Consider the following 72,089-nt stretch of genomic DNA (forward strand, 5'->3'; position numbering starts at 1 on the left):
TAGTAATTCTCGTTATAAGATGTAAATGAGTAAGTGATAGGGTTTCACTGAATATAGTGATTTTTCGGAAAGTCAAAGATCAACGGAGTTGTTGGTAAATTTACTGCTAATGTGGTGAGATATAAACGGTTCTCCAGTAACGATGACGAAAGGTAGACTTATATAACAAAGTTATAATAAGACTTATTCGAATGAAAGGTCGATGTTAATTTGCTGAAGCTGTGACAAAATTGGCTAATTTGGAAAGGAATTGCATTGTTATTTTTGGAAATAACAATGCCAAAGGAGCTAGCACAGATACGTGTTAAGCGTTTACTCAGATTCCGAGTGTTTTCAGGTGCATAACTATATGCATTGATCTTTTCTTCCGTAGATGAAGTGCGGTTGGTTTATCCTCTCGATTGAGGTGTTTTCAAGAATCATGAAAGATTTGAACGCATATTGTAATCGTCAAGATACAAATGAAGTTTAGGATGAAATCAAGTGGCAAACTTGAAGAAATGTTTAGTTTCATATGTTATAATCAATATTTTAATTCATTTTAATTGTCTAATATTATTAGTCCACAGTCGATAGTCCACAGTTAACAGTCCAATAATTCATATATAATTTAATATATAATATTCGAATTAATTAATACGTATCGTGACCCGTGTACATGTCTCAGACTTGATCACAACTCAAACTATATATATTATTGTAGAATCAACCTCAACCCTGTATAGCTAACTCCAGCATCATTGCATATAGAGTGTCTATGGTTATTCCAAATAATATATATATATATATATATATATATATATATATATATATATATATATATATATATATATGCGTCGATATAATATGTCAAAACCTTGTATACGTGTCCCGATATTTAAAGTGCGTAAAAATAAATAACAGAAATTAAATGACGATAAATAAATTGCGTAAAGTAAATAACAGAAATTAAATGACGATAAATAAAGTGCGTAAAGTAAATAAAAGAAATTAAATGACGATAAATAAAGTGCGTAAAGTAAATAACAGAAATTAAATGACGATAAATAAAATTGCGAGAATGTAAATTGCGATAATTAAATTGCGATAAATAAAATGTAATCAGTTAGCTAGGAACAATTAGCTAGGAACAGTTAGCGTGGATTCTTAACAAAATTTCTCATAGTTAATTTGTTTGTTTTTAACAAATTTTATTTTGTCAAATGTTTTCTTCACTATGCCACTTGTTGGATTATGATAAATCAAAATCCAAATATGAAATTGGATGAAAATGGTTATTCTGTGGTGAACGGATTTGTATATCGGTGGATGTAAGTAGGATAGTAAACGACTGTTGAATCAGCTTCGAAGAATGTACAGTGTAACTTATTAATGTGAAATCTGAATATTCCTCGGGTATTACCTACCCGTTAAAATATTTTCACCATTAACAGTTTGTACAAAAGAATTTTTTTTTTAATTACAATATTTATGAAAATATACTTACATATATATTTTCTTCAGATGTAATCATGGATTTAATGAGTTAATATGATATTAATCTCATTTGATTTATCGTTAGAATTAGAATGGATAATCTCCAAAACTTTAGAGATTACTTAATCGCCATGTCGAACGGGGATAAATGATGTAGAACATCATGTAGAACGATGATTATGCTTGAGGTACAGAATGAGATGTTGAGGCATGGATTGTTGATGATATTGATGCTATTGCTGATGGTACTGTTGGTGCCGGTGATGTTGCTGAAGCTGGTAAATTCTTGCACCATATTCTCCTAATTGATTACTCAAGCGCGAAGTTCGTTGACTTATTCTATTATTCCGGGATGATTGTCGGTCGGAACGAGCAGATGAATAAGGTTTAGAATTTTAGATAGAATATAATCGTGTTGAGATATTCGGGAAATGAGGGTGAAAATGGTGTTTCGGACTGATTCGCCGGTAAGTGCTTCAGGTTCATCGCCAAGAGGTAAATTCAGTTGGTGAAAAGGATCGCCTTCTTCGCGTCTCCATTGATTAAATCGACTACGAACCCATCAGATGAATTGGGAATAACTGATTGATTGATTCATTCTGGTGACACTGCTTTCAGAGCTTAGGTGAATATCCATGTCGGAATAGCTGTCGGAATAACTATCGAAATAGCTATCAAAATCTGAGGGACTCGAACTGGTGGAGGGATTCATCTCATACGATCAGATGAAGGATTTTCGATAAGAAATAGATTATAGGATGTAGATTAGTACCCTGCAATACATAATTTACATATGCATATATAATACTAAAATACCATAAGTTACGGAGGAATCTACGGAAGCTGTAAGGTAAAGGTAACAATAACAGATACGCTAAGATATGAATTTATCTATACACTATCTATGCAATAGAGGTAGTAAGACGTGTCTAGACTTAGGAATGATAAGCAGGTAATTTCCTAAGGATGATAAGTAGATGATTTTCGACACGAAATGATAAGCAAAACTTTTGACATGCAGACACGGTCGAAGTCCAGACCCACTAATGCATCTAAACAACTATGAGTTAGACACACTAATGCAAGACCTGGTTCACTAAGACCACCGCTCTGATACCAACTGTAGAGACCCGTCCTAATCTATCTGGACGAAGTCTATATCGATTACAAACGATTCACAATAGTTGATTACATCGCGAGGTACTTGACCTCTATATGATACATTTTACAAACATTGCATTCATTTTTAAAAGAAAAACTTTCATTTACATCGAAAATTGACGGCATGTTTACCATTTCATAATATATCCAACTATAATTGACTTAATAATAATCTTGATGAACTCAACGACTCGAATGCAACGTCTTTTGAAATATGTCATGAATGACTCCAAGTAATATCTCTAAAATGAGCAAATGCACAGCGGAAGATTTCTTTAATACCTGAGAATAAACATGCTTTAAAGTGTCAACCAAAAGGTTGGTGAGTTCATTAGTTTATCATAATCATTCATTTTCATCATTTTAATAGACCACAAGAATTTCATTTCCATTTCTCATAAATATACGTCCCATGCATAGAGACAAAAATCATTCATATGGATTGAACACCTGGTAACCGACATTAACAAGATTCATATAAGAATATCCCCTATCATTCCGGAAAATCCTTCGGACATGATAAAACAACATCGAAGTACTAAAGCATCCGGTACTTCGGATGGGGTTCGTTAGGCCCAATAGATCTATCTTTAGGATTCGCGCCAATTAGTAGACTGGTTTACTAATTCTTAGGTTACCAAGTAAAAAGGGGCATATTCGGCTTCGATCATTCAACCATATAATGTAGTTTTGAATACTTGTGTCTATTTCGTAAAGCATTTATAAAAATTGCGCATTTATTCTCAGCCCAAAAATATAAAGGGTAAAAAGGCAAATGAAACTCACCATACTGTATTTTGTAGTAAAAATACATATGACTAAATTGAACAATGTAGGGTTGGCCTCGGATTCACGAACCTATATTATTTGTATATATATTAATACACATATTTGCAATCGAACATTTGTATATATATGAATTTATTAGTTATGTCATATTTATATTAATAATATGTATATGTCTTCATATTTTCATTTTGTATATACAATTATAAATTTTATTATGTTATATGTATTAAATATATATATATTTATATATATCATTTGTTTGAAAAATAGTAATTATAATAATACTAAAATAATATTAAATATGGTAAAATTATAATAATTATAATACTTAAGTTTTCTAATAGAGGTAATAATGTTAATATTTCCATTAGTGATAATACTAATAATGATATTAATAAAAATAACTATAAAAGTATTAATTTTACTGTAAATGATAGTTATGATAACGATTTTAGTAGTTACATAATAGTAATATTCATGATAATACCTATAATCATATTAGCGGTAATAATAATAATAATCTTGATATTAATATTAATGATGATAATACTAATAATGATAATCATATTTATAATAATAATGATAATATTAGTAATAATACTTATGTTCATTAAAATTGATAATAACACTAATAATAACTTGTTTTATTTTCATAATAACACTAATTATAATAATCATAATCATAATAATAATAACAATAACAACAATAATAATAATCTTAATAATAACAATCATATTTGTAATCTTAATAATAATAATAATAATAATAATAATAATAATAATAATAATAATAATAATAATAATAATAATAATAATAAATTTGAAAATGAAACTACCTTAAAAAGCTTGTTCAAAAATAATATGTTTCAGCCTAGGATCGAACCCTCGACCTCTCGATAACCCGCACCAACACTTAACCACTCATCTGTCTCCGTTTTTTTTTCTGATTAATACCCATTTCATTAATATTTAACCCATGAATATATCTGTTCTTCATCTTCTTATACTTCTAGTCGACCAGGAACTGAACCCAATCATAACAACAATAAACGTGTTGTTTTAAAATATTAACTGTAATGAATTTAGTTTCAAAGGTTTAGGTATATTAAAAATAAAAAAAATTAAAAAAAAACCTGCTGGGCTGCTGTTCCCGTCGCGGGTTTGAAGAGAAAAAAAATTGATTATGTAATCTAGAATGTTTTAGGCTATAATGTTAACACGAAAAAGTTTGTAAATTATTCATAGAAACTTTATGAATCATCAATTGAACTCAAATCGTATCACATATCTCGAATTTGATTCAAGAACAACTGTTGACTTTATTTTTCAAAATCTTTGACTTCGAAAATTCTTGACGAATATGAAAAATTAAAGATCGAAACTTTCCAGATACTTTATTTGGAAGATTTCTAACCTAACTGCATTCATAGATTTTTAAAAGTGTTTCGAATTCGAATTTTTGGAAAATGGAAGTAAGAACGGGGGAGTACGAGTTCTTTTAAATTTCTTTTCGGTTTAATTTAATTCTCACAGCAGTATGTTATAATTGATAAATGATAGTGAAAACTGAATGATTTTCAACAACCTGATGAAATCAATTTACATAATGGAGATTTTGGTCGACCCTGTCGACCCATCGAGCAGGGAAGATAAATAACAAAAAAAATATATAAAAAAATAGACAACGACCCTAAAAGAATTCGTACACTTTAATGATCTGGAAATCTAATAAAATCAGAAACAAAACAAAATGTAAGGAAAGTTGATTGAGATTGGGAACATAATTGAATCCAAAGTTGTACGATTGATTTATATAATTATTATTGTTAATAATTAATAATTATAATTATTTTAATAATAATCTAAATAAATATTAATAATAATAATAATAATATTGATAATAATAATAATAATAATATTAATAATAATACTAATTTATAATAATTTTTATTAATGATGCAATTTTATTAGTAATATTATCAATAATATTGTTAAAGATATTAATAATAAGAGTGTCAATAATATTATGATAGTATTAATAATAGCAATAATGATATCTTTTATAATTAATACAAATGTTTACCATAATGATTTTTAATGATGGTGGTAATTATAAAGAAAAATAATAATAATCTTAATCATAATTTTTCTTCTCATTATAATAATATAGAAATGACATTAATAATGATAACAATAATATATAATATTAATACTACAACAAGTTATATGTATCAACTTCCATATCTATATAGTATCTATAGAAAATAATAATATACCTAATACTGATAAAATTATTATTATTATTATTGGTACAAATAATATTGTTAGTTATAGTAATATTAACAATAATAATATCATAATAATTTATACTTACTTAATTTCATATAGATATATATACTTTATATAATAATATTAATGATACCTTTATTAATAATAATATTAATAATAATAATAATAATAATAATAATAATAATAATAATAATAATGATAATAATAATAATAATAATAATAATAATAATAATAATAATAATAATAATAATAATGAAAGTATTGATAATAATATTAATATAGCAATTATACTTAAACTTATAACTAAATTTAATATGTTACTAATTTATTAATTATATCATATTCACCAATTATATAATATATTGAATCCTTATTATTTATATATTACATTATATATAATGTTACTTATGTATAGAATTCATATATATACTTACCTTTTTATTTACACACAATTGTTCGTGAATCGTCGAGAACGGTCAAAGGGTAATTGATTACATGAATTAAATTCCAAAACTTTCGGGACTCAACATTACAGATTTTTCTTATCGTATCGGAACATTCAAAGATTAAGTTTAAATTTGGTCGGAAATTTTCGGGTCGTCACATTTTGCCTTTATAATCCTTTGTTTTAAAAAATTTGCAATCAGCATCGCTCCGTCAACCTGCCGTTAAAAAATCCGTTAACCCTTGACATGTGCATTGCATGTGAGGGTAAATTCGTCCTTTTACTCATTTTCTTCACTATAATGAGGAACCTCCGACACAAATTAATTTTTTTTTCAATTTTCACTAAAATCATAACCCTAAATTCATCTTCATCTTCATCATTGGAATTAGCAGGTAACCTTGTACATAATTCTCACATCATCATTCATATCTATTAAATCTGTTATCTAACCGTATCATCATTTAATTTCATCATTATATTACTTGATTTAGATCAACTTCATCTTTATCATCGTTCATCATCTTTATTTCTGATTTTAGGGGTTTCTTGTTTTGAAGATTAAACACCAATATGAACACAAATATGAGTTCCGTATAATCATATTAACCTTATTTGATCATCAGATCGATTTGAAAATCATCACAAAAGTTCGGATTTAAAAGTCAAACTTCGCAACTTTATGGTCAACAATTTAATTGGTTTGATTCCAAGAATTTGAGGAGTTTAAACTAATCGACGAGCATTTATTAGGTGATTCTAAGGAGGTTTCGTGTTAGGATGTTCGTTTGCTTATAGCCTTATACTTAATTTCAGTTTAAATGTACTTTTGGATGATGTTGTCACCTATAATGGTGATATATGAATTTAAATGGTAAATTAATAGGGTAAATTAGACGATGGACAACTTATTGATGTAAAGAAATTGACACTTGACAAGTCACGACAAGGCGAGGCAGAATTTCTTATAGAAGTTAAATGATTACAAGCATACAACACAAAAATCTTGTTCGACTTCTTTGTTTCTGCTCTGAAGGGCCTCAAAGGCTACTTGTGTATGAATATATGAATATACGGATATATGTGAATAATTGAATTGTTTTAGCTCATAAAGCTATGAACTTTATTCAAAGAATTATGTTATGATTCTATCTATGTGATTTTCGTTGTTTGAAACTATTTATTGTGTATTGAGTGTAAGGCTATAAGCAAATAAGCAATGAAATTGGTTTTTTTTTTTTTTTTTTTTTTTTTTTTTTAGATTAGGGTTTGTAATGTTTTAGTGAAAAATATGATTTTACGTCGATGATCCCTTGTTTATAATGAAAAAGATAGACAAAATGAGTAAAATGATGAATTTACCCTCATATGCAATGCACATGTCAAATGTTAACATGTTTTTTCAACAGCAGGTTGAAGCAGGATGTTGATTGCAAATTTTTTAAAAATAAAGGATTCTAAAGGTATAAAAAAAATCTAAGGAACGCTATTAGCAATATAAGGAATGCTATTTTTTTTAAACGGCAAATTTTCCCATCGAATACTCTCATTTGCGACCCACACACGCTAGGTAGGAAAATCCAAGGATTGACCCGGGTTGCTTGGCAACTAACCGCGGGTTACGGGTTGCTTGGCAACTACTCGCGAAAAAATCCTGGAGAAAACCTCTCCCTTATCGAAATTTGAACTCGGATTGTTTGGCAACTAATCGCTGGTCCCCCTACTAAGGCTTGGAAACCACCCAGATAATGTCTCGATAGTATAAGGAACGTTATTAGTAATATGTGGTATAATAAAAAGACCAACTTACTAAAAAAAGTCGTGAAAATATAATTACAACTCCACTTAACCAATTTTAACTCCGATTAGTGGACTTAAGTAAATTTATATGTACGTTGTATGAGATCAGATAGTGTCTAGGTTTAATTATTGAGTCAAAGTTGGTATATTTTTAAAATGCCAAATTCTTGGATAGTTGGATGCCTATAAAGTATTAACTACTTCAATCATACATGAACCTTCGTTAGTCAATCAAAAATCATACTCCGTAATTTAAAGCTTTTGATTTGACACTATAATATTATATAAGGAGTATTATAATCAATAAATAAATAAATATAAATATAAATATATAAATATAAATATAAATACTCTATATTATAAAAACACAAAAGAGGAAAAAGTTAATTTTGGAGTGGCTTCCAGCCCATAATTCGCAGCCACTAGAAGATGAATTTAACATAGTGGGGTATATGTGTTTTTGGCAAATCTCATTTCATGATTTCAACTCATTATCCCATCATATCACTCCGTTCTTGTCACTTTGTTTGTCTCATTAACATGAATCTAGCAATATAAACAAATGGGTGATAAAGATTAATTTTTATAACACACACACATTATATATATATATATATATATATATATATATATATATATATATATATATATATATATATATATTAAAGGGATCAAATGAGATCTTTTGTGAAAACCCTAACACTCCAAAAAATACCAAAATACACTGAAATTCGAACAAAAAAAGGGCGGGCGAACAAAAAAGGTGAAATTCGAACAAAAATGGTGAAATTTGTAACAACCTAGCTTTGGGTCTAGTGGTAATGTCCTATTTACCCTCATGTGCTTATATAGTGATTTTAATAATTATGTATTTTATAATTATTGTGTATGGGATAATGTGCGTTTTGTGACAAGGGTCGCAGAACATATTTTCTTTTGTGAATTGGACTTAGAATGAATAAGTTATTAAAGATTTTGGATTTCAGATAACTGGTAAATATCCGTGCATTATACGGAGTAGGGTTTTCTCACAATGAAGAAACCCAATTTGATTATATGTACACCGCTCGTTCATTCCTTTCAAATTTTAGCATATTCAAACCCTAAACACATCATACTACTTTTAAATCCTAAAATCAAGAAGTGTAATTCAAAGCTAGTGATTTCGTGCATCCAATTCAAGTGTTTTCAATGATCAAAACAAGGTAAAAATCTCAGATTTTGGTAAATTAAATTGGGTTATGCATGGGTTTTGAAAAAGTAAGCTTTTAATAAATGATTCTTGCTTTGAATGTGTTTATTATGCTTGTTTGTGGTTATAAATAGATTATATATGTGTTATATGGTTTTATTGAGTCATTGGATTGATCAAAACAAGCAGAAATCGAGTTTTAGGTGTCAAAAACTCAAAAACAGCGAGCTGATGGTGTTTTTCAACACCCACACGAGTGACAGCTCAACCACACGGTTGAGCACACTTTTGAGGGCTCAACCACGCAGTTGAGGGCTCAACCATACGGTTGAGGGCTCAACCACGCGGTTGAGCAGTGGTCAGCTTTTGGTAAAATTGAAAAGGGTGTAACTTTCAAACCGTTACTTCGTTTTTGACAAATAAATTATCGTTAGAATCGTCTTGAGGTCTACTTTCCGATGATAAGGTTTTAAAACACTAAATCAAACTACGGGTTGGGTGTAAAAAGCTCTAATTGCAGGTATGCTGCTTTTCTTGCTCAACCGTGCGTTTGAGGCACTTACCCGTACGAGTGAAGTGTCCACTTGTGCGAGTGAGACACTAAACCCTGTGAGTGAATTTGAAAATCACTCGTACAAGTGATAGGTCAGTCGTGCGAGTGAGTATACTCACCTGTATGAGTGAGCATAGTCAGCCGCACGAGTGAGACATCATCCGTGCGAGTGACAGTGTTTGTTTGTTTGGGTCAAGTGCAATTCTGACCCATTTACTGTATTGATGTGATATTTATTCCAATGAGCAATTTGATTGAAAAGTGTACTAACTAGAGAATTGATATTCTCAGGTGATAAACGGAAAGGTGAAGGCTCAGTGATATCAGACAAATGAGTACTTGTGCTTCCAAGTGAGTGAGACTATCTTTATGGGCATGATTATACAGTGAAAAGTGTAGTGATTAGTGCCATGCTTATGATTAGACTTTTATGAGTCTGTGACCAGTACAGTGACTATATGTGATTATGTGTGCACCCAGTGCTAACGTCGAGGGTGTATTCCGACGTAACGTCGATGGTGTCCCCAAGTAAGAGGTCAATGCTATTTACCTTGTGTATTTAGGGTAATAGTATTGGGTCCAAGTGTTACTGCTTGGTGGTATAATTTGAATGACGAGTGTGACACGTCTGGAAGACTATATCAGTGATTCAGTAATGGGGGCTATCGGTGGATTCTAGCTTGATCAGCTACGGGTGTGACGACCCGGAAATTTCCGACCAAATTTAAACTTAATCTCTATATGGTTTCGACATGATAAGCAAAATATGTAATGTTGAGTCTAGAAAATTTTGGAACGATGTTCATATATTCAATTGACCTTTGACTGCTCTCGACGATTCACGAACAATTAATTGTAAATAGATATGTGTGTATGCATATATATAAATAATAATTCGAAATAATATTTGAGGTATTATATATTATTGTTATTAAAAATTAATAAAATAAAAATAGGATATTATAATAATTATTATTTAAAACATAACTATATATATAAATAAAGTATATTAAAAATATACTTTGTGATTTCGAAGTTATTTAGTAAATGACGGCTAACTTAATTACATGTTTTATATTTAAATTATATTATAATTATTATTATATTATATCCTCAAAATCTGTTATTAAATTCAATCATACCATTGTGCTTAATTGAGTGATTCTTGAAATTACTATACTTAATTTGAATTATTGTTAATGAAATTAATACCATAGTTAATTGATTGAAAGATTGAACAACTATATCACTATTCGATTATTAATAATATTATAATATTCATATCACTGTTTGAAAGTATCATTCATCTACGCATTCTTATAACAATTAGTATATACTATCATTATATTATATATCATAGAAATAGAATGTAGGTTGATATATATAGAAGATATAGTCACTGGATGTTAAACCTACTTTTTCAATTTGAACACATTCGTTTATATTTTCTTGATGATTGTTATTTCATTTACCCCACACCCGATTAATGTTAGACATTACTATCTTTTACTTATTAGCATATCACAATCAATATTATGTAGATATAGATAGATATATGCATTGTATGATTGATACAGTTATTAAACATAAGTCAAACATCCACTTGTCTAAATGTATTTCATCCGTGAACTAATTGAAACACAATTTGAATTACTGTGCTTCACTTTTTGAATTGACTGAGTCCGTGAACTTGAGATATTGATTGAGATACTGTTACCTTTGCCCTTTTTTCTGTATCAATCAAATGGCATGAGTTATTATGATATGATATATTAAGTATTATATATATATATATATATATATATATATATATATATATATCTCTTTTACACTTACACCTACATATACATATATGGATACAATTACATACATACTACATATCCTCAAGTTACCTCTACAACCCGATGCCATCTAACCTCCATCACCTTGATGGTCATCGAAAACCACCTCAAGCCTCCATCAACCACGATCACAACCAACACCACTCAAATCATCACCATCGTTATCCTAGCTGTTTTCTAACCAAGGTTATCATCATCAAAACCACACATACATACATATAACATTAGAATCGGTACGTACTCTATTCCTTGTTTTTACTCGACCCAAGATCATAGTCATGACCATGACCACTTTCACCTACAACCGACACCAACCATTGTGAACAATCACCACCTCTAACCCAAAACCACCACTTGTTTGTTAACTACTATCATTCATCATCTCCTTATACCAACCCCACTCAAACTAGATTACTATCATGAACTATCTACGATCACTTACATTAAATATGATCGAACACCATGTCGACCACCACCTACAACCATGTCAATCACCATTACAACCACAACCACCATCAACGATAATCAATTATCAAACCACGGTGCACTTTCTGTTTTGTTTCCTGTCAAACCGTCGACACCACCAATCGTTGTCACCCTAATCGAACCACTCTTCAAACTGCTGCTGTCCTTGATTATTGCAGTTATGATAATCGTTTTTCTATTTCTATGAACCCAACAACTGAACTCATCTAAACACTGCAGCAACTTTCGTTTCTATTACAGTTTAATTCAGGATTATTAAATAATTGATTGTTGTTGCTTTAGTGGTCGACCAAGGAGTGCTGCAATCATACGTTTTCTTTTTTTTTATATATAAAAAAAAACCTAATACCTTTTGACTTGGGTTAGTGGACTATCTAGTGGAGTATGCTGTATTTATTTTTTTCTGCCGACGAAAAACTTATACAACCATTTAGTCAGATTTATTTTGGGCCGATTTTCAATATTTTTTTAACGGTTTATTTGATAGTTGGACTACTTGGGCTTACAAAGTAAAATGGGCACGGGTTTAGGAGCCATCGGTTCAGTTTATCTGGATCATACCGGCGACAAAACAAATACACATACATTAAGTGAAGAAATTATGCTGATGATTAGGTTGAAATAATGATATTGATGATAGTGATTATGATTATGAAGTAATAGTCGATGGTGTTAAAATGGATAATGGTAATTATGATCATGACACATAGATTGGCTATGATTATGATATAGATAATGATAAGATTATGATATAACTGATGATGATGATATGGATGTTTATCAAGATGATGATACAACAATGATAATGATGATTATAATATAGATGATGTTTAGGAAGAGGTAGAAATAATAATAATAATATTGAAGAAAAAAAAGGGAAACACAGTAAATGGGTTAAATAAATTTGTGGTGTAACTTTAAGCAGAAAAACGAGAATAGACGAATGGTTTGATAGATTGTTGGGTTAGAAAGAGGTTTTGGGTTCGATTCAAGGCTGCGACATATTTTTTTTTTTCTATTATCATGAAGAAGAAATAGGCAGAGATATAAGAGTTATATAAAACCGGGTATCATTTAATTCAGAAAGATCATGGGTAGACAGATGGTTAAGCGCGTGGCAAGTTAAGCTAGAGGTCAAGGGTTCGAAACCGGGCTTGAGCAATTTATTTTTTTTTTGGAAGCCTTTTAAGGTAGTATTTTCAAGATTTTTACTAATATTATTATTATTATTAATATTAATACTATAGTTATTGTAATTATTATTATTATTTTTATTATTATTATTATTATTATTATTATTATTATTAAAATTATCATTATTTTTATCATTATTATTTTATTATTCCTATTATTATTATTATTATTTTTACATTAATATTATTATTATCATTTTTAATATTATTAGTATCATTATTATTTTATAAAAACCATAATATATTTACTATCAATATTACTACTAATATTATTATCATTACTACAATAAAAATTAGTCATATAGAAATATATTTAACAAAACTATAGTAATATCTTTGTGTATTTAAGTATATAGAATAAATACAATTAATTAAATTATTAATGAAACACATAATTTATTAAGATAACATTTATAAAATATATAAATCTGTTCGATCACAATTATATGTGTTAATAAATATACAAATGATATAGGTTCGTGAATCCGAGGCCAACCGTACACTTGTTCATTGACGTCATATGTATTTTTACTACAAAATACAGTATTGTGAGTTTCATTTGCTCCCTTTTTAAATGCTTTTGCTATATATATATTTTTGGGACTGAGAATACATGCGCTACTTTTATAAATGTTTTACGAAATAGACACAAGTACTTAAAATTACATTCTATGGTTGGATTATTAAACCGAATATCGCCCTTCAAGTCTGGTAACCTAAGAATTTAGGGAAATGGCCCCTGATAGACGCGAATCCTAAAGATAGATCTATGGACCTTGACAAGTCCCATTCAAGGTACGAATGCTTTAGTACTTCAAGATTATTATACAGACAAGAGGTTCTGTTTTAGGGATATTCTATGCATTAAGTTAACGTCGGTTACCAGGTGTTCAATCCATATGAATGATATTTTTTGTCTCTATGCATGGGACGTATATTTATGAGAAATGAAAATCTTGTGGTCTATTAAAATGATGAAAATGATTATTTATATTAAACTAATGAACTCACCAACCTTTTGGTTGACACTTTAAAGCATGTTTATTCTCAGGTACGAAAGAAATCTTCCGCTGCACATTTGCTCATTTTAAAAATATTACTTGGAGTCATTCATGGCATATTTCAAAAGACGTTGCATTCGAGTCGTTGAGTTCATCAAGATTATTATTAAGTCAATTGTAGTTAGATATATTATGAAATGGTATGAATGCCGTCAACTTTCGATGTAATGAAAGATTGTCTTTTCAAAAACGAATGCAATGTTTGTAAAATTTATCATATAGAGGTCAAGTACCTCGCGATGTAACCAAATGTTATTGTATTCATTCTTATGGGTTAGGACGGGTCATTACATGTGGTATCAGAGCGGTGGTCTTAGCGAACCAGGTATTGCATTAGTGTGTCTAACTGATAGTCGTTAGGATGCATTAGTGAGTCTGGACTTCGACCGTGTCTGCATATCAAAAGTTTTGCTTATCATTTTTGTCGGAAATCATCTGCTTATCATCTTTAGGAAATTACCTGCTCATTATTCTTAGTCTAGACACGTTTTACTGCATTGACTGCATGAATAGTGTATAGACAAAATTCATATCTTAGCGTATCTGACAATTCATATCTTAGCGTATCTGTTACTGTAGACCATTGCCTGATATCTCTCATAAATTTCTCCGTAATTTAAGGGATCCTGGTACTATATCTATGCATATTATGCATTGAGAATACATCCAACTATCAATTGCTGTCACTAAACTATTCATATCAAAAATCTTTTCCGTGATCGCGTAAGATGGCCTCTACGAATCGACCACGTTCCTCTGACTCCGAAGACAGCGTGACAGGAGCACACCAACCAATCAACTACCGTGATTACTGGTTAAAATGGGGGTGGGTTCGCGACATACTCACCCTATGGAGAAGGGAAGAAGGTACTCTATATCATGAACCGAATCTACCACCTAACCTTGGAGTACTTGACCCGCTCACCGGCGAACCCATTCGCAACACCGTTTACACCCTATTTGCAAGAATTTTTCATCTTGAAGCTACCATTAACGGAACTAGAGAAGATATCTGACCTCTACCTCACACTGATAATCAACCAGGGTTAGTAGAAGAAGTTAGAGAACTCCGAGCTCGAGTATTAACTTTAGAGAGCACGGTATACAATTTGCAAGCACCAGCAGTATCACCAATACCAGTAACATCACCAGCCTCAGCACCAATGACACCAGTACCACCAACAACCCAAGTTTCAACAATCCATGCCTCAACATCTCATTCTGTACCTCGAGTATAATCATCGTTCTACATCATTTATCTTCGTTCGACATGGCGATTATGTAATCTCTAATATTTTAGAGATTATATATTCTTGTTCTAACGGTAAATCAAATGAGTTTAATATCATATGGACTCATTAAATCCATGATTACATCTGAAGAAAATATATATGTATATATATATTTTCATAAAGATTGTAATTAAAAATTCTTTCGTACAAACTGTTAATGATGAAAATATTTATTTGGTAGGTAATACCCGAGGAATATTTAGATTTCACGTTAATAAGTTACAATGTACATTCTTTCAAATCTGATTCAACAGTCATTTACTATCCTACTTACAACCACCGATATACGAATCCGTTCACCGCAGAATAATCATTTTCATTCAATTTCATATTTGGATTTTGACCTATCAGAATCAAAAAAGTGGCATAATGAAGAAAACATTGGACAAAATAAAATTTGTTAGAAACAAACAAATTAACTATGAGAAAATTTTTGTTAAGAATTCACGCTAACAAAAATCCTAGCTAACTGTTCCTAGCTAACTGTTAATTACTTATTACATTTTAATTATCGCAAATTATTTTATCGGAATTTAATTCTCGCAATTTTATTTATTGTCATATAATTTCTGTTATTTACTTTACGCACTTTATTTTTTGTCATTTAATTTCTGTATTTATTTTACGCACTTTAAATATCGGGACACGTATACAAGGTTTTGACATATCATATCGACGCATATATTTATATTATTTGGAATAACCATAGACACTCTATATGCAGTAATGATCGAGTTCTCTATACAGGGTTGAGGTTGATTCTATAATAATATATATATTTTGAGTTGTGATTGAGTCTGAGACATGTACACGGGTCACGATACGTATTAATTAATTCGAATATTATAAACTATATATGAATTATTGAATTGCTAACTGTGAACTATCAACTGAGGACTACCAACATTGGACAATTAAAATGAATTAAAATATTGATGATAACATATGAAACTAAACAATTCTTCAAGTTTGCCACTTGAATTCATACTAAACCTCATTGTATCTTGATGATTACAATCTGCGTTCAAACCTTTCCCGATTCTTGAAAACGCCTCAATTGAAAGGATGAACCAATCGCACTTTATCTACGAAAGGAAAAATTTATGCATATAGTTATGCACCTGAAAAAACTCTCGGAAACTGAGTAAACGTTTAACACGTAGTTGTGCTAATTCCTTAGTATTATTATTACCCAAAATAACTTGATAATTCCTTTCAAAGTAGCAAATTTTGTCACAGCTCCAGCAAGGCAACTTCGACTTTTCGTTCGAAACAACCATATTATAACTTTGATATATATATGCGTGTTTTTTTTGTTACTGGGGAACCTTTCATATTCAATCATATTACCATCAGCGTTTAATCATCTAAAACACAATTCTCCTGAAACCACCTCGAATTGATAACCAATGATTCAGATATCGTAGCATTAAATGCAGAGGAAACAGAAAAATGGTAGATGGTCTAAACGGCCAAAAGTTTGATGATAAAGAAAGGAGTGTTAGGAACGCTCGGTAGAAAATTTGATACTGAAAAACAGATTGAGCTAACCATGAAGGAGACCAAGGACAAATACAAGGACCAAACCCTATATTCAAAGGATCCAGGTAATTCTTGATCCGATGAAATCCTTAGAGAATATCTTGCTCCGAGGTCATGTTAAAATCTTGCGGAAAATTTTTCTTCATCAACCTTCGAACTTAGAAATTCCAAAATATCATCATAAATATCTTCGATATTTCTGAGGATATTTTTATAAATATCCTTGTCCGAAATTATATACCTCTTCGTGTTATCTGTAATACATTATACTAGAAACTCCTGTAAAATCTAAGTATAAACTATGAATGAATTTTGAAGTAGTGTTGGGAACTGAAGCATGAGTTAGTATAATATAATGACACTTGATCAACGTGATTATATTACAGTAAATCATGTTGAGTTTCTAATGGAACGTGATGATTCACAGATCTTAACGTCATCATATGCCATGTTACATAACTCTATCATTCTACTTAACCTCCGAACATATCAAGAAAAATATATTCTTGATAGTTCTGTCTTCGGTAATTCTGATAATTTAACCAATCAAATCGTGCTATTACAATTCTTCTGATTAGTATATTATGATCATTCAAAATTTATACATATGAAATCTGGACCATTATTCGCTTGACTTGAGGTCGGAAAGAGAAAACAAAAGCATGGAGCTCCGAAATATAAAGGAGGATATAAAGCTCGATAACAACACGTAAATTACAAGCCGTGTATGTCAATGTTTATCGTAACATAAAGACACGGGAGAATTAAAAACACTATAACCCCAAGGGCGAAGTAGAAGAAAACAGATTCCTCCGGTGGAAGGTGGAAAAGGAGAATGATTGTTGCGATAATAAGGATAATGACAAGGATTAGAACTGGATTAAGCATTTTCACAATCTTTTGGATGTATGAACTAAGAAAGAAAGTATAGGAATGGTGAGGATAATGGAACGGAAGAGCTTAATTTATAATGAAAATATCAGACAGAGTAATCGAGGCAGATCACCGTATTTAATTATAGAGATCTTAATTTCCTTATTCGCCGAAGAATCAAATCTTTTAGATTTCGAAGATTTTCTTTAAATCCTGTGAATTCCGGAATTCAACCAAGACAACGTCAGAAGATAAGACGAAATTTTATTATTCAATTCACTCATTTGTGATAACTTCACTCATACATTTAGAATAATTGAATTGGTTCATCTGTATTACTCATTAATGATAAAACTCTATTTATCAACTCATATTCGTCATAAAAACATTCTTATTGTTAGCTATGACGACCTCGATCAAATTTCGGGACGAAATTTCTTTAACGGGTAGGTACTGTGACGACCCGGAAATTTCCGACCAAATTTAAACTTAATCTCTATATGGTTTCGACATGATAAGCAAAGTATGTAATGTTGAATCTAGAAAAGTTTGGAACGATGTTCATATATTCAATTGACCTTTGACTGCTCTCGACGATTCACGAACAATTAATTGTAAATAGATATGTGTGTATGCATATATATAAATAATAATTCGAAATAATATTTGAGGTATTATATATTGTTGTTATTAAAAATTAATAAAATAAAAATAGGATATTATAATAATTATTATTTAAGACATAACTATATATAAATAAAGTATATTAAAAATATACTTTGTGATTTCGAAGTTATTTAGTAAATGACGGCTAACTTAATCACATGTTTTATATTTAAATTATATTATAATTATTATTATATTATATCCTCAAAATCTGTTATTAAATTCAATCATACCATTGTGCTTAATTGTGTGATTCTTGAAATTACTATACTTAATTTGAATTATTGTTAATGAAATTAATACCATAGTTAATTGATTGAAAGATTGAACAACTGTATCACTATTCGATTATTAATAATATTATAACATTCATATCACTGTTTGAAAGTATCATTCATCTACGCGTTCTTATAACAATTAGTATATACTATCATTATATTATATATCATAGAAATAGAATGTAGGTTGATATATATAGAAGATATAGTCACTGGATGTTAAACCTACTTTTTCAATTTGAACACATTCGATAATATTTTCTTGACGATTGTTATTTCATTTACCCCACACCCGATTAATGTTAGGCATTACTATCTTTTTACTTATTAGCATATCACAATCAATATTATGTAGATATAGATAGATATATGCATTGTATGATTGATACAATTATTAAACATAAGTCAAACATCCACTTGTCTAAATGTATTTCATCCGTGAACTAATTGAAACACAATTTGAATTACTGTGCTCCACTTTTTGAATTGACTGAGTCCGTGAACTTGAGATATTGATTGAGATACTGTTGCCTTTGCCCTTTTCTTTCTGTATCAATCAAATGGCATGAGTTATTATGATATGATATATTAAGTATTATATATATATCTTTTACACTTACACCTACATATACATATATGGATACAATTACATACATACTACATATCCTCAAGTTATCTCTACAACCCGATGCCATCTAACCTCCATCACCTTGATGGTCATCGGAAACCACCTCAAGCCTCCATCAACCACGATCACAACCAACACCACTCAAATCATCACCATCGTTATCCTTGCTGTTTTCTAACCAAGGTTATCATCATCAAAACCACACATACATACATATAACATTAGAATCGGTACGTACTCTATTCCTTGTTTTTACTCGACCCAAGATCATAGTCATGACCATGACCACTTTCACCTACAACCGACACCAACCATCGTGAACAATCACCACCTCTAACCCAAAACCACCACTTGTTTGTTAACTACTATCATTCATCATCTCCTTATACCAACCCCACTCAAACTAGATTACTATCATGAACTATCTACGATCACTTACATCAAATATGATCGAAAACCATGTCGACCACCACCTACAACCATGCCAATCACCATTACAACCACAACTACCATCAACGATAATCAATTATCAAACCACGGTGCACTTTCTGTTTTGTTTCCTGTCAAACCATCGACACCACCAATCGTTGTCACCCTAATCGAACCACTCTTCAAACTGCTGTTGTCCTTGATTATTGCAGTTATTATAATCATTTTTCTATTTCTTTGAACCCAACAACCGAACTCATCTAAACACTGCAGCAACTTTCGTTTCTATTACAGTTTAATTCAGGATTATTAAATAATTGATTGCTGTTGCTTTAGTGGTCGACCAAGGAGTGCTGCAATCATACGTTTTCTTTTTTTTTTATATATAAAAAAACCTAATACCTTTTGACTTGGGTTAGTGGACTATCTAGTGGAGTATGTTGTATTTATTTTTTTCTGCCGACGAAAAACTTATACAACCATTTAGTCAGATTTATTTTGGGCCGACTTTCAATATTTTTTTAACGGTTTATTTGATAGTTGGACTACTTGGGCTTACAAAGTAAAACGGGCCACGGGTTTAGGAGCCATCGGTTCTGTTTATCTGGATCATACCGACGACAAAACAAATACACATACATTAAGTGAAGAAATTATGCTGATGATTAGGATGAAATAATGATATTGATGATAGTGATTATGATTATGAAGTAATAGTCGATGGTGTTAAAATGGATAATGGTAATTATGATCATGACACATAGATTGGCTATGATTATGATATAGATAATGATAAGATTATGATATAACTGATGATGATGATGATATGGATGTTTATCAAGATGATGATACAACAATGATAATGATGATTATAATATAGATGATGTTTAGGAAGAGGTAGAAATAATAATAATAATATTGAAGAAAAAAAGGGAAACACAGTAAATGGGTTAAATAAATTTATGGTGTAACTTTAAGCAGAAAAACGAGAATAGACGAATGGTTTGATAGATTGTTGGGTTAGAAAGAGGTCTTGGGTTCGATTCAAGGCTGCGACATAAATTTTTTTCTTCCTATTATCATGAAGAAGAAATAGGCAGAGATATAAGAGTTATATAAAACTGGGTATCATTTAATTCAGAAAGATCATGGGTAGTCATATGGTTAAGCGCGTGGTAAGTTAAGCTAGAGGTCAAGGGTTCGAAACCGGGCTTGAGCAATTTTTTTTTTTTTTTTTTTGGAAGCCTTTTAAGGTAGTATTTTCAAGATTTTTACTAATATTATTATTATTATTAATATTAATACTATAGTTATTGTTGTTATTATTATTATCATTATCATTATTATTATTATTATTATTAAAATTATCATTATTTTTATCATTATTATTTTATTATTCCTATTATTATTATTTTTTACATTAATATTATTATTATCATTTTTAATATTATTAGTATCATTATTATTTTATAAAAACCATATTATATTTACTATCAATATTACTACTAATATTATTATCATTACTACAATAAAAATTAGTCATATAGAAATATATTTAACAAAACTATAGTAATATCTTTATGTATTTAAGTATATAGAATAAATACAATTAATTAAATTATTAATGAAACACATAATTTATTAAGATAACATTTATAAAATATATAAATCTGTTCGATCACAATTATATGTGTTAATAAATATATAAATTATATAGGTTTGTGAATCCGAGGCCAACCGTACACTTGTTCATTGACGTCATATGTATTTTTACTACAAAATACAATATTATGAGTTTCATTTGCTCCCTTTTTAAATGCTTTTGCTATATATATATTTTTAGGACTGAGAATACATGCGCTCCTTTTATAAATGTTTTACGAAATAGACACAAGTACTTAAAATTACATTCTATGGTTGGATTATTAAACCGAATATCGCCCTTCAAGTCTGGTAACCTAAGAATTTAGGGAAATGGCCTCTGATAGACGCGAATCCTAAAGAAGATCTATGGACCTTGACAAGTCCCATTCGGGGTACGAATGCTTTAGTACTTCGAGATTATTATACAGACGAGAGGTTCTGTTTTGGGGATATTCTATGCATTAAGTTAACGTCGGTTACCAGGTGTTCAATCCATATGAATGATATTTTTTGTCTCTATGCATGGGACGTATATTTATGAGAAATGAAAATCTTGTGGTCTATTAAAATGATGGAAATGATTATTTATGTTAAACTAATGAACTCACCAACTTTTTGGTTGACACTTTAAAGCATGTTTATTCTCAGGTACGAAAGAAATCTTCCGCTGCGCATTTGCTCATTTTAGAAAAATTACTTGGAGTCATTCATGGCATATTTCAAAAGACGTTGCATTCGAGTCGTTGAGTTCATCAAGATTATTATTAAGTCAATTGTAGTTAGATATATTATGAAATGGTATGCATGCCATCAACTTTCGATGTAATGAAAGATTGTCTTTTCAAAAACGAATGCAATGTTTGTAAAATGTATCATATAGAGGTCAAGTACCTCGCGATGTAACCAAATGTTATTGTATTCGTTCTTATGGGTTAGGACGGGTCATTACAACGGGTTACCGGTCCTCTTGTGTATGGCTTTAAGTGATCCAGTGACCAGTGCCTTTAAGTTATGCTTGATGCTTGTAGTGATTTCCACCTAGATAATGCCATTCACTTAGCATTATGCTGATTCCCCCACAGTGTTTTGCCCTGCAGGTGTGTACTAACAGCTTTTGGTGGGTTTTGCCGGGCAGCTGCAGATGTTTGACACAATGTCACTCTGATGTTTTTGTAATAGACAATATATTTGAATGGTTTATAGTAATAACGTAACACTAGTGGTTTGTGTGATCATATATTTCTGTATATAATATATGATATGTAAATTAATAAGTCTTCCGCTATGAGTGTCTTTAAAAAAATGTGTATGTAAAAAGTACGGTGTTACAAGTTGGTATCAGAGCATAGGTTTGGCAGTATGTGCACTTTGTAAGTGACTTACTCCCAAACTTATGAATGTGTCGTGTCAAACATCCGAGTGGAGAATAAGTGAATGTAGAGATATGTACCTATGTGATTGTACTTAGTGATAGGTGCTAACAGGTTATCAACTAATTTTTGTGAGATGATGTGTTTGCAGCCAGGTATGGCTGACCAGACCAGAAATAACGATGCCCCTGTGACTCCCGGACCCAGAATATTTAGAGCGCCATTAGTGGAACATAGTCCAGAAGGTGATCCAGATGAGTATGTTCAACAGTTAGAAAGTCAGTTACAGGAATCTCGAGAAAAAATGAAGGAATTAGAGCTCCAAATCAGGCATTCAACTGTGGTGTCTGAGGCTAGTGATCCACCAATACCTACAGGGTTAACTGGTACTTAGTATACATCTGTCCCATCGGGTAGTGCTTCGCAACCACCCCACTCTCAACCTCAAGTGCCATATCAATCTTCCCAAAAATGCCAGTACCCTCTTCAATATTAGTACGCGACAACGAATCCATTTCAAACTCCTCTTTTTCAGCAAGCGGTGAAGGAGAAGAAGTGTACGTTCAAGCATTTTATAGACTGCAAGCCCTCTGAGTATTCGGGTCATCGCGATCCGATTGTGACATTGAATTGGCTAAAGGAAGTTGAACGGGCACTGAAAGCCTGTCAATGTGAACCAGAATTGTGGGTAACTTATGCCATCCGACTGTTAAAGAGTCGAGCTATGGTTTAGTGGGATACAATTACTGCTCCGTTGTCAAAAGAGCAACTCAATCTGGTCACTTGGGAACAATTTGATGCAAAGGTCCAGGAGCAGTACTGCCCTGCATTCGATATCAATCGATTGAAGCAAGAGTTCATGAAAATGATGATGACTGAATACATGACAGTCGATGAAGCGTTTGAGCAGTTTATGGATAAGTTAAGGTTCGTGCATCAGTAGATACCTGACAAACAGTCCAGAGTGTAATGGTTTGTAGAAATTATACGATCTGAATATTGCACGATTGCAAGACTTGCTACTACTTTATCACAAGCACATATGTTGGCAAAGGTAACTGAAAGTGACATTAAGGCGACCATAAGTGTGAAAACTGAAAGTGTGTCGCAAGTGAAACCAACGGCAAGTCAATCTAGCCAGTAATCAAAGAAATCAAGTCGGTTTAAGCCAAAAGGGCAGTCTAGCCAGGGTGGATCAGTGTCAAGTGGTCAGAAGACATGGTGTAGAATGTGTAAGTCTTCACATAGTGGGTAGTGTACAATATTGACGAAATGTTATTTACGTTGTGGTATAGTGGGACATGAGCCTCAAGAATGTTCGTTTAAGAATAATGTGTGTTGGAACTGTCAAAAAGAGGGTCACAGAGCTGCAGAGTGTCCAACTGCAAGAAAGAGCTATTCCGGAGTGGGGTCCGGGTCGGGGGTACGTGCTGTGTTTGCTGGGGGATCATATGCTTCCTCTGTGGGGCAGAAGCGCAAGAATATCTACCACCTGAAGCTAGAGCCTTTCAGATGTCAGTAGACGCTGTCACTGCTACTGACGATGCAATCACCGGTATGTTCTTAGTAAATTCTGTGCCGCCTCGTGTACTATTTGACTATAGAGAAAATCGCTCGTTTATGCCAACTACATTTTGAACTAAGTTAAATGTGCCTTTTAGGGTAATTAATGAACCCTTAAATATGGGTGATGGTAGAACTGTTCCAGTCACAAAGTCTGTGTCTGGAATTACTATTGACATAGAGGGTTGTCTTTTCCCTGTGACTTGCCTAGTGATGCTTATACCAAGCTTTGATGTAGTGCTAGAAAAGAATTGGCTTAGTGACCATAAGGCCTGTATTAAGTGCGATAGGAAAGTTATCTCTTTTTCAGTGGCCGGTGGGAAATGGGTAGTGGCTCGTGGTGATCACGGTGGGTTCCGTTGTCCATTATTGTCGATGAGGAAAGCTCAGAAATCTTTGGCCAAGGGATGTGATTCTTTCTTAGCTTATGTGATCGATGTAAAGAAGGAAAAGAAAGCAGTGTCTGATATTCCTGAGGTGTCTGAATATCCAGAAGTGTTCCCAGATGAATTGCCAGGCTTACCGTCGATCAGGGAAGTTGAATATAAGATCGAGTTAGTGCCAGGGGCTACGCCGGTTGCCAAAGCTCTGTATAGATTAGCTCCTTCAGAAATTCGTGAAATGATGTCCTAAATTCAAGAATTGTTGGACCGCAGGTTCATTTGTCCGAGTTCTTCACTGTGAGGTGCACCAGTGTTATTTGTGAAAAAGAAAGATGGTACGCTCCAAATGTGTGTAGATTATCATGAGCTAAATAAAAGAACAGTGAAGGATAAGTATCCGCTCCCTAGAATAGATGACTTACCTGATCAGCTTCAAGGAGCTTCGTTCTTTTGAAAATAGATCTACGTTCGGGATATCACCAGGTTCGTGTGGCTGAATCTGACATTCCTAAAACTGTATTTCGTACTCGTTATGGTCATTATGAGTTCCTAGTGATGCCATTTGGGTTAACCAACGCTCCAGCAATTTTCATGGATCTTCTAAATAGGGTGTGTAAACCGTTTTTGGATAAGTTTGTTATCGTGTTCATTGATGACATCTTAGTGTACTCCAAAACCGAATCCGAGCATGCTGAGCATTTAAGACAAGTTTTGGAACTTTTGAAACGTGAACAATTGTATGAAAAGTTTTCCAAGTGTGAGTTCTGGTTGCGTGAAGTTCAAGTTTTGAGTCATATTATCTGTGCAGAAGGTATAAAAGTGGATCCATCTAAAATTGAAGCTGTGATGAATTGGAATTCACCAAAGAATCTGACAGAAATCAAGAGTTTTCTAGGATTGGCCGGTTACTACCGACGATTTATTAAAGATGTTTCAAAGATTGCAAGTTCTTTGACAAAGTTAACTAGAAAGGTTGTGTCTTTTCAGTGGGGTAATGAACAGGAAACTGCGTTTCAGACTTTGAAAAGTTTGTTGTGTCGAGCACCAGTGTTAGCCTTACCTGAGGGATCCGAAGACTTCGTGGTGTATTGCGACACGTCTTTATCCGGTTTGGGCTGTGTATTAATGCAAAGAGATCGTGTAATTGCGTATGCGTCTCGACAGTTAAAACCAAGTGAAAAGAGTTATCCAGCACATGACCTAGAAATGGTTGCAGTAGTGTTTGCGTTAAAGTTACGGAGACATTATCTTTATGGTACGCATTGTGTTATCTGCACCGATCATAAAAGTTTACAGTATATCTTTTCGCAGAAAGAGATGAATATGCGCCAGAGACGGTGGTAAGAACTAATTAAGGATTATGACTGTGAGATCAGATATCATCCTTGCAAGGCAAACATCATGGCTGATGCGTTAAGTCATAAGAAATCCGCTGACAATGTAAAGTTTATGCGAATTGAGATTGTGCCTGGTTTAGTGGATCGACTAAAGATAACTCAACTCGAAGCATTACACGATGAACATTTGAAATCTAAGTTAATGGTGAAAAGAAAAAAAGAATTAACGAATGATTCTCGAGGATTAAAGACTTATCGTGAACGAGTTTGGGTGCCGTCACTTTGAGGATTGAGGAATGAAGCACATAAATCGAGAATATCTGTGCATCCCGGTATTACAAAAATGTACCATGATCTGAAAGTGTTATATTGGTGGCCAACTATGAAAGCAGACATCGCGCAATACGTGGAAAAGTGTCATATTTGCGCCCAAGTGAAAGCAGAACACCAGAAACCATGTGGGTCTTTGCGTCAATTAGAGATTCCAGAGTGCAAATGGGAACATATCACCATAGATTTTGTCACAAAACTACCCAGAAAGGAAATGACATGATTTGGGTAATAGTGGACCGTTTAACCAAAAGTGCACATTTTCTACCTACTAGTGAAACAGCTTCGTTGACCAAATTAGCTCAGTTGTACCTAAATGAAATAGTATCACGACATGGTATACCGTTGTCTATTGTGTCAGATAGAGTTCCGATTTGTGTCTACTTTATGGAATAGCCTACAAGAACATTTGGGTACTCGTGTCAACCTTAGTACAACTTATCATCCTCAGACTGACTTTCAAAGTGAACGAACTATTCAGACTTTAGAGGATATGTTAAGAGCTTGTGTGATAGAATATGGTGGATCGTAGGATTATCATCTACCATTGATCGAATTTGCTTACAACAACTCCTATCATTCAAGTATTGGCATGTCGCCTTATGAAATGTTGTATGGTAGAAAGTGTCAAACTCCATCGTGTTGGTTAGAGGCAGGTGAGAAACAGTTTGCGGGTTCAGAAATAGTGCAGCAGACTGCGGAAAAAGTGGCTATCGTACGTGATAACCTGAAAGCTGCTAGAGATAGACAAAAGATGTATGCAGATCCTCGCTGACGACCAGTGACGTTTATCGTGGGTGAACGTGTGTATTTAAAAGTGTCACCGTGGAAGGGTGTAATTAGGTTTGGTAAACGAGGAAAACTAGCTCCAAGGTACATTGGTCCTTTTAGAATTTGTCAAATGCTGAATGATCAGACGGTAGTGTTAGATCTTCCTCCTAAATTGACAGGTATTCATGATACCTTCAACGTGTGTTATCTCCGTAAGTGCAAAGTAGATGATGAAAATCAAATTCTTCCTCTATAAGATTAGAAAGTAGATTCTAGTAAGAAATTGGTAGAAGAACCAGTGAGAATTGTCGACAGAAAAGTGACTAAGTTGCGTAAGAAGCAGATTTCAATGGTGCTTGTGGAATGGAAGCATAGTTTAGGCACCAATCTGATATGGGAGACTAAAGAGTTGATGACCTCTAGATACCCTCATCTGTTTAACTGTGACCAGATTTCGAGGATGGAATCTTCTTAAGGGAGGTAGATTTGTAACAGCCTACCTTTGGGCCTAGTGGTAATGTCCTATTTACCCTTATGTGCTTATATAGTAATTTTAATAATTATGTGTTTTATAATTATTGTGTATGGGATAATGTACGTTTTGTGACAAGGGTTGCATAACATATTTTCTTTTGTGAATTGGACTTAAAATGAATAAGTTATTAAAGATTTTGGGTTTCAAATAACTGGTAAATACCCGTGTGTTATACGGAGTAGGGTTTCCTCACAATGAAGAAATCCATTTTGATTATATGTACACCGCTCGTTCAGTCCTTTCAAATTTTAGCATATTCAAACCCTAAACACATCATACTACTTTTAAATCCTAAAATAAAGAAGCGTAATTCAAAGCTAGTGATTTCGTGCATCCAATTCAAGTGTTTTCAAGGATGAAAACAAGGTAAAAATATATCATATTTTGGTAAATTAAATTAGGTTACGAATGGGTTTTGAAAAAGTAAGCTTTTTATGATTGATTCTTGCTTTGAATGTGTTTATTATGCTTGTTTGTGGTTAGTAATAGATTATATATGTGTTATATGGTTTTATTGAGTCATTGGATTGATCAAAACAAGCAGAAATCGAGTTTTAGGTATCAAAAACTCAAAAACAACGAGATGATGGTGTTTTTCAGCACCCACATGAGTGACAGCTCAACCACGTGGTTGGCCACAATTTTGAGGGCTCAACCACGTGGTTGAGGGCTCAACCGTACGGTTGAGGGCTCAACTGCTCTCAACCAAGCGGTTGAGCAGTGGTCAGCTTTTGGTAAAATTGAAAAGGGTGTAATTTTCAAACCGTAACTCCGTTTTTGATAAATAAACTATCGTTGGAATTGTATTGAGGTATAATTTCCAATGAAAAGGTTTTAAAACACTAAATCTGAAATGTCATGTTCTTATTGATTAAAAACGTTCCATATTAATTGATTTCGTTGCGAGGTTTTGACCTCTATATGAGACATTTTTCAAAGACTGCATTCATTTTTAAAACAAACCATAACCTTTATTTCATAAATAAAGGTTTAAAAAGCTTTACGTAGATTATCAAATAATGATAATCTAAAATATCCTGTTTACACACGACCATTACATAATGGTTTACAATACAAATATGTTACATCGAAATCAGTTTCTTGAATGCAGTTTTTACACAATATCATACAAACATGGACTCCAAATCTTGTCCTTATTTTAATATGCAACAGCGAAAGCTCTTAGTATTCACCTGAGAATAAACATGCTTTAAACGTCAACAAAATGTTGGTGAGTTATAGGTTTAACCTATATATATCAAATCGTAACAATAGACCACAAGATTTCATATTTCAATACACATCCCATACATAGAGATAAAAATCATTCATATGGTGAACACCTGGTAACCGACATTAACAAGATGCATATATATAAGAATATCCCCATCATTCCGGGACACCCTTCAGATATGATATAAATTTCGAAGTACTAAAGCATCCGGTACTTTGGATGGGGTTTGTTAGGCTCAATAGATCTATCTTTAGGATTCGCGTCAATTAGGGTGTCTGTTCCCTAATTCTTAGATTACCAGACTTAATAAAAAGGGGTATATTCGATTTCGATAATTCAACCATAGAATGTAGTTTCACGTATTTGTGTCTATTTTGTAAATCATTTATAAAACCTGCATGTATTCTCATCCCAAAAATATTAGATTTTAAAAGTGGGACTATAACTCACTTTCACAGATTTTTACTTCGTCGGGAAGTAAGACTTGGCCACTGGTTGATTCACGAACCTATAACAATATATACATATATATCAAAGTATGTTCAAAATATATTTACAACACTTTTAATATATTTTGATGTTTTAAGTTTATTAAGTCAGCTGTCCTCGTTAGTAACCTACAACTAGTTGTCCACAGTTAGATGTACATAAATAAATCGATAAATATTATCTTGAATCAATCCACGACCCAGTGTATACGTATCTCAGTAATGATCACAACTCAAACTATATATATTTTGGAATCAACCTCAACCCTGTATAGCTAACTCCAACATTCACATATAGAGTGTCTATGGTTGTTCCGAAATATATATAGATGTGTCGACATGATAGGTCGAAACATTGTATACGTGTCTATGGTATCTCAAGATTACATAATATACAATACAAGTTGATTAAGTTATTGTTGGAATAGATTTGTTACCAATTTTCACGTAGCTAAAATGAGAAAAATTATCCAATCTTGTTTTACCCATAACTTCTTCATTTTAAATCCGTTTTGAGTGAATCAAATTGCTATGGTTTCATATTGAACTCTATTTTATGAATCTAAACAGAAAAAGTATAGGTTTATTTTCGAAAAAATAAGTTACAAATCGTTTTTGTAAAGGTAGTCATTTCAGTCGAAAGAACGACGTCTAGATGACCATTTTAGAAAACATACTTCCACTTTGAGTTTAACCATAATTTTTGGATATAGTTTCATGTTCATAATAAAAATCATTTTCCCAGAATAACAACTTTTAAATCAAAGTTTATCGTAGTTTTTAATTAACTAACCCAAAACAGCCCGCGGTGTTACTACGACGGCGTAAATCCGTTTTACGATGTTTTTCGTATTTCCAGGTTTTAAATCATTAAGTTAGCATATCATATAGATATAGAACATGTGTTTAGTTGATTTTAAAAGTCAAGTTAGATGGATTAACTTTTATTTGTGAACAAGTTTAGAATTAACTAAACTATGTTCTAGTGATTACAAGTTTAAACCTTCGAATAAGATAGCTTTATATGTATGAATCGAATGATGTTATGAACATCATTACTACCTCAAGTTCCTTGGATAAACCTACTGGAAATGAGAAAAATAGATCTAGCTTCAAAGAATCCTTGGATGGCTTGAAAGTTCTTGAAGCAGAATCATGACACGAAAACAATTTCAAGTAAGATTTCCACTCGAAATAAGATTGTTATAGTTATAGAAATTGAATTAAAGTTTGAATATGATTATTACCTTGTATTATAAATATAACCTACTGTAAGTAACAAAGGTTTCTTGATCTTGGATGATTACTTGGAATGGATTTAGAAAACTTGGAAGTAAACTTGCAATCTTGGAAGTATTCTTGATTTTATGAAACTTGAACTTTTGGAATTTATGAAGAACACTTAGAACTTGAAGATGGAACTTGAGAGAGATCAATTAGATGAAGAAAATTGAAGAATAAAAGTATTTGTATGTGTTTTTGGTCGTTGGTGTATGGATTAGATATAAAGGATATGTAATTTTGTTTTCATGTAAATAAGTCATGAATGATTACTCATATTTTTGTAATTTTATGAGATATTTCATGCTAGTTGCCAAATGATGGTTCCCACATGTGTTAGGTGACTCACATGGGCTGCTAAGAGCTGATCATTGGAGTGTATATACCAATAGTACATACATCTAAAAGATGTGTATTGTACGAGTACGAATACGGGTGCATACGAGTAGAATTGTTGATGAAACTGAACGAGGATGTAATTGTAAGCATTTTTGTTAAGTAGAAGTATTTTGATAAGTGTCTTAAAGTCTTTCAAAAGTGTATGAATACATATTAAAACACTACATGTATATACATTTTAACTGAGTCGTTAAGTCATCGTTAGCCGTTACATGTAAGTGTTGTTTTGAAACCTTTAGGTTAACGATCTTGTTAAATGTTGTTAACCCAATGTTTATAATATCAAATGAGATTTTAAATTATTATATTATCATGATATTATGATGTACGAATATCTCTTAATATGATATATATACATTAAATGTCGTTACAACGATAATCGTTACATATATGTCTCGTTTCAAAATCATTAAGTTAGTAGTCTTGTTTTTACATATGTAGTTCATTATTAATATACTTAATTAGTAGTCTTGTTTTTACATATGTAGTTCATTATTAATATACTTAATGATATGTTTACTTATCATAATAGCATGTTAACTATATATATAACCATATATATGTCATCATATAGTTTTTACAAGTTTTAACGTTCGTGAATCACCGGTCAACTTGGGTGGTCAATTGTCTATATGAAACCTATTTCAATTAATCAAGTCTTAACAAGTTTGATTGCTTAATATGTTGGAAACACTTAATCATGTAAATAACAATTTCATTTAATATATATATATAAACATGGAAAAGTTCGGGTCACTACAGTACCTACCAGTTAAATAAATTTTGTCCCAAAATTTTAAGCAGTTGGAGGTGTTGACGTATCTTCTGGAAATAAATGCGGGTATTTCTTATTCATCTGATCTTCACGCTCCCAGGTGAACTCGGGTCCTCTACGAGCATTCCATCAAACCTTAACAATCGGTATCTTGTTTTGTTTAAGTCTCTTAACCTCACGATCCATTATTTCGATGGGTTCTTCAATGAATTGAAGTTTTTCATTGATTTGGATTTCGTCCAACGGAATAGTGAGATCTTCTTTAGCAAAACATTTCTTCAAATTTAAGACGTGGAAAGTGTTATGTACAGCCGCGAGTTGTTGAGGTAGCTCCAGTTGGTAAGCTACTGGTCCGACACGATCTATAATCTTGAATGGTCCAATGTACCTTGGATTTAGTTTCCCCTATTTACCAAATCGAACAACGCCTTTCCAAGGTGAAACCTTAAGCATGACCATTTCTCTAATTTCAAACTCTATATCTTTTCTTTTACTGTCCGCGTAGCTCTTTTGTCGACTCTGGGTGGTTTTCAATCTTTGTTGAATTTGGATGATTTTCTCGGTAGTTTTTTGTATTATCTCCGGACCCGTAATCTGTCTATCCCTCACTTCACTCCAACAAATCAGAGACCTGCACTTTCTACCATAAAGTGCTTCAAACGGTGCCATCTCAATGCTTGAATGGTAGCTGTTGTTGTAGAAAAATTCTGCTAACGGTAGATGTCGATCCCAACTGTTTCCGAAATCAATAACACAAGCTCGTAGCATGTCTTCAAGCGTTTGTATCGTCCTTTCGCTCTGCCCATCAGTTTGTGGATGATAGGCAGTACTCATGTCTAGACGAGTTCCCAATGCTTGCTGTAATGTCTGCCAGAATCTTGAAATAAATCTGCCATCCCTATCAGAGATAATAGAGATTGGTATTCCATGTCTGGAGATGACTTCCTTCAAATACAGTCGTGCTAACTTCTCCATCTTGTCATCTTCTCTTATTGGCAGGAAGTGTGCTGACTTGGTGAGACGATCAACTATTACCCAAATATTATCATAACCACTTGCAGTCCTTGGCAATTTAGTAATGAAATCCATGTTAATGTTTTCCCATTTCCATTCCGGGATTTCAGGTTGTTGTAGTAGACCTGATGGTTTCTGATGTTCAGCTTTGACCTTATAACACGTCAAACATTCTCCTACGTATTTAGCAACATCGGATTTCATACCCGGCCACCAAAAATGTTTCTTGAGATCCTTGTACATCTTCCCCGTTCCAGGATGTATTGAGTATCTGGTTTTATGAGCTTCTCTAAGTACCATTTCTCTCATATCTCCAAATTTTGGTACCCAAATCCTTTCAGCCCTATACCGGGTTCCGTCTTCCCGAATATTAAGATGCTTCTCCGATCCTTTGGGTATTTCATCCTTTAAATTTCCCTCTTTTAGAACTCCTTGTTGCGCCTCCTTTATTTGAGTAGTAAGGTTATTGTGAATCATTATATTCATAGATTTTACTCGAATGGGTTCTCTGTCCTTCCTGCTCAAGGCGTCGGCTACCACATTTGCCTTCCCCGGGTGGTAACGAATCTCAAAGTCGTAATCATTCAACAATTCAATCCACCTACGCTACCTCATATTCAGTTGTTTCTGATTAAATATGTGTTGAAGACTTTTGTGGTCGGTATATATAATACTTTTGACCCCATATAAGTAGTGCCTCCAAGTCTTTAATGCAAAAACAACCGCGCCTAATTCCAAATCATGCGTCGTATAATTTTGTTCGTGAATCTTCAATTGTCTAGACGCATAAGCAATCACCTTCGTTCGTTGCATTAATACACAACCGAGACCTTGCTTTGATGCGTCACAATAAATCACAAAATCATCATTCCCTTCAGGCAATGACAATATAGGTGCCGTAGTTAGCTTTTTCTTCAATAACTGAAACACTTTCTCTTGTTCATCCTTCCATTCAAATTTCTTCCCTTTATGCGTTAATGCAGTCAAGGGTTTTGCTATTCTGGAAAAGTCTTGGATGAACTTTCTGTAGTAACCAGCTAGTCCTAAAAATTGACGTATATGCTTCGGAGTTTTTGGGGTTTCCCACTTTTTAACGATTTCGATCTTTGCCGGGTCCACCTGGATACCTTCTTTGTTCACTATGTGACCGAGGAATTGAACTTCTTCCAACCAAAATGAACACTTTGAAAACTTAGCGTACAGTTTTTCTTTCCTCAATACTTCTAGCACTTTTCTCAAATGTTCTTCTTGCTCTTGATCATTCTTTGAGTAAATAAGTATGTCATCGATGAAAACAATGACAAACTTGTCAAGATATGGCCCACACACTCGGTTCATAAGGTCCATGAACACAGCTGGTGCGTTAGTCAATATAAACGGCATAACCATAAACTCGTAATGACCATAACGCGTCCTAAAAGCAGTTTTTGGAATATCATCCTCCTTTACTCGCATTTGATGATATCCAGAACGTAAATCGATCGTCGAATAAACCGACGAGCCTTGTAGTTGATCAAATAAGTCGTCAATTCTCGGCAGTGGATAACGGTTTTTGATGGTAAGTTTTTTTAACTCTCTGTAGTCAATACACAACCTAAATGTACCATCCTTCTTCTTGACAAACAAAACAGGAGCTCCCCATGGTGATGTGCTTGGTCGAATGAAACCACGTTCTAATAGTTCTTGCAGTTGGCTTTGCAGTTCTTTCATCTCGCTGGGTGCGAGTCTATAAGGAGCACGAGCTATTGGTGCAGCTCCTGGTACAAGATCTATTTGAAATTCAACAGATCGATGTGGAGGTAGTCCCGGTAATTCTTTCGGAAATACATCGGGAAATTCTTTTGCGAGGGGAACATCATTGATGCTCTTTTCTTCAGTTTGTACTTTCTCGACGTGTGCTAGAACAACATAGCAACCTTTTCTTATTAGTTTTTGTGCCTTCAAATTACTAATAAGATGTAGCTTCATGTTGCCCTTTTCTCCGTACACCATTAAGGGTTCTCCTTCTTCTCGTACAATGCGAATTGCATTTTTATAACATACGATCTCTGCTTTCACCTTCTTCAGCCAGTCCATGCCAACTATTACATCAAAACTCCCTAACTCTACTGGTATCAAATCAATCTTAAATATTTCGCTACCCAGTTTAATTTCTCGATTCCGGCATATATTATCTGCTGAAATTAATTTACCGTTTGCTAATTCGAGTAAAAATTTACTATCCAACGGCATCAATGGACAACTTAATTTAGCACAAAAATCTCTACTCATATAGCTTCTATCCGCACCCGAATCAAATAAAACGTAAGCAGATTTATTGTCAATAAGAAACGTACCCGTAACAAGCTCCGAGTCTTCCTGTGCCTCTGCCGCATTAATATTGAAAACTCTTCCGCGGCCTTTTCCATTCGTGTTCTCCTGGTTCGGGCAATTTCTAATAATGTGGCCCGGTTTTCCACATTTATAACAAACTACATTGGCATAACTTGCTCCGACACTACTTGCTCCGCCATTACTCGTTCCGACACTATTTGTTCCTTTCGTTCTGTTAACCCCTGGTCCGTAGACCTCACACTTCGCCGCGCTATGACCATTTCTTTTACACTTGTTGCAAAATTTGGTGCAGAACCCCGAGTGATACTTTTCACACCTTTGGCATAGCTGCTTCTGATTGTTGTTGTTGTTACGGTTGTTATTGTTGTTGGGATGATTGTTGTAGTTGCTGTTGTTGTTGTTGTTGTTGTTGTTGTTGTTGTTGTTGTTGTTGTTATTATTGTTGTTGTTGTTGTTGGGCCGTTTGTTGTAGTTGCGATTGATGTTGCGATTATTGGGATAATTGTTGCGATTATTGTTGTAATTGCTGTTGTTGTTGTATTGGTGATTCTTATCACCGTTTTCCACCCACTTTCTTTTGACTTGCTTCACATTGACCTCTTCAGCCGTCTGTTCTTTAATTCTTTCCTCAATCTGGTTCACTAGTTTGTGAGCCATTCTACATGCCTGTTGTATGGAGGCGGGCTCGTGTGAACTTATATCTTCTTGGATTCTTTCCGGTAATCCTTTCACAAACGCGTCGATCTTCTCTTCCTCATCTTCGAATGCTCCCGGACACAATAGGCACAATTCTGTGAATCGTCTTTCGTACGTGGTAATATCAAATCCTTGGGTTCGTAACCCTCTAAGTTCTGCCTTGAGCTTATTGACCTCGGTTCTGGGACGGTACTTCTCGTTCATCAAGTGCTTGAATGCTGACCACGGTAGTGCGTACGCATCATCTTGTCCCACTTGCTCTAGATAGGTATTCCTCCATGTTAACGCAGAACCTGTGAAGGTATGCGTAGCGTACTTCACTTTGTCCTCTTCAGTACACTTACTTATGGCAAACACCGATTCGACCTTCTCGGTCCACCGTTTCAATCCGATCGGTCCTTCGGTTCCATCAAATTCCAAAGGTTTGTAGGCAGTGAATTCTTTGAAGGTGCATCCTACACGATTTCATGTACTGCTAGATCCAAGGTTATTGTTGGTATGTAGCGCAGCCTGTACTGCGGCTATGTTTGAAGCTAGAAAAGTACGGAATTCCTCTTCATTCATATTCACGGTGTGTCGAGTAGTCGGTGCCATTTCCTTCAAAATAGTAAAATGGAACAAGTTAATCATTCAGAATATTAAGAGTAGTTAATAGTATTTCGTAGCATAATATGAACTCATTTATAAAAGCTTTTTCTTCATATTAGCGTTTTAGAAGTTTAAATTCGGGTAGTACCTACCCGTTAAGTTCATACTTAGTAGCTAATATACAATTCAACTACTACAATTCTATATGAAAAACTGATTATAATAATATTTGGCGTTCAAACTTTTATACAATATTTTACAAACTTACAATACCGCTTATTTTACATAAAGCATGAAATATAGCACACAATAACTTTGATACAAGATAGTTGTGAAGATAATTCTAGCTAGTACACAAGTCGTTCAGCAAAGGCAATAAAGACACGTAATTCATACGTCCAAAAACAAGTCATGCATTCTGGTTTTACTATGACTACTTCCCATCCTTGGTCTTGTGGAACATAACCGTTATGGCCGTTGATAAGACAGCGTGTTGTAACGTTGTCAAAGGGACGAGGGTTACGTAATGACCAACAGTCTCGTAATAACCTAAAAACCTCATTTAATACCCCAATTACCGACTCCGTCACTTGTGGGAACGTTTTGTTTAATAGTTGTAGCCCGATGTTCTTTTTCTCACTTTAGTGAGAAGCGAACATTACTAACCCGTAAGCATAGCATGCTTCTTTATGTTGCATGTTAGCCGCTTTTTCTAAATCATGAAGTCCTATATTCGGATACATTGAGTCAAAATAATTTCTTAACCCATTGCGTAAAATAGCATTTGGGTTCCCCGCAATATATGCGTCAAAGTAAACACATCGTAACTTATGGGTTTCCCAATGTGATATCCCCCATCTTTCAAACGAAAGTCTCTTATAAACCAAGACATTCTTGGAACGTTCTTCGAATGTCTTACAAACTGATTTCGTCGTAAATAGTTGTGCCGAAGAATTTTGACCGACTCTAGACAAGATTTCATCAATCATGTCTCCGGGTAGGTCTCTTAAAATATTGGGTTGTCTATCCATTTTGTATTTTTATACTGTAAAATAGACAAGAGTTAGATTCATAAAATAAAAAAAAAATACTTATTAATACAAGCAATTTTTACATATATCATAAAGCATAAGCACACTATATTACATATATTATACCACACGAATACAACTATCTTATTCCGACTCGCTCGTTTCTTCTTCTTCGATTTTGGTTCGTTTTGCCAAGTTTCTAGGGATATATGATGTTCCCCTAATACGAGCTGTCGTTTTCCATAACGGTTTAGAAAAACCTGGTGGTTTAGAGGTTCCCAGGTCATTGTTACAACTTAAGGGCTTCGGGGGTTGACGATACATATAAAGTTCATCGGGGTTGGAATTAGATTTCTCTATTTTTATGCCCTTTCCCTTATTATTTTCTTTTGCCTTTTTAAATTCAGTTGGGGTAATTTCTATAACATCATCGGAATTCTCGTCGGAATCCGAATCATTGGAGAATTGGTAATCCTCCCAATATTTTGTTTCCTTGGCGGAAACACCATTGACCATAATTAACCTTGGTCGGTTGGTTGAGGATTTTCTTTTACTTAACCATTTTATTATTTTCCCCACCGGTTCTATTTTCTCCTCCGGTTCTTCCTCTTCCGGTTCTGATTCTTCTTCTGGTTCTTCTTCGGGAACTTGTGAATCAGTCCAATATATATTCGACTCTTCGTTATTATTAGGTGAGTCAATGGGATTTGTGCTAGAGGTAGACATCTATCACACAATATCAAACATGTTAAGAGATTAATATATCACATAATATATACATGTTAATAATATATAGTTTCCAACAAAAATGTTAAGCAATCATTTTTAAAGAAAACACGGTCGAAGTCCAGACTCACTAATGCATCCTAACAAACTCGATAAGACACACTAATGCAAATTTTCTAGTTCTCTAAGACCAACACTCGGATACCAACTGAAATGTCCCGTTCTTATTGATTAAAAATGTTCCATATTAATTGATTTCGTTGCGAGGTTTTGACCTCTATATGAGACATTTTTCAAAGACTGCATTCATTTTTAAAACAAACCATAACCTTTATTTCATAAATAAAGGTTTAAAAAGCTTTACGTAGATTATCAAATAATGATAATCTAAAATATCCTGTTTACACACGACCATTACATAATGGTTTACAATACAAATATGTTACATCGAAATCAGTTTCTTGAATGCAGTTTTTACACAATATCATACAAACATGGACTCCAAATCTTGTCCTTATTTTAATATGCAACAGCGGAAGCTCTTAGTATTCACCTGAGAATAAACATGCTTTAAACGTCAACAAAATGTTGGTGAGTTATAAGTTTAACCTATATATATCAAATCGTAACAATAGACCACAAGATTTCATATTTCAATATACATCCCATACATAGAGATAAAAATCATTCATATGGTGAACACCTGGTAACCGACATTAACAAGATGCATATATATAAGAATATCCCCATCATTCTGGGACACCCTTCGGATATGATATAAATTTCGAAGTACTAAAGCATCCGGTACTTTGGATGGGGTTTGTTAGGCCCAATAGATCTATCTTTAGGATTCGCGTCAATTAGGGTGTCTGTTCCCTAATTCTTAGATTACCAGACTTAATAAAAAGGGGCATATTCGATTTCGATAATTCAACCATAGAATGTAGTTTCACGTACTTGTGTCTATTTTGTAAATCATTTATAAAACCTGCATGTATTCTCATCCCAAAAATATTAGATTTTAAAAGTGGGACTATAACTCACTTTCACAGATTTTTACTTCGTCGGGAAGTAAGACTTGGCCACTGGTTGATTCACGAACCTATAACAATATATACATATATATCAAAGTATGTTCAAAATATATTTACAACACTTTTAATATATTTTGATGTTTTAAGTTTATTAAGTCAGCTGTCATCGTTAGTAACCTACAACTAGTTGTCCACAGTTAGATGTACAGAAATAAATCGATAAATATTATCTTGAATCAATCCACGACCCAGTGTATACGTATCTCAGTAATGATCACAACTCAAACTATATATATTTTGGAATCAACCTCAACCCTGTATAGCTAACTCCAACATTCACATATAGAGTGTCTATGGTTGTTCCGAAATATATATAGATGTGTCGACATGATAGGTTGAAACATTGTATACGTGTCTATGGTATCTCAAGATTACATAATATACAATACAAGTTGATTAAGTTATGGTTGGAATAGATTTGTTACCAATTTTCACGTAGCTAAAATGAGAAAAATTATCCAATCTTGTTTTACCCATAACTTCTTCATTTTAAATCCGTTTTGAGTGAATCAAATTGCTATGGTTTCATATTGAACTCTATTTTATGAATTTAAACAGAAAAAGTATAGGTTTATTTTCAAAAAAATAAGTTACAAGTCGTTTTTGTAAAGGTAGTCATTTCAGTCGAAAGAACGACGTCTAGATGACCATTTTAGAAAACATACTTCCACTTTGAGTTTAACCATAATTTTTGGATATAGTTTCATGTTCATAATAAAAATCATTTTCCCAGAATAACAACTTTTAAATCAAAGTTTATCATAGTTTTTAATTAACTAACCCAAAACAGCCCGCGGTGTTACTACGATGGCGTAAATCCGTTTTACGGTGTTTTTCGTGTTTCCAGGTTTTAAATCATTAAGTTAGCATATAATATAGATATAGAACATGTGTTTAGTTGATTTTAAAAGTCAAGTTAGAAGGATTAACTTTTATTTGCGAACAAGTTTAGAATTAACTAAACTATGTTCTAGTGATTACAAGTTTAAACCTTCGAATAAGATAGCTTTATATGTATGAATCGAATGATGTTATGAACATCATTACTACCTCAAGTTCCTTGGATAAACCTACTGGAAATGAGAAAAATAGATCTAGCTTCAAAGGATCCTTGGATGGCTTGAAAGTTCTTGAAGCAGAATCATGACACGAAAACAATTTCAAGTAAGATTTCCACTCGAAATAAGATTGTTATAGTTATAGAAATTGAATTAAAGTTTGAATATGATTATTACCTTGTATTATAAAGATAACCTACTGTAAGTAACAAAGGTTTCTTGATCTTGGATGATTACTTGGAATGGATTTAGAAAACTTGGAAGTAAACTTGCAATCTTGGAAGTATTCTTGATTTTATGAAACTTGAACTTTTGGAATTTATGAAGAAAACTTAGAACTTGAAGATGGAACTTGATAGAGATCAATTAGATGAAGAAAATTGAAGAATGAAAGTGTTTGTAGGTGTTTTTGGTCGTTGGTGTATGGATTAGATATAAAGGATATGTAATTTTGTTTTCATGTAAATAAGTCATGAATGATTACTCATATTTTTGTAATTTTATGAGATATTTCATGCTAGTTGCCAAATGATGGTTCCCACATGTGTTAGGTGACTCACATGGGCTGCTAAGAGCTGATCATTGGAGTGTATATACCAATAGTACATACATCTAAAAGCTTTGTATTGTACGAGTACGAATACGGGTGCATACGAGTAGAATTGTTGATGAAACTGAACGAGGATGTAATTGTAAGAATTTTTATTAAGTAGAAGTATTTTGATAAGTGTCTTGAAGTCTTTCAAAAGTGTATGAATACATATTAAAACACTACATGTATATACATTTTAACTGAGTCGTTAAGTCATCGTTAGCCGTTACATGTAAGTGTTGTTTTGAAACCTTTAGGTTAACGATCTTGTTAAATGTTGTTAACCCAATGTTTATAATATCAAATGAGATTTTAAATTATTATATTATCATGATATTATGATGTACGAATATCTCTTAATATGATATATATACATTAAATGTCGTTACAATGATAATCGTTACATATATGTCTAGTTTCAAAATCATTAAGTTAGTAGTCTTGTTTTTACATATGTAGTTCATTATTAATATACTTAATGATATGTTTACTTATAATAATATCATGTTAACTATATATATAACCATATATATGTCATCATATAGTTTTTACAAGTTTTAACGTTCGTGAATCACCGGTCAACTTGGGTGGTCAATTGTCTATATGAAACCTATTTCAATTAATCAAGTCTTAACAAGTTTGATTGCTTAATATGTTGGAAACACTTAATCATGTAAATAACAATTTCATTTAATATATATATAAACATGGAAAAGTTCGGGTCACTACAAAATCAAACTTTAAGTTGGGTGTAAAAAGCTCGAATTGCAGGTCTGCTGCTTTTCTTGCTCAACTTTGCGTTTGTGGCACTCATCTGTACGAGTGAAGTGTCCACTCATGCGAGTGAGACTATAAACTGTGTGAGTGAGTTTGATAATCACTCGTACAAGTGATAGGTCAATCGTGAGAGTGAGGATACTCACCCGTATAAGTAAGCATAGTCAGCTGCACGAGTGAGACCTCATCCGTGAGAGTGACAGTGTTTGTATGTTTGGGTCAAGTGCAATTCTGACCCATTTACTGTATTGCTGTGATATTTATTCTAATGAGTAATTTTATTGAAAAATGTACTAACTAGAGAATTGATATTCTCAGGTGATAAACGGAAAGGTGAAGGCTTAGTGATATAAGATAACTTAGTACTAGTGCTTCCAGGTGAGTGTGACTATCTTTATGGGCATGATTATACAGTGACAAATGTAGTGATTAGTGCCATGCTTATCATTAGACTTTTATGAGTCTGTGATAGTACAGTGACTATATGTGATTATGTGCGCACACAGTGCTAACGTCGAGGGTGTATTCTGTGACAACCCGAAAATTTCCGACCAAATTTAAACTTTATATTTATATTATTCCGACACGATAAGCAAAGTTTGTTAAGTTGAATTTTAAGAATTTTAAACTGTGTTCATACATTCATTTAACCTCGACCAAATTCCGACGATTCACGAACCATTATACAAATGGATATGATTGTATATATATATGTGTATATATATTATAACTTGAAAACGTAAACAAAGTATTAGGTATAATACTTTACATGATCGTATTTACCGATGGAATTAAAAGATGATACCAAATGATTGAGTTATCAAGATTCATTATGATTACGGGTCTCTATTGAGAGGTCCACTCCGATTTAAGAAAATCTTTTCATTTTAACGGTATTCGGAATAATTGGTGAAATAATTTACATGATTGAAATTAAAGTGTCAATTAACGAGAGTTAGTCAAAAGTTAGTGGAGATTTCCGTTTAATTTTCAAAAGCATGCTTTACAGTGATTGCCTCGTGTCCCTTGGTAAATTAATTATTTAGTTTTCATATTATTAAAAACATTATTTGATATAATAACTTCTATTATTTAAACGAGTTTAAATTATATAAAACGGACTTTGAAATATAACTGGTTTTGAAAACTAAATAAATATTCCAATTATATATATAAATTATATTCCTAAATAAATTATATTCCTAAATAAAGATATATATATATATATATATATATATATATATATATATACATATATATATTTTACAATGTAATATTAATATAGTTATAAAACGTTTTTATTTAAGTAATATTTTAAGTAAATTATTAAATATGTTTTAATAAACAACGAGAAGTTGATTTACAGAAGCAAATGTTCAAAACACTCAAATGTATAAGTTATCCTTCGTGAAATATAATTTATCAATGATTTAAGGTTATATTTTGACAAGGGTACGAGTCACGAAATGTAAAGTACAAGTTTTCTCAGCGTATGAAACGTCATTTGAAAAACTGGAACCGAGTCATAAACCATTTTCCAAAGTACAAGTCATCGGAACTAAAATCACATGCCAACTATGCGCGTAAATATAATATAATATATATATAATTATTTAGATTATATATATAAATATATAATTAATTAAAATTGTCGGCAGTCCCAAATAATTGAGATGTGAGCTGGAATCCATAGCCATGCGATCGCATGGCCATAGAGTGTAAACCCCATGCGATCGCATGGGGTGCTGTTTCAGAAAAGGTTCTATAAAGCTCGTGCATTCTGGCCGAACTCTTTCACTCATTCATTTTTTCTCAATCTCTCCACACACACACACACACATACACACACACACACACTCTCTCTCTCTCTCTCTATATATATATATATATATATATATATATATATATATATATATATATATATATATATATATATATATACATATATACATATATACATATATATATACATATATATATATACATATATATATATACATATATATATATACATATATATATATACATATATATTAATATTATTATTATTATTAAGATTAATGTTATTATTATTATTCGTATTATCATTATTAGTAGCATTATTATTAGTATTATACATAAAATACTACGACGAGGGTATGTTCGGGTTATTTCAAAATGTGTTTTACGAGCGGGATAAATGTAAGAAAATTATGGGTTATAGCTATGGAGGTTATGGGTATTGTTCGGGGGTATTGCTCGTGAGTCAAACTAGTGTTTATCATCTCCGTTGCGTCTACGTACTTTCCTGCAATATTGAATCTCAATATTGATACGTGAGCATTCATATCTTATCTTTTATATATATTGATAGTGTATCCCTGACTAGTGCTCAAGTATATATGATTATGCATGCTTGAATGTTTATTTTCGTCGTTATATAGTTTATGATAAATCATGAATTTAATACATATGCTACTGAGATAAGGTATATGATATGCATGTCGTTGGAAAGCTGTCGAAAAATTATTAACTTTTCATTTAGAAGTCGTGTGATTTTGATGAACGGATTTAAAGATATGGTCAACTGAATTATCGTTAACTCTATTATTATTATTATTATTATTATTATTATTATTATTATTATTATTATTATTATTATTATTATTATTATTATTATTATTATTATTATTATCGTCGTTATCATTATTATCTATAAATTATTATTATTATTATCATTATCGTTATTATCACTAAGGTTATTATTAGTATTATTATTATTATTATTATCATTATTATTATTATCATTATTATTATTATTATTATTATTATTATTATTATTATTATTATTATTATTATTATTATTATTATTATTATTATTATTATTATTATTATTATTATTATTATTATTATTATTATTATTATTATTATTATTATAATTATTAGTATTGATATTATTACTAAAATTATCATTATTATTAAAAAGTAACATTTTTATAAAAATTATCATTTTATTATCATTTTATTATATTATTATTTTTATTATTATTATTATTATTATTATTATTATTATTATTATTATTATTATTATTATTATTATTATTATTATTATTATTATTATTATTATTATCGTCGTTATCATTATTATCTATAAATTATTATTATTATTATCATTATCGTTATTATCACTAAGGTTATTATTAGTATTATTATTATTATTATTATTATTATTATTATTATTATTATCATTATTATTATTATCATTATTATTATTATTATTATTATTATTATTATTATTATTATTATTATTATTATTATTATTATTATTATTATTATAATTATTAGTATTGATATTATTACTGAAATTATCGTTATTATTAAAAAGTAACATTTTTATAAAAACTATCATTTTATTATTTTATTATTTTTATCATTATTATCATTAATATTAAAAATTATCACTTTTATTAAAATTTTCATTTCTAATAGAAATATCATTTTTATAAAATATTATCATTATTATCATATTAGGATTATTATTAAATTATCATTTTTGATAGAATTATTTTTATAAAATATTATTATTACTATTCTTATTATGAAAATTATTCTATATAGTAAATATTATTATTATGATAAATTATATTATTTTACTAATATTAAAGTATCGATACTATCAATTGTCATTTAAAATTTATCATTTTTATTAAAACTATCATTCTATTAAAAATTATTATTATTATTATTATTAAGAATTATCATTTTTATTAAGAATATGGTATTATTAAAAGTATAGAATTTAAAACTACCGTTTTATTTAAAATTATCGTTATTATCAATTTTCTTGGTATTATTAATATCATCATTATTATTACCCTTGTTATTTATATTAAACACTTTTAATAACATTATCTTTATTAATATTATCATTATTATTATTACAAAATAATATAACTTTTACTCATTATTATTATTATCAAAATTATTTTAACAAATAAATATGTGATACAAAGATATTTTTACCACACGTAATATAATTACATTAATAATACATACCACTATATGTTTATGATTTTGAGTGAATTATATAAATTTTATTACTCGAGATATATAAAAGTATATTTTTATCATATATAAATTTTTATTTATTAATATATGACTTGTATTATTTACTCTAATAAAATCTGATAAATATATTTAAATATATAAAATGACTATATTTAAGGTATATAATAAACATGTATAGATTTTGAAAGTCATTTTGGGTCAAACTGATTTTAGTTAACTTTTGCATATCGGTCTCGAGCATTAGGATTGTGATACAGTATGACTTGACCTAAATTATTAGACAGATATTGACCAATATATAAATATATATATATACTTAATATAGGTTTGTGAATCCGAGGCCAACCCTACACTTATTCAATGTCGTCATATGTATTTTTACTACAAAATACAGTATCGTGAGTTCATTTGATTCCCTTTTACTCTTTATATTTTTGGGACTGAGAATACATGCGCTGTTTTTACAACTGTTTTATTAAATGCCTTTGAAATATATATTTTTGGACTGAGAATACATGAGATGCTTTTATAAATGTTTGACGAGATAGACACAAGCAAAACATTCCTCGGATGAATTATTATACCGACAGAAGTTCTGTTACTTATTATTGAATTAGTTGGACGTTATAATTGCCACTAATTGATGTGAATATTTCCCCTTGATTATTATAGCTTGGTAACCTAAGAATTAGGAAACGGGTATGACCCCTAATTCACGCGAATGCTAAAGGTAGCTACCGGGTTTAACACCCCCACCCAGAATGTTCACTAGACGGAAGAGCTAATGGGCGTGGTGTTTAGTACTTCGAGGTTTATATATTTATTACAGACTGAAAGTTCTGTTTATTTTGGGGATATTATTGATGCGCATTTTATGTTAAGGTCGGTTACCAAACCAAGCAAAGAAAATAAAGTGAATGTTATATATCGAGAGAATGATTTTTATACACAGGATATGTGTATGATATTTTGTACACGAGATATGTGTACGGTTATGAAGCATTTTGAAAAATGATTTCGTACACGAGATATGTATACTGTATTTGAAAGAAATCGCATGTACATTACATGTGTGTATAGGATTCGGGCCCATTTGTACCATGCAATATTTAAATCTTGTGGTCTATCAAAATTACTGAATTTTATTGTTTTATGATAAACTTATAAACTCACCAACCTTTTGGTTGACACTTGAAAGCATGTTTATTCTCAGGTATTAAAGAAACCTTTTGGCTCGCAGAAGAAACATCTTTAGCAACAATCACATTGGGTTCTCACTAGCGAATAAAACTCTGGGTAACGAGCCCCCGAGCAACGAGACCCGTAATCGGGTGAATCGCGCGCATTGGCGGCCCCTCTAGTCACTAGCCCAATAAATTCAATGTTGGACGTTACCAATAATTGAATCTAGGTCTCTCGAAATCAATGGAAAAAGGATGAGTCACTAGAAATCAATCAATTTTAATATCTCCAAATAAGTTCTCCATCGGGCTAAGATTTGATTTTCTCAAAAAAGTTGCTTCCTCTAGATCATAGATATATAGTTAATATGACGCCAATGGGGCTTTGCCTCATTGGTCACCATGTTAACATGGTGTTCGAGGAGACCAGGGTTCGAGTCTCGGGGGGGGGGATTTTCGTGAATTAACTCTAACCACTAACATTGCCTTTCAAAAAAAAAAAAAAAAAAAAAAAAAATATAGTTAATATGACAAGGACACAGTTGGCCCGTTTCATTGGGAGCATTATAGTGATTAAACTTGGTACGCACAAATAAGAAGGCAAAATTACTAAAATACCTTTGTATGTTAACCTGTAAATATTACCGCTTACAGGGGTATTCTGGTAAGTAAACATGATGCACCACAAGTATAGTACTGTAGTTGGTAAATCGTTAATCAAATCATCATGACTACTCTAACGTAGTTTCATACGATCAGTATATAATTAAGTATTTTACTGCTACTTGTTTTGACTAATACTGCTAAGAAGATAGTATTAACATGGCTGGTTTTCGACACACCGCAACAAGACCATGGTATTGCAATTCTGCCCACAGATTCTATTTGAATATTTATAACAGCCAAAGTTATTATTAATATAAAAATGATTGGTATATTTAAAGATAATAGCAAGTTGACGAGAAGTTAGTATTAATACTTTATGATTTATTAAGAGTGTTTATTAATACAGTGATATATACTTGAAGAGTGGGTCGCGTATAGCCATGCACATAGAGTGGAATATGTTGGTGTGGGGCATGCACATTTCCTAATCACGTATTCAGCTCTTATCCAAAAAGGTTTCATCTGTTTTTTGCAATTCTTATTTTTTGCTTAACTGTTTTAAGTAAGAAAGTGATTTACCTATGTAAGTATGAAACCTTTTTGTATGCTAAAAAATGAAGTCATAAGGACATATACGCTAAATTTTAAAAAATAGATATATAATATTCAAATTAATATAAATATAGAGTAGATAGATATAATTATAAACCCCGGTGCTATTAATTATTGTATTCACATCATATTAAGTACTAAGTAATAAGTAATATTAAAGAAATGAGAAAAACGTAAATTAGATTCAATAAATGAGAAAAACAGTGATAATGTAAGACCACTCAAGCGCCCATAACTAAATAAATTCCACCATAAGTTACGCATATTTCTACCTTTTCATTATATGATGTGTATAGAATTTCAAAGACAAAAAGATATTGTAAAACTTTCAATTCACATTTAGTTCTCGTTGAGTGGATGGTTATTGTATCCAAAAAATGATCTATCTTCTTAAAATGTATTGCAATAAAAGACATAATAAAATGTCTTCAGCTTCTTAAATTGGTTTTTAACTTTCTTAAAACGCATGTCTTAAAATGGCTTATTGTAATACTATATGTACTTCCAATGAAAAAGACATAACATGTCTTTTGTAATATGCATCCAAAAGTAGAAAACGACGTTGACTTTGAATTAATGGTGGTGGCTTATAAACCATATTTTATATATTACGGAGTATATAAATATATTAATTATATATATATATATATATATATATATATATATATATATATATATATATATATATATATATATATATATATATATATATTATAAAATATATATATAATAAATAAATATAATATATTTTAGAATATATATAATTATTATTTTATATTATATATTACATAAATATGGTATTAATTATATTAATATATAAATTATATGTTATATATATATATATATATATATATATATATATATATATATATATATATATAAATATATATTATAATATAATATAATATAATATTTTAATACATATATATATTATGATATATAAACAAATAATAAATAATTTCAAATCAGTAAAAAAAATTGAAAATAAAAATATACCAAAAATCTTCTCACTCATAGGGTGGCCACTAATGCGCGTTCATTAGAATTGAACGAGACAAATAGAGAATGATGAAACGACCAGTCAAAATCGCTATTGACGCGACACGTTAATCATTGATTCCACAGTGAGATTTTGACCTCTATATGATACGTTTTGATAAAATATTGCATTTATTAAAATAAGTGACTTACTAAACATAGAAAATTATAAGCATGTGGGCGAGTACTTAGGTATAAGCAAATCCCCAAAATACATAAGTCTTTATTTTACAGGTTGACATCACAGTCAAATTATTTATTACACAACGTAGTTTTGTTTCGAATGCAATAAACTTTATACAAAGCATGAGAGACTCCATGCAGGCAATAAGCACATCACAGCGGAAGTAGTCTAAGGACCTAAGAATAAAACATGCTAAAAAGTCAACACGAATGTTGGTGAGTTATAGGTTTAATTGCTCGAGTCATAAATATATATAAAGATGGACCACAAGATTTCATCAAAAGTTTATCAATAGATTCTACGTAACTGAACACCCTGGTAACTAAACTTAACGTTATAATGATAATTACCCTATTCGTTTTAATACACGCAAACCAACGTGTCATAAACTCAAATAACATACGTCCGTTAAAAGGCTAGCGCTCTAGCTCGGACGGGGATGTCAAGCCCTATGGATCCATATACAATTATTCGCGCCCACCAGTCCATATCCTATGTACTGGCAGCTACTAGTTACCAAAGCTAAGGGATTTTCGGTTTAACTCAGTGTAGAATTAAGTATGTACTTGTATCCATTGCGTTTAAAATAAATTGCATGTATTCTCAGCCCAAAAATATTTAAAGCATTTTAAAAATGGATCTATAAACTCACTGTTCAATATTGAGATTCAATATTGTAGGCAAATTGCGTAGACGTAATGATGGTAGACGACTGTATGGTTGGCCTTGGATTCAAGAACAATACCCCGAACAATACCCAATATTTTCTTAGTTTAAAACGGTTTGAAACCCGAATTAAAAACACCCTCGTATATACCTTATTATTATTACACTTAAATTTAAAATTATAATTATAATTATAGATATAAATATAGAACACAGAAAAAGAAAAGAAAGTATGTGTATATAAATTCGTCGAACAAACTGCCTTTTATAGGCATATTTCCTGAATTTGGTCCCCATGCGATCGCATGGGTTTTCAGTGCTTTTGCCATGCGATCGCATGGCTAGGCTGGACAGCTCATTTTGTTTTGTTTGCTAGTTCGTCGACATAATATTTACTGTAGCAAATAGTGTTTTGGTCCCCATGCGATCGCATGGGCTTTTGGTGTATCTGCCATGCGATCGCATGGCTAGTCTGGCCTTTTGTTTGCTAGTTTGTTGACATATTATTCACTGTAGCAAATAGTATTTTGCTGTAGCAAATAGTATTTACTGTAGCAAATAGTGTTTTAGTGTAGCAAAGGTGTTTTTTACTGTAGCAAATAGTGTTTTACTGTAGCAAATAGTGTTTACTGTAGCAAAATGATTTTTACTGTAGCAAATAGTATTTTACTTGTACATCTTTGATTTATTTGCGTTTCTTCTTATAAATTAAAAAAACTTACATTATAAAAATAAAGTTTTAAGATTCAGCATAATAGGTTCACTTATCGTGTCGGAAACATTTAATCCTGTAATTAATTTATTAATATGAAATTTTCTGGGTCTTTACAGTACCTCCCCGTTAAAGAAAATTTCGTCCCGAAATTTTTGAGTAGTACCTGTTTTATAAGCGATAGCAGTGAACAATTGTGGATACTTTTGCTTCATCTGATCTTCACGTTCTCAAGTAAACTCGGGTCCTCGTCTAGCGTTCCAACGAACCCTAACTATCGGTATTTTGCTTTGTTTTAATTGTTTGACCTCACGGTCCATGATTTCAACAGGTTCTTCGATAAAATGGAGTTTATCATTGATTCGTATTTCGTCAAGAGGAATTACGACATCCTCTTCAACTAAACATTTCTTTAAATTTGACACGTGAAATGTGTCGTGAACACTATTAAGTTCTTGCGATAGTTATAATCGATAAGCAACTGCTCCAATTCTTTCGGTGATTTCAAAGGGTCCTACGTACCCAGGACTTAGCTTTTCCCGTTTACCGAATCGTACAACGCCTTTCCAGGGTGATACTTTCAACATGACTTTGTCGCCTACTTGAAATTCTAACGGTTTTCTTCTTACATCAGCATAACTCTTTTGGTGACTCATGTCTGTTTTCAATCGCTGTTGTATTTGAATGATCTTTTCGGTGGTTTCGTGAATAATTTCTGGTCCGGTAAGTTGTCTTTCTCCTATTTCACTCCAACAAATAGGAGATATGCACTTTCTACTGTAAAGTGCTTCAAATGGCGCTGCGTTAATGCTCGTATGATAGCTGTTATTGTATGAAAATTCTGCCAACGGTAAGTGTCGATCCCAACTGGTTCCAAAGTCAATGACGCATGCCCGTAACATGTCTTCCAATGTTTGTATTGTTCTTTCACTTTGACCATCTGTCTGTGGGTGATAAGCGGTGCTCATATCTAATCGAGTTCCCAATGCTTTTTGTAATGACTGCCAAAAACGTGATGTGAATCGGGTGTCGCGATCAGATATGATGGAGATAGGTACACCATGCCTGGAAACTACTTCTTTCAAATATAGGCGTGCTAATTTCTCCATACTTTCTGTCTCCTTTATTGGTAGAAAGTGAGCTGATTTAGTTAGACGATCAACTATCACCCAAATAGTATCATGACTACTTGCAGTCCTTGGCAATTTCGTAATGAAATCCATCGTTATTCTTTCCCATTTCCACTGCGGAATTTATGGTTATTGCAGTAATCCTGACGGCTTTTGGTGCTCAGCTTTGACCTTTGCACACGTCAAACATTTGCTTACATAAGTAGCAATTTCTGTCTTCATATTAGGCCACCAATAGAAATTCTTGAGATCGTGGTACATTTTCCCGTTTCCTGGGTGAATTGAGTACCTCGTTTTGTGTGCTTCATCCAGTACTAGTTGCCTTAGGTTACCATGTTTTGGTACCCATATCCTACCAGCAAAATACATGGTTCCATCGGCTTTTACTTCAAGCTGTTTTTCTAACCCTTTGCTCATTTCGCCTTTTTCATTTTCTTCTTTTAAAGCTTCTAACTGTGCTGCTTGAATTTGCTTTGTGAGATCAGTACGAATTGTAATGTTCAAAGCTCGGACCCTAAGAGGTTTTACTCTTTCTTTCCGACTTAGGGCATCAACTACAACATTAGCCTTTCCGGAGTGGTAACGAATTTCACAATCGTAATCGTTTAACAACTCTACCCAGCGACGTTGCCTCATATTGAGTTGTTTTTGATCAAAAATATACTGAAGACTCTTATGGTTAGTATACACTGTACACTTGGTGCCATATAGATAGTGTCTCCATATTTTGAGTGCAAAAACTACTGCTCCAAGTTTCAAATCGTGCGTCGTATAGTTCTTTTCATGAATTTTTAGTTGTCGTGAGGCATATGCGATAACTTTTGTGCGTTGCATTAATACACATCCTAAACCTTGGTGCGAAGCATCACAATAGATCACGAAATCATCATTTCCTTCTGGTAATGACAAAATGGGTGCAGACATTAACTTCTTCTTTAATAACTGGAATAAGGATTCCTGTTCCGTGGACCAATCATACTTCTTTTCCTTTTGAGTCAATGCAGTTAAGGGTTTGGCGATTTTAAATAAATATTGAATGAATCTTTAGTAGTAACCAGCAAGACCTAATAATTGGCGGATTTGTGTTGGAGTCTTCGGTGTTTCCCATTTACTAATGGCTTCGATCTTGGCAGAGTCAACTTTAATTCCATGTTTACTGACAACATGGCCCAAAAACTGTACTTCTTGTAACCAGAAATCATATTTTGAAAATTTTGCGTACAATTCTTCTTTCTTGAGTACCTCTAGTACCAGTCTTAAGTGTTGCTCATGTTCTTCCTTGTTCTTCGAGTAAATCAATATGTCGTCGATAAAAACAATGATAAATTTGTCTAAATACGGTCTACAGATGCGATTCATTAAATCCATGAATACTGCTGGAGCAGTAGTCAATCTAAAAGGTATGACTAGAAACTCATAGTGACCGTAACGAGTTTTGAACGCGGTTTTAGGAACATCTTCTTCCTTCACTCTCAGCTGATGATATCCGGAGCGTAGATCAATCTTAGAATAAACACTTGATCCTTGCAATTGATCAAATAAATCATCAATCCTCAGTAATGGGTACCGATTCTTGATCGTTAATTTGTTTAATTCTCGGTAATCTATGCACATTCTCATAGATCCATCCTTCTTCTTGACGAACAGAATAGGAGCACCCCAAGGTGAAAAACTGGGACGAATAAATCCACGGTTCGATAATTCTTGCAACTTGATATTGCTTTAAACATACATATTATTCGACGCAATATCATTTATATTTCATAAGTTTTTACCGTCTAAAAAGACATTCAATGCGTATTTCACGAGAAAAATGACAAAAGTAAATACGAGCTTGCTGTTTGAAGAAACGACGATAAACGATGGGTTTTTACCAAATTTATATCAAGAAACGTTTATCCGAATGAAAGTACAAGATGATCGAAGAAAAAGAGTTCAAATGGAAAGTTCCAAGTCAATATACGTCAAACACGGGATCAACAAAGAATAAACGAAAAGAAAAATAAAGAAAACTGTCGATTACTCCTACGCGAAACGTGTAAAGCTACGCGAAACGCGTAGTATTTTACTCCTACGCGATACGTGTACTCCTAAGCGAAACGCGTAATGTTAGGCCAACTTTAATCATGAATCAGAAATGGGACGGTGGCTTTTGTGATTAAAAATGACTTCTTTTTCAAGTGCTACAGCAAGGAAAGCCATTAAATAGTTTAAAGCTTACCTACTACTGGATCAACATGTTAAATACGGAGGACTAGTACACATATCAAGAAGACAAGAATTACTATACACATACAAAATTTATTACTCTAGTTACTTTGTATTTTGAAGTACTCTGTATAATTTAGTTGTGTACCAATTTAATTCTCAAGTCAAGATTAGGATAGTTTCAAATATTAAGGGTGTATTGTTCGTGATTAAGGGTGTTATTGTACGCATGAAAGGTTGTTGTTATTGTAATTTTCTACCGTTTGAAGTTAATGAAAGTGAAGAATTTTTAGTAAGTATATCCTGTTAAAATTATCGTTATTATTATGTTTGCATATTTATGTTTTTATGTTTACCCTAGTATAACGAGTAGCTAAATACCCTTAGTGTTTGCTTAGATGTAGAGCCCCTAGTGAAATGGATTGTTATCATTTGTAAAAGTTAAAATGTAACTTAAGTATTTTTAACATTGAGCCTAGTTAAAAGAACCATTATTATATAATTAGGTATTTAACCCTTGTCACTTAATTTATTAGATTTAAATAACGGAAGTTATTTTTAGCTATATAAATTAAGCTTCAACACTAAAAAGTGATCTAGACGAATTTATGAATAAGTTATTAACACTAAGTTATAAATAAACTTCGGTGGTTTGGGTAATATCAATAATTATATGATAGTGAAATTGTAAAAAGGGAAACCGTTAAGATTTGGGTATTGGCGAAAGTCAAAACTAGATTAGGTCTCAATTTAAATACTTGGGGAATAGTAGCTATCTAAATAGAATCCAATAAAAATTAGATTTAATTTAGTTAGTCGTAACCTTATATTTATTCGAGAGAAAAATATAAAGTTTATTACTAAAACATTTTAAATAGGGCTTAAACTTAAAAACAATCCATGGATCTAGAGGTGACACATTTAAGTAAACACTCCCATATATATATATATATATATTGTAAAATTATTATTACTATTATTATTATTTACGAACTACTACTATACATTAAAATATAAAAATTACCCTAAAATTTACTCGACTTTGTACCAGAACTGTTTGTCACATTTTTTATAACATACGCGGAACGCGTATGTATACGCGAAACGCGTAAGTATAATTATATTACTGTTACGAATTAGTTTACATGATACGCGTACGTTTAAATATATACGCGATACGCGTATAATTACGCGAAACGCGTATAATTACGCGAAACGCGTAAGTAGAAATACGGCTACAGTAACATTTAGGTTAAAATTTAGAGTTTTAATTATTTTATTATTATACTTAAGTAATTAATATATAATTTGTATTAGTTATTATAAATTATTTAATACATGTTTTAATCCTACTAATCAGTGTTAAAAATAATACTTTATAATTAGTAATTAGTTTATAATTAGTTAATTATTATAATTCCTATTAAATTGTATCAATTTCATTAAAACATGCCATTTAGTTAATTTAAATAAATTTATATTATAATTGCTCAAAACAAAATTCTAATCATATAGTTTTATTAAAAGTTATTATTTTACTAATTACCATTTAGTAATAAAATTGTTACATCATAATTAGTATAATTTCATTTAATTCACTTTTTAGTTAATAATTGTAATTTTGTAATCTTGTAATTTTATTTATGAAGTAAATTAGTTAAGTTATTTTCCATTATTGTTATATTATAAATTCCTAATCTAAAACCCCCTTTAAATAAGTCTGACTTCAAAGATTATTAAAAACCATTAAACACTCCATCTCCCTGTGGAACGAACCGGATTTACCGACAAACTAAACTACGCGGATAGGACTAGTTGCCTATATGTGTGAAATCAACCTAAAATCATTAAAATACCACATATACAATAAATCAATTCGTGTAACAAAATAACTCAAATCCGTTCAATAAATAAAGGTTGCGTTTCGAACTATCAACTTTTTGGCGCCGCTGCCGGGGAGTTGGCAGTTAAATAAATAGATAATTTTTCTGATTCGTAGTAGTAGTTGCATGTGTACGTGGACCGGGTTGTTGGATCACCAATTTTATTGGTCAATAGAAGGATCCTGCCCCCCTGCTGCATCTTTTGGCTATTCGAAACGTGGGCAAAATCAGAAGGAAAATCTGTTTGTTTAAGGGTTTTTGTCATTGTTTTTATGTTATTCGATCCTCTCGAGGAAATTCATTTCCAAGAAAGTTCAAAGTTTATGAATAAATCCTTTAGTTCTTTGTACAATTTCCTAATTGTATGATCCGTTCAGAAAATCCTAAACTCGTTAAACTTAATCCGGAACCGCAAAGAATTAATAAAGGACAAAAACAACAAAAAGAAGCAGGAAGTACTAGTAATTTTAAAACACAGAAAAACATTAAAAAAAAAAACAAGTAAGTAACACTAGAAAAGCTTTTGGTGTTATGATCTCATAATAGAAATTAATGCATGAACTTACGTTCCTCCAACACTGAATTAACTCCTTCATATCCTGAACCCGAAAGGGAATTCCACGAACGCTTAAGAGCTCAAGAAGTAGAATCTCTTGCTGAGAATTTACAATCACTTTCCTTAGAATCTGACTCTGAACCAGTTATCTAACCAATCATAGAGCCATTTATTAAAGAAGAAGAAGAGATGGCGGCTACAAATCAAACGATGGAAGCATTAATGAAGGCAACAAGAACAGGTCAAGGCCACGCAATTATTCAACCCACTATGACTGACGGTTTTGAAATAAAAGGGTCAATTTCTCCACATGGTGACTAATACATGTCAATTCGGTGGAGCCCCAAATGAGGATGCTAATGAGCATCTTCGTAAGTTTGTAAGCATTTGCAAGCTTTTCAAAATCAAAGATGTCACCGATGAAGTTGCATGTTTAAAAATCTTTCCATGGTCCTTAAAGGATGATGCAAGAGATTGGCTAGACTCATTACCAGAAGGTTATATTGAAGACTGAAATGATATGATGGATAAGTTTTTGTCAGAATTCTTTCCTGCTTCAAAAGCAGCAAAATTGCAAAGTGATATAAACCACTTTATGCAAAAGCCTAATGAAACTCTTTATGAAGCTTGGACCCGATTCAACAAAATGCTTAGGGTATGTCCTCAACACGGGTTGAATACATTCCAAAAGGTCCAAATATTCTATAAAGGAGTCAATGTGGCAACTAGAAAAGATATAGATGTTGCAGCCGGAGGTTCGATCATGAAGAAAACACCTGAAGACGCTCACACAATCATTGCCGATATAGCAGCCCATTCCCATAATTGGCATCAAGAGATGGAATTCTCTAGATCATCAAAGGTTGCTAGTATCGAAAGTAATGATGAAATTGCTTCTTTAAAAGTCCAAATAGCAAATCAAGCAAGGCAAATTGAGAAGGTAACCAAAGAAATGCACGCTATCAGAGTAGGGTGTGAACTGTGCCAAGGTCCCCATCTTACTAGAGATTGTGATCAAAGTACAATGGAAGAGCAAGCAAATTTCTTAGGTTACTTGCGAAAAGGTGAAATGAATTTCAATGATTTTCCAGCAATAGAAGCAAACAACCGAAAATATCCTCCTATAAACAGCTATCAAATAGGAGGACCTTCAGGTTCAAATAATAATAACTATCAAGGAGGAAATCCAGGTTACCAAAATAACCGGAATTTCCCAAATCAAAATCAAAGAAATGCACCACCAGGTTACAATCACTTAAATAACCGAAATCAACCTCAACGAATTTATCAAAATAATTTCCAACACAATCAACCACAACCACAAGCACTCATACAACCATAACCCGAGAAGAAATCCGGTTTAGAAGATCTCTTGAGAGATTTTATGGTTAAGCACGAGCAAAATGCAGAGCTCCAAACTCAGCAAATTCGAAATCAACAAGCCAGAATTCAGAATTTAGAAAGAGATGTTGGAAGGATCTCACAGTTACTATCAGAGAGACCACCAGGTACTCTCCCCTCAAATACTCAAGTGAATCCCAACAACAACCAAACAAGAAATGAGCATGTAAATGCTATAACTACTAGAAGTGGTTTAATTATTAACCCGGAGACTCTAAAGTCCCCGGAAGTTCCTTTATCTCCTTCTATTTTACAAGTACCGGTTGATAAAAATGAGCAAGTTGACAACGAACAAGAAAAAGATGATCCACCAGAGGTCATATCGAAGAAAAGTGAAGAACCACCAGTAAAGGTGTATAAGGAACCTATTCCATACCCAAAAGCATTGAAGAAAGATAGACTCGCAAGTCGATATCATAAATTTGCGAACATGATCAAGAAAATTAGTATTAACATGCCACTCGCGGAGGTACTTAGGGATATGCCCAATTACGGGAAGTTTTTGAAAGATCTCATATCTTCGAAGGGTAAATACCACGACGTTTCTGCCACATTCCTCCATGAGGAGTGTTCGACCATCTTGAAGAAACAAAATGTACCTCCAAAATTGGGAGACCCGGGTAGTTTTATCATTCCATGTATGATGGGTGATTCGATAGTGTACGATGCACTAGCCGACCTAGGTGCAAGTGTTAACCTAATGCCTTACTCGTTATATTTAAAACTTGACTTAAGAGACTTAAAACCAACCCGGATAGGTATTCGATTAGCAAACCAATCATTTGATACTCCCATAGGTATAGCCGAGGATATTCTTGTAAAAGTTGGCTCACTTATCTTTCCCGTCGACTTTGTAATTCTAGAAATGCAAGAGGACACAAAAGTTCCTATCATTTTAGGACGTCCTTTCCTTAACACTGCAGATGCTATCATTAATGTCCAAAAAGAACAATTGAGTCTAGGTGTGGGAAACGAGAGAATAATTTGTCACATTGATAAAGCCATGAAAAGACCTACTTCCACCGATGACTCTTGTTTTCAAATTGATGTTATAGATCTTTGTGTCAAGAATGAATTGCAGGGGCTACTGGAAATTGATATCCCGGGGTTAGCCCCGGTAAGTGAGAATGAATACTTCAATATTGATAAAGATTTTGATGAGTTGATGAAGGTGGTCACGGATGACGAGACCATCAAAGAAGAAATTCCCAAGGAAGAGGAATCGTTTGAGGAAATCAAGAATGAAGATAGATTCCGTATAAAGAATTCTTTGGAAGAACCACCCGTACTAGAGCTTAAAGAGCTACCCAAACACTTGGAGTATGCTTATCTCGAAGGTACATCTCAATTACCGGTAATTATTGCTTCACATCTTTCCGGTAACGAGAAGGATAGGTTAATCTCTATTTTAAAAACTCATAAAAAGGCTATAGCCTGGAAAACAACCGACATTCCAGGGATAAACCCGTCTTATTGTACACATAAAATTCTCCTTGAGAATGACTTCAAACCAGTAGTACAAGGCAACGCAGGCTAAATCCCAACATGAAAGAGGTTGTTAAAAAGGAGGTAGTCAATCTTCTTGACGCCGGGTTAATCTATCCCATCTCCGATAGTCCTTGGGTTAGTCCAGTACAAGTAGTACCCAAAAAGGGGGATACAACCATTATTCTAAATGAAAAGGACGAACTCGTTCCAACTAGAACGGTTACCGGCTGGAGAGTCTGTATTGATTACAGACGTCTCAATGATGCCACAAGAAAGGATCGTTTTTCGTTACCTTTTATTGATCAAATGATTGAATGATTAGCGGGGAAAGAATATTATTGCTTTCTAGATGGTTTCTCCGGTTACTTCCAAATTCCAATTGTTCCCAACGACCAAGAAAAGACCACATTCACTTGTCCTTTTGGTACCTTTGCCTATCGCCGCATGCCGTTTGGTTTATGCAATGCACCCGGAACCTTTCAAAGGTGCATGATGGCAAATTTTGATGATATGGTAGAGGATTGTATGGAAGTCTTCATGGATGACTTTTCCGTGTTTGGAGATTCCTTTGAATCGTGTCTTTTTAACCTTGAACGTATGCTTATCCGATGTGAGAAAGCAAATTTGGTCCTAAATTAGGAAAAATGCCACTTCATGGTAAAGGAGGGCATTGTACTTGGTCACAAAATATCTCGTGTGAGAATAGAGGTAGATAAAGCTAAAATTGAAGTTATATCTAAGCTACCTAAACCGTCGAATGTTAAGGCCATTAGAAGTTTTCTTGGTCACGCGGGATTCTATAGGCGATTTATCAAAGATTTTTCTAAAATCGCCCGCCCATTGACCAAGCTTCTTGAAAAGGATGCTCCATTTGACTTTGATTCTAATTGCGAAAATGCATTCTCGATTCTAAAGTCAAAACTCACACAAGCTCCCATTATCGTATCTCCGGATTGGAGTATGCCATTTGAGCTAATGTGTGACGCAAGCGACTATGCCTTAGGTGCTGTCTTAGGACAACGACCCGATAATCATTTTCTTCCAATTTATTATGCAAGCAAAACGCTAACGGGGGCTCAAATTAATTATACCACCACGGAAAAGGAGCTCCTAGCGGTTGTTTATGCGTTTGATAAATTTCGGTCATATTTGGTGTTGTCCAAGACCATTGTTTACACGGACCATTCGGCACTTAGGTACTTATTCTCGAAACTAGATGCAAAGCATCGTCTCATACGTTGGGTTCTTTTACTTCAAGAATTTGACATTGAGATACGTGACAAGAAAGGAGCCGAGAATCTAGCTGCCGACCATTTATCCCGACTTGAAAACCTTGAATTAGATAAACTCGATGATACAATCATCAAGGACACATTTCCGGACGAATCTCTAATGAGGGTTGACAAGGAATCTGAAATCCCATGGTTTGCTCATTTTGCAAACTATCTTGCTTCAGGCATTCTTCAAAAAGGACTTTCTTACCAACAAAAGAAGAAATTCTTTGCGGATTTGAAATCCTATTTCTGGGAACACCCCGACCTATTTCGTGTTGGTGTAGATCAAATAATTCGCCATTGTGTGTACGGACAAGAGGCTCAACAAATTCTTGAGCATTGCCATCAAGGGCCCACCGACGGTCATTTCGGACCAAACCACACTGCAAGAAAAATCCTTGACTCGGGATTTTATTGGCCCACGATCTTTAAAGATGCCCATAATTTCGTTCGGACTTGTAATGCATGCCAACGAACGGGTAACATCACAAAAAAGGATGAGATGCCTCAAACCGTCCAAGTTTGTGAAATCTTTGATATTTGGGGAATCGATTTCATGGGACCATTTCCAAGTTCCCATAAGTGCAAGTACATCCTAGTAGCCGTTGACTATGTATCCAAGTGGGCTGAAGCAAAAGCTTTGCCTACAAATGATGCTAGGGTGGTGGTGAACTTCTTGAAAAATCTCTTCTCACGCTTTGGAATCCCAAAGGCGCTCATATCCGACCGAGGAACACATTTTGCCAACAACCTTCTTGAAAAGGTGTTGAAGAAGTATGGCGTAACTCATCGTTTATCTACTCCGTACCACCCGCAAACAAGTGGTCAAGTGGAGAGCACGAATCGTGCCTTGAAACGCATACTTGAGAAAACGGTTAATAACAACCCTAAGATTTGGCAACGCAAGTTAGACGACGCGTTGTGGGCTTTTAGGACTGCGTATAAAACACCAATCGGTACCACACCCTTTAGACATGTATATGGTAAAGCATGTCATATACCTGTCGAAGTTGAACACAAGGCATATTGGGCTCTGAGAGTGTGTAATACTGACCTTGTGCAAGCCGGAGAAAATCGTTTCTTACAACTTCACGAACTAGATGAATTAAGATTACAAGCATATGAAAATTCTAAAACATACAAAGATAAAACTAAAAAATGGCACGATGCACGATTAAAAAAGAAAGAATTTGAACAAGGGGATAAAGTATTAGTATTCCAATCACGTTTCAAGATTTCACCTGGTAAACTTAGATCCCGATGGACTGGGCCATATATAATAAAACAGGTTTTTCCATCTGGATATGCAGAATTATATAGCAAAGACAGTGGAACTTTCAAAGTGAACGGTCATCGACTCAAATTATACGTTGAAGGAATCAATACTACGGAAAGAGACGAGATCACATTCTACCCTAAGGACAAGTAAATTCAGGGTAACTTTAAGGTTTTAAACTCCATTCTCGATTTTTATTTTTATCTTTAAGAGTGGGGTTAGATTGGTCTTTCCCTAGCAGACCCTAAAGAACTAGTCTTCTCCCTCCATTCTACCTTTTTATTTTCTTCTTTTCGTTTTTATTTATTGTTTATTTTCAAGATGCGCAATCAATATGTCTACAACCACTTCTTTTTAATGTGCGATAAAATTTTACCGAGAGATGTGGTGTTAGATATAAAGAGAAGATGCGATCAGGCGAGTAAAGAAATAAGGCAAGAACTTAACGAGAAAAATTATGCCAAAGGAAAATCAAAATCAGCTAAGAAACGTCGAGCGCGTCATTTGGGCAAATGTGTAAAATGTGGAAAACCAGCTCATTATGGAAATTGTCCAAAGAACCAGACAGACTCTAATTTCGAGTACGTAACCTTATGCCGAGAAGGACCTTTTAAATGTTCAAAGGAAAACCTCTTAAACCAACGAGGTTATGCCTATGAAGCCATGAGGGGCGAAATGATGCGACTACACTACGAGGCGAGTCAACGCGGTTTCACAATCTAAGTCTTTTTCTCGCCAATTGTGTTTTTGTGCATTTTTTGTATTTTTGTGCATTTTTGTATTTTTGAATTTTTGTGTGTTTATGTTTTGGTGTGTTTTAGTTTGTATTTGTTTGCTGTGATGTTATTAAAAAGGGTCTACCGTTTAAAATTGATAAACCTTGAGTTTAACCTGTTTTCATTGAAAACGGTAATGCTAAGTGTAATAACTGAATTGTCGTTCTTCAAATTGCACGAAATTTATTATTGGATTCATAATATATCTTTTATATGGTAAACCACAAAAACAGAAGAAAAATCAAAACTTCTAAAATTATACTTTTTTTATCAATAACTGTAAAAATATATAACTTATAAACCTTTATCGTAGGTAATGATAGGTGTAACAAACGAGATTGTCTCTACCTAGTTGATAGGAAACAAAGTTTTAAGTTTGAAAATTAGTTGGTTTAAAAGTATATATATATAAAAAAAATATAGTGTGTATTTTTAATTCATTTAATTTTTATTTTTCATGTACTTGTTTTTAATTCTAAATATTAATTTTCTTTTATAAATTTTTTTTTAAAAAAATAAAATAAAAAAATTGGAGTGTTTTATTTTCAAGTTGTTTTTGAAAAATATTAAAACGTTAACTTTTGAAGTATTAAATTATAAATTAAAATTGAAAATTTATAAACGGATAAAGACTAGGTGTACCAACCGAAATTTCCGTTACATCAATTATAAATTTAAAATTGATATTTTGAAATTTAAGTACTTATAAAGTTGAAAAAAAAAAAAAAAAGACACAAAAAATTTAAGTGTGGGGTAAAAATTTTTGTACTACTAAAGTACAACCCCATATTTTGTGTGATTAACATGTTTATTGACAGGTACTTATGATGATGATGCATTCGACATAACGAAACACTACATTTATATTGTGATAAAGGGATTGGATATATTCATACGATAAGCATTTTACAATGTCCAATTACTTAACAAAGGAAGTTCTAAATACTTTACACTTTTTGTCCTCTCAAATTTATACATTTAATATGATTTTATGTAATGAGGGCATTACATAATCTTAAGTGTGGGGTGGGAATATATAAATTCTCGAGAACTTATAAATTGGTGTTTTTTATGAAATTTTTTTAAAATTTTTAAACAAATATATCTAGTCAATTTTTAAAGTAATTATGAGCAATTAAAGATTAGGTGGCAAAAACCGAAATTATTGTCTCCATACATTAAAAATACATAAGTTTATCTGATTGAAATATATAAAAGAAAACCAAGTATAACAGAATTTATAAACTCTATATGTTAAGAACTATTTATCACATGTTTCTATGAAGTATTGCAAATATCATCGCTTTGGAATATATAAACCTGAATATCTCGTTAAGGAAGTAAAGTCTTCCAAAATGACACACTTGCTAACTTATGTTAGAAGATGTAGTCCAGAACAGCTGTAGGTTTACGAAAAATCTTGAAAAGTCATCTCTATCATCGGCTGGAAATCCACCTCACCTCAGCATCAAACAGGGTTTTTGGTGGTCAGACTTATCCTAACCATGAGATGGATCTGTCTCGTACAATGGGGGGGCACATTGCAAATTAGCTTTTAAGACTAATGAATCTAATCCCCAGATGGATGATCTCCGTAAAGATCAACCGCATCTATGTTTGACCGCGGTCAACATACATATGCCATAACAAATTGAGGTGTGCAAACTCAAGGTTCACTGATGATATTTGGACACGATATAATTTTACTCTAAAACTTGTGCTATTTTATGAATTATATTGTGTAAAACCATTTTTAGGACATTCGGTTTCAAGTTCCATGATACTTCAATTATGGGGGCGGATAGCTTGCTAATCGCCGACTGAGACTTTGGTTTTCAGTTACCCTCAACCGGAATTTGAGGTTAAAACCGGAAAACGTGTCTAGTGTAAAAACTAGCATGACATTTTATAAAATCATAAAACGTTTTCACAAGGTCCAATTTTCCCTAAGGATCCAAATTTTTAAACCTTAATCACGAGTTTCAACTTTGTTTCTGTTGTCAGAATTTCGTTTCGTGTGGTGTGCGTGTGATTCAATAAAAATTGTGTAGTGTTTCCAACTTATTCCATATAGCGTGTGTTTCATTTCGTGTAGCGTGTGTTGTGTGATTTAATGATCGATAAGGAAAAATATGTAATGTTCTGATTCTGTTAAAAGATGCAATTGCTTGAGGACAAGCAATGTTCCAGTGTGGGGTATTTTGATATTGCTTTAAACATACATATTATTCGACGCAATATCATTTATATTTCATAAGTTTTTACCGTCTACAAAGACATTCAATGCGTATTTCACGAGAAAAATGACAAAAGTAAATACGAGCTTGCTGTTTGAAGAAACGACGATAAACGATGGGTTTTTACCAAATTTATATCAAGAAACGTTTATCCGAATGAAAGTACAAGATGATCGAAGAAAAAGAGTTCAAATGGAAAGTTCCAAGTCAATATACGTCAAACACGGGATCAACAAAGAACAAACAAAAAGAAAAATAAAGAAAACTGTCGATTACTCCTACACGAAACGTGTAAAGCTACGCAAAACGCGTAGTATTTTACTCCTACGCGATACGTGTACTCCTACGCGAAACGCGTAATGTTAGGCCAACTTTAATCATGAATCAGAAATGGGACGGTGGCTTTTGTGATTAAAAATGACTTCTTTTTCAAGTGCTACAGCAAGGAAAGCCATTAAATAGTTTAAAGCTTACCTACTACTGGATCAACATGTTAAATACGGAGGACTAGTACACATATCAAGAAGACAAGAATTACTATACACATACAAAATTTATTACTCTAGTTACTTTGTATTTTGAAGTACTCTGTATAATTTAGTTCTGTACCAATTTAATTCTCAAGTCAAGATTAGGATAGTTTCAAATATTAAGGGTGTATTGTTCGTGATTAAGGGTGTTATTGTACGCGTGAAAGGTTGTTGTTATTGTAATTTTCTACCGTTTGAAGTTAATGAAAGTGAAGAATTTTTAGTAAGTATATCCTGTTAAAATTATCGTTATTATTATGTTTGCATATTTATGTTTTTTATGTTTACCCTAGTATAATGAGTAGCTAAATACCCTTAGTGTTTGCTTAGATGTAGAGCCCCTAGTGAAATGGATTGTTATCATTTGTAAAAGTTAAAATGTAACTTAAGTATTTTTAACATTGAGCCTAGTTAAAAGAACCATTATTATATAATTAGGTATTTAACCCTTGTCACTTAATTTATTAGATTTAAATAACGAAAGTTATTTTTAGCTATATAAATTAAGCTTCAACACTAAAAAGTGATCTAGACGAATTTATGAATAAGTTATTAACACTAAGTTATAAATAAACTTCGGTGGTTTGGGTAATATCAATAATTATATGATAGTGAAATTGTAAAAAGGGAAACCGTTAAGATTTGGGTATTGGCGAAAGTCAAAACTAGATTAGGTCTCAATTTAAATACTTGGGGAATAGTAGCGATCTAAATAGAATCCAATAAAAATTAGATTTAATTTAGTTAGTCGTAACCTTATATTTATTCGAGAGAAAAATATAAAGTTTATTACTAAAACATTTTAAATAGGGCTTAAACTTAAAAACAATCCATGGATCTAGAGGTGACACATTTAAGCAAACACTCCCATATATATATATTGTAAAATTATTATTACTATTATTATTATTTACGAACTACTACTATACATTAAAATATAAAAATTACCCTAAAATTTACTCGACTTTGTACAGAACTGTTTGTCACATTTTTTATAACATACGCGAAACGCGTATGTATACGCGAAACGCGTAAGTATAATTATATTACTGTTACGAATTAGTTTACATGATACGCGTACGTTTAAATATATACGCGATATGCGTATAATTACGCGAAACGCGTAAGTAGAAATACGGCTACAGTAACATTTAGGTTAAAATTTAGGGTTTTAATTATTTTATTATTATACTTAAGTAATTAATATATAATTTGTATTAGTTATTATAAATTATTTAATACATGTTTTAATCTTACTAATCAGTGTTAAAAATAATACTTTATAATTAGTAATTAGTTTATAATTAGTTAATTATTATAATTCCTATTAAATTGTATTAATTTCATTAAAACATGCCATTTAGTTAATTTAAATAAATTTATATTATAATTGCTCAAAACAAAATTCTAATCATATAGTTTTATTAAAAGTTATTATTTTACTAATTACGATTTAGTAATAAAATTGTTACATCATAATTAGTATAATTTCATTTAATTCACTTTTTAGTTAATAATTGTAATCTTGTAATCTTGTAATTTTATTTATGAAGTAAATTAGTTAAGTTATTTTCCATTATTGTTATATTATAAATTCCTAATCCAAAACCCCCTTTAAATAAGTTTGACTTCAAAGATTATTAAAAACCATTAAACACTCCATCTCCCTGTGGAACGAACCGGATTTACCGACAAACTAAACTACGCGGATAGGACTAGTTGCCTATATGTGTGAAATCAACCTAAAATCATTAAAATACCACATATACAATAAATCAATTCTTGTAACAAAATAACTCAAATCCGTTCAATAAATAAAGGTTGCGTTTCGAACCATCAACTTTTTGGCGCCGCTGCCGGGGAGTTGGCAGTTAAATAAATAGATAATTTTTCTGATTCGTAGTAGTAGTTGGATTTGTACGTGGACCGGGTTGTTGGATCACCAATTTTATTGGTCAATAGAAGGATCCTACCCCCCTGCTGCATCTTTTGGCTATTCGAAACGTGAGCAAAATCAGAAAGAAAATCTATTTGTTTAAGGGTTTTTGTCATTGTTTTTATGTTATTCGATCCTCTCGAGGAAATTCATTTCCAAGAAAGTTCAAAGTTTATGAATAAATCCTTTAGTTCTTTGTACAATTTCCTAATTGTATGATCCGTTCAGAAAATCCTAAACTCGTTAAACTTAATCCGAAACCGCAAAGAATTAATAAAGGACAAAAACAACAAAAAGAAGCAGGAAGTACTAGTAATTTTAAAACACAGAAAAACACTAAAAAAAATAAAACAAGTAAGTAACACTAGAAAAGCTTTTGGTGTTATGATCTCATAATAGAAATTAATGCATGAACTTACGTTCCTCCAACACTGAATTAACTCCTTCATATCCTGAACCCGAAAGGGAATTCCACGAACGCTTAAGAGCTCAACAAGTAGAATCACTTGCTGAGAATTTACAATCACTTTCCTTAGAATCTGACTCTGAACCAGTTATCCAACCAATCATAGAGCCATTTATTAAAGAAGAAGAAGAGATGGCGGCTATAAATCAAACGATGGAAGCATTAATGAAGGCAACAAGAACAGGTCAAGGCCACACAATTATTCAACCCACTATGACTGACGGTTTTGAAATAAAGGGTCAATTTCTCCACATGGTGACTAATACATGTCAATTCGGTGGAGCCTCAAATGAGGATGCTAATGAGCATCTTCGTAAGTTTGTAAGCATTTGCAAGCTTTTCAAAATCAAAGATGTCACCGATGAAGTTGCATGTTTAAAAATCTTTCCATGGTCCTTAAAGGATGATGCAAGAGATTGGCTAGACTCATTACCAGAAGGTTATATTGAAGACTGGAATGATATGATGGATAAGTTTTTGTCAGAATTCTTTCCTGCTTCAAAAGCAGCAAAATTGCAAAGTGATATAAACCACTTTATGCAAAAGCCTAATGAAACTCTTTATGAAGCTTGGACCCGATTCAACAAAATGCTTAGGGTATGTCCTCAACACGGGTTGAATACATTCCAAAAGGTCCAAATATTCTATAAAGGAGTCAATGTGGCAACTAGAAAAGATATAGATGTTGCAGCCGGAGGTTCGATCATGAAGAAAACACCTGAAGACGCTCACACAATCATTGCCGATATAGCAGCCCATTCCCATAATTGGCATCAAGAGATGGAATTCTCTAGATCATCAAAGGTTGCTAGTATCGAAAGTAATGATGAAATTGCTTCTTTAAAAGTCCAAATAGCAAATCAAGCAAGGCAAATTGAGAAGGTAACCAAAGAAATGCACGCTATCAGAATAGGGTGTGAACTGTGCCAAGGTCCCCATCTTACTAGAGATTGTGATCAAAGTACAATGGAAGAGCAAGCAAATTTCTTAGGTTACTTGCGAAAAGGTGAAATGAATTTCAATGATTTTTTCCAGCAATAGAAGCAAACAACCGAAAATATCCTCCTATAAACAGCTATCAAATAGGAGGACCTTCAGGTTCAAATAATAATAACTATCAAGGAGGAAATCCAGGTTACCAAAATAACCGGAATTTCCCAAATCAAAATCAAAGAAATGCACCACCAGGTTACAATCACTTAAATAACCGAAATCAACCTCAACGAATTTATCAAAATAATTTCCAACACAATCAACCACAACCACAAGCACTCATACAACCACAACCCGAGAAGAAATCCGGTTTAGAAGATCTCTTGAGAGATTTTATGGTTAAGCACGAGCAAAATGCAGAGCTCCAAACTCAGCAAATTCGAAATCAACAAGCCACAATTCAGAATTTAGATAGAGATGTTGGAAGGATCTCACAGTTACTATCAGAGAGACCACCAGGTACTCTCCCCTCAAATACTCAAGTGAATCCCAACAACAACCAAACAAGAAATGAGCATGTAAATGCTATAACTACTAGAAGTGGTTTAACTATTAACCCGGAGACTCTAAAGTCCCCGGAAGTTCCTTTATCTCCTTCTATTTTACAAGTACCGGTTGATAAAAATGAGCAAGTTGACAACGAACAAGAAAAAGATGATCCACCAGAGGTCATATCGAAGAAAAGTAAAGAACCACCAGTAAAGGTGTATAAGGAACCTATTCCATACCCAAAAGCATTGAAGAAAGATAGACTCGCAAATCGATATCAGAAATTTGAGGACATGATCAAGCAAATTAGCATTAACATGCCACTCGCGGAGGTTCTTTGGGATATGCCCAATTACGGGAAGTTTTTGAAAGATCTCATATCTTCGAAGGGTAAATACCACGATGTTTCTGCCACATTCCTCCATGAGGAGTGTTTGGCTATCTTGAAGAAACAAAATGTACCTCCAAAATTGGGAGACCCGGGTAGTTTTATCATTCCATGTATGATGGGTGATTCGGTAGTGTACGATGCACTAGCCGACCTAGGTGCAAGTGTTAACCTAATGCCTTACTCGTTATATTTAAAACTTGACTTAAGAGACTTAAAACCAACCCGGATGGGTATTCGATTAGCAAACCAATCATTTGATACTCCCATAGGTATAGCCGAGGATATTCTTGTAAAAGTTGGCTCACTTATCTTTCCCGTCGACTTTGTAATTCTAGAAATGCAAGAGGACACAAAAGTTCCTATCATTTTAGGACGTCCTTTCCTTAACACTGCAGATGCTATCATTAATGTCCAAAAAGAACAATTGAGTCTAGGTGTGGGAAACGAGAGAATAATTTGTCACATTGGCAAAGCCATGAAAAGACCCACTTCCACCGATGACTCTTGTTTTCAAATTGATGTTATAGATCTTTGTGTCGAGAATGAATTGCAGGAGCTACTGGAAATTGATATCCCGGGGTTAGCCCCGGTAAGTGAGAATGAATACTTCAATATTGATAAAGATTTTGATGAGTTGATGAAGGTGGTCACGGATGACGAGACCATCAAAGAAGAAATTCCCAAGGAAGAGGAATCGTTTGAGGAAATCAAGAATGAAGATAGATTCCGTATAAAGAATTCCTTGGAAGAACCACCCGTACTAGAGCTTAAAGAGCTACCCAAACACTTGGAGTATGCTTATCTCGAAGGTACATCTCAATTACCGGTAATTATTGCTTCACATCTTTCCGGTAATGAGAAGGATAGGTTAATCTCTGTTTTAAAAACCCATAAAAAGGCTATAGCCTGGAAAACAACCGACATTCCAGGGATAAACCCGTCTTATTGTACACATAAAATTCTCCTTGAGAATGACTTCAAACCAGTAGTACAAAGACAACGCAGGCTAAATCCCAACATGAAAGAGGTTGTTAAAAAGGAGGTAGTCAATCTTCTTGACGCCGGGTTAATCTATCCCATCTCCGATAGTCCTTGGGTTAGTCTAGTACAAGTAGTACCCAAAAAGGGGGGTACAACCATTATTCTAAATGAAAAGGACGAACTCGTTCCAACTAGAACGGTTACCGGCTGGAGAGTCTGTATTGATTACAGACGTCTCAATGATGCCACAAGAAAGGATCATTTTCCGTTACCTTTTATTGATCAAATGATTGAACGATTAGCGGGGAAAGAATATTATTGCTTTCTAGATGGTTTCTCCGGTTACTTCCAAATTCCAATTGTTCCCAACGACCAAGAAAAGACCACATTCACTTGTCCTTTTGGAACCTTTGCCTATCGCCGCATGCCATTTGGTTTATGCAATGCACCCGGAACCTTTCAAAGGTGCATGATGGCAATTTTCGATGATATGGTAGAGGATTGTATGGAAGTCTTCATGGATGACTTTTCCGTGTTTGAAGATTCCTTTGAATCGTGTCTTTTTAACCTTGAACGTATGCTTATCCGATGTGAGAAAGCAAATTTGGTCCTAAATTAGGAAAAATGCCACTTCATGGTAAAGGAGGGCATTGTACTTGGTCACAAAATATCTCGTGCGGGAATAGAGGTAGATAAAGCTAAAATTGAAGTTATATCTAAGCTACCTAAACCGTCGAATGTTAAGGCCATTAGAAGTTTTCTTGGTCACGCGGGATTCTGTAGGCGATTTATCAAAGATTTTTCTAAAATCGCCTGCCCATTGACCAAGCTTCTTGAAAAGGATGCTCCATTTGACTTTGATTCTAATTGCGAAAATGCATTCTCGATTCTAAAGTCAAAACTCACACAAGCTCCCATTATCGTATCTCCGGATTGGAGTATGCCATTTGAGCTAATGTGTGACGCAAGCGACTATGCCTTAGGTGCTGTCTTAGGACAATGACCCGATAATCA

The 72,089-nt window shown here is 32.7% G+C and overlaps 1 protein-coding gene across 1 annotated transcript; it reads left to right on the plus strand.

Annotated features, from left to right (window-relative positions):
- Window positions 1-24,691: 24,691 nt before the first annotated feature.
- Window positions 24,692-25,204, plus strand: LOC139850042 (uncharacterized). Its single transcript, XM_071839640.1, has one exon. It carries the CDS (start codon window positions 24,692-24,694, stop codon window positions 25,202-25,204), a length of 513 nt encoding a protein of 170 aa, XP_071695741.1.
- The last annotated feature ends 46,885 nt before the right edge of the window (window positions 25,205-72,089 follow it).

Source organism: Rutidosis leptorrhynchoides, chromosome 5, assembly GCF_046630445.1.
Source record: "Rutidosis leptorrhynchoides isolate AG116_Rl617_1_P2 chromosome 5, CSIRO_AGI_Rlap_v1, whole genome shotgun sequence".
NCBI lineage: Eukaryota > Viridiplantae > Streptophyta > Magnoliopsida > Asterales > Asteraceae > Rutidosis > Rutidosis leptorrhynchoides.

Coding starts and splice junctions, on each gene's coding strand:
- LOC139850042 (XM_071839640.1), top strand. CDS start 24,692: ATGGGTGATGGTAGAACTGTTCCAGTCACAAAGTCTGTGTCTGGAATT.